Below are 67,394 nucleotides of genomic sequence, written 5' to 3' on the forward strand. Positions count from 1 at the left end.
ACAATATTCCACTCTCTCCCTTTTTTCTAATCTGTGTCACAAACCATGTCTATAACGCGGTGTGATGACAGCTCCTTCTTTCCTCAGGTCACTGACGGCTGTGACATCTACCAGGGAGGGCCCCTTCCTGGTAAGGCTGGGGGGCTGAAGTGGAAGTAAGGCTCAGAATTTCTGTTGGTCAGTTATTGATATCAGTAACCTGGGTTCAAATAGTATGAAATTATTTCATTAGCAAGACAGAAAATATATTTGGAGGCAGATGTTTTAAACTAAAAATTATAAAAATTCTAATGTTCATAGTTCACTCACTGCTGTAAGTTTATCTTCATGAATTAACCCTTACAATAAGTAGTAAACAGAGGGTATTATTTCCATTGTAGAGATGCAGACAAAAGCTCAAAGATGTCAAATGACTTGTTTTAAGGTCCCAAAGCTAGTAAGTGACAGGGGCAAAATTCTAACTTGAATTCGGGGCTCCCATTATTAAATCTGGAGCATTTTCCATTAAGCCGCATGGCTCTTCGACTTACATTTATTTCCCCCCAGCTTTTATTTGTCAGTATTTGTAGACTACGAAAAGGATCCGTATTTCGTATTTCATGCCTGCAAGCACTGAGTTAGTGGTCACTGTGAATGCTTCTCAGTCTGGGGAACCAGCAGAGCCTTCTCTGAAGGGGCTGTTAGGACAGCAGTGCACGAGAAATAAGCAAATATAAACATCTCACAACACAGAGATTGATCTGCAGAATTATGTTAGGGGCCCATGCATTTCTTTTCTTTTCCTTTTTTTTTTTTGGAGTCGATTGCCTATGCATTTCTATGGGGGACCCTAAACACACACCAGCTTATAAAGATGTTCAGACCTCGATGTTCAAACTCTAGGTGAACCTAGAGTTTGCTTCATTACGAAATGATGAGGAGACTTACTAAATGTTTCTAGGTGATCAGTAAAACTGGAGGTATAAGATGCAAAGTACAGTAAATTGGTGCTACAAAAGATTATGGATCTAACGGAAAATTAGGCACCTGATTACAGAATTTAAATTGTAGCAGTGTGAACAAAGGAATCCACAGTATGTGAAAATCTGAACACTTTTAATGTATCTAACCAAAATAAAAAATAATATTGTATAAAACTAGTGTAGGATGATTTTTTAAAATGCCTTTTCTCTCTGTGCATTTATTAGGTGAGCCAACTCATCTTAATTTTTGAAATTGCCATTTTCAAACATTCACACTAATATTGACTTCTCATGTGTGGAATGAGAAGTTGAATTTATTTCGCATGCTTCTGAGCAAGTGGTTTTAAAAATCCATAGTATACATTTATTTCTTTTTGCAGCTTTTATAAAGGCAATCCTGTAGTTTGACCCTTCAGAAACTGTAGTTACAAATACTTGACTTCTTAGCCCTACTTCTTTCTCCTCGGTCATCCTTACGATTCAAAGAAATGTAAAAGATTCAACTCTGGCAAAGGCTGGGGACATGGACCGCAATGGTGTTGTTCATTCCTAAATGTTAGTTTATGAAATACACATTAATCAAACAGGAAACAGAGACATCAAATGTTTTACTCCATATTTTCAATTCAAAAACAAAAACAATATTTACATAACATTAAAGTATTTACATAGCATTAACAGAAAAGGCAGTAAGAAATGATGGCTTGGGGGTTAATGATTATTATACTTGAAATATAAGATGTCTTTCAAGTACATGGTATACAATGAAAATCATATCATGGAAAATTATTAACTACATGGCTCAGAATTTACATTCTGGATCCTAATATTTTTTTTTCTTACTTAAAAAAAAAATACAAGCCTACTGACTTATGAGGCCTAAGTTTGTTTTCAATAAGTCACCTTGTCAATATAACATGATAAATTTATAGTTTATTATTTATAATCTTTAAACATAACTAAAAAGCAAAATTTGGGGAGTGCTCTTAAAATGTTAAGTAATTTAAAATGTATGAAAAACTATATTGGGGAAAATGTCATACACTGTGACTTTTTTTTAAAATGCAAGTGATATTTAAGGTATACACATGCTTGATGGGAAGGACATATTGACCTAACAATACAGGTATACAAAGGAATGAATATAGACCATTTCATGAGATACCTATTAATCCAATAGTGAATTAGTCCATTACCAAACAGGGTAAACAATTAAAATAAAGCAAATTGAATCAGCAATATATAATTTCAAATTTCTAAGTACTTAAAGACATTTTTCAACATTTATTTACCATAACATATGTAAAAACTAGAAAATACTAAACTGAAAACTAGGTTTGAACTTGTAATTAGATAATTTTGTCAATGTGAGAAAATGTAAGCAAATCCCAGTTTATAAAATTATCTACAGAGACCAACAATGGGGACTGTTGTATCATTAAAAAGTGTTCTGCTGACAGCAACACTTAGATTTCTTTTGCCCCATTGTCAGTGTATCTAATTTATGAGTTGGTGAATTAAATACCACCACAAATGGGAAAACAACATTTTTCATTATATCACATTATATCTTCACAAAGAAGTTATGTATCCACAAGTTATAAAAATAAATCTTTCTTTAGATCAGAAAACAAATAAAAATAGAAAAATCTGTATTAAAAGTTTTAAAAGCTACAGCAAACTAACCTGATCATTATGACTGTTTTTGACACAACTATATTGTCTTAAGGTTATCTATTCAAAAAATTAAATCAAAAATCTTTGATCCACCAATGTTTTGGATGCCAAATTCTTCTGTCCTACTGTATTCCGTATAAATCTAAAAATCTGGAAAATTAAAACAATTCAGAATGAAACATATAGAAAGAAAATTAAATATGCATGTCAATTAAAAGATCTAAATTAAACTAGTTAATTCTCTCAACTATTTACTTTCATTTATTAGGCATCTGTATTCCATGGTGATACACAAAATTGTTTCAAGAGTATTTATCATCTTTCATAATATCAAAGGTTACATATCAAAGATCACAATATCACAAAGATCACAATATCAAAGAAGTACATATTCCTCTTTAGAATATATCTTGATGAGTTAATAATACAACCCGCTCATGTTCACAGGGATACACCATCAAATATTTTGCAAGGCAACTTATCTCTAGCCCTAAAAGCTGTGGAAATATCAAAAGAACTGTTAGGGATAGAATTTGTTTATAATTTTAGATCTCTGTCAAAGACTGATAAATTATATATTACTAACTCATATACTTCCTCAACATGGGGGAATACCTGAGTGATATTAATAACAACATTTCCAGAACAGATTTGTCATTTTTAAAAAAATCTCCACTTCAGGCTCCATTCCCAACCAGCAGTTGTTTTTTTATCCACACAGGCAGAAAATCTGTTGACAGTTCCAGTAAAGGGGCTTCTCTGTGGCTGAGTCCTGAGCTCTCTGGAGCCTGCCTTTTTGTTACCTTAACATCTGGCACAGAGGGTGAAGGGAACTCTAATTACTGCTACTTTTAAAAAAAATTTCAACTTAAAGTTTTAGTTAGTTAACATATATGGTAAGATTGGTTTCAGGTTCTAATTACTGCTACTTCTGGCATCTGGGAGATCAACAATTTCATTATCTTCCTACTGGATTCCTTTCACATTTGCTCAAGCAACTTATGCCCTCCACAATACCCCAGTATTTCAATGACAATGAAGGAGAGTGTAATTGGTTGAAATGTTTCTTCTTTTTTTTGGTGGGGATAATTATATTCTAAATCTTAACAAATTCCTAGTGAAAGCAGACACTGTTATTCTCTGCTATAAAATAGCTACTTCCAAAGTATTTGTTTTTAAGGAAATCCAGTAAAAATTTTTATTTATTTTTTAAATTAATTAATTAATTAATTTGTTTGTTTGTTTATTTTAAGATTTTATTTATTTGTTGACTTATTTGTCAGAGAGAGAGAGCACAAGCAGACAGAGTGGCAGGCAGAGGGAGAGAGAAGCAGGCTCCCCACTGAGCAAGGAGCCTGAAGTGGGACTTGATCCTAGGACCCTGGGATCATGACCTGAGCTGAAGGTAGTGGCTTAACCGACTGTGCCACCTAGGCGTCCCTCTAGTAAAAATTTTTAAACTTACCTCTTGTTGTAGGTATGTAAGAAAGGCTGCTAGAACAAAATTTTGGCAAGCCAAATCCACAACACAGAAGAACAGCAGATCAAAAATAAGAAGAGTGGCTTCATTTCCATAATACAGAACACTGCTGAAAGAATACCCTTCATCTGTTTTTTGAAAAAAGCATTTTATAAGATATGAATTAGAAACTTTAAAATAGAACAAACTTCTGATAAACTTCCAGTGATAAAATCTCAATATTTACAAATAGCATAACAGAAATTACTATTTATAATACTTCATGGTTGTCAAAAAAAATAAAGGGGGATTAAAATTTGCTAATCTCAAAAGTTAGTCAAGGAACCCTGCTCATAAAAAGTAATTCTAACATTTGTACCAAGGGTTGGCAACTGCTAGTAATGTAAGTATATAGTCAATATCTTTCAAAGACCAGGTAATGCATACCCCTTATTTGTTTATATAACAAAAGGCTGAGGAATTGTAGAAAGATTCTCTAAGATAAAGTTAAAAAACAAAAACAAAGAACAAAATGTGCAAGGACTGAAAAGTGCATAGTGAGCTGTAATTGTGTCTTAAATAGTCCTCTAAGGTTAGTTTCATATTTTGTGTTTATTTCCCTTGCCTTAAAGAGACATATCTAGAAAAAACTGATGTTCTGTACAAATGTCTTTGCCTCTCTTTCTTTGACCTCCTGCTTGACGACAGCAACTTTCTTTAAGATGCAGTTCAAACTTCTCCATGTTGCCTCTTCTTGCTTGACTCTATGTCTGGTTAGATTTTTCACTCACTATTCTGTACCTAACCTGTGCCTACACACACTTCCTCCCTAGCATCACCCCACTCCTCCATTCAAGATGCCCCCTAGTCTATGCCGTGTATCCCAGGACTGGCACGACACATGATACCCAATGATGCAGGAACAGGTGATATGTAGGCCAGGACATAGGTTACACCATTTCCATTCTTACCAACCCATATAAGAGATTATTAGTCACATTAAAAGTGACATATATACTACCTTTTTATTTTTTATTTTATTTTTTTTTTTTAAAGATTTTATTTATTTATCTGACAGAGAGAGATCACAAGCAGGTAGAGAGGCAGGCAGAGAGAGGAGGAAGCAGGCTCCCTGCTGAGCAGAGAGCCCGATGCGGGGCTCGATCCCAGGACTCTGAGATCATGACCTGAGCCGAAGGCAGCGGCTTAACCCACTGAGCCACCCAGGCGCCCCTATACTACCTTTTTAATGATAAGAAACCAAGTTTAGGCACTATTCCTGTCTTAGATATCTATGATTTTTTAAGAACTTGGATAAAATGAAAAACTAAATGTTAAATATTAATCACAAATGTTATTCTTCCTTAAGTGTTTTATTGGTTTTCCACTGACTGCACATTCCCATAAAATCTGAATTTTATTTTCACTCTTGCCCCTTTTATTTAACATAGTACTGGACGTCCTAGCCTCAGCAACTAGACAAGAGAAAGAAACAAAAGGCATCTAAATTGATAAGGAAGAAGGCAAATTGGTCACTATTTGCAGATGACATGATACCATACTTAGAAACCCTAAGATGCTACCAAAAACTACCAGAAGTAATAAAGAATTCAGTAAAGTTTAGGATACAAACTTAATACCCAAATATTAGTAGCATTTCTATACACTAATAATGAAGTAGCAGAAAGAGAAATTAGGAAAACACTTTCATTTACAATTATACCCCAAATAATAAAATACCTAGGAATAAATAACCAAGGAAGTGAAAGATCTGTACTTTGAAAACTATAAAACACTGATGAAAGAAACTGAAGATGCCACACACAAATGGCAAGATATTTCATGCTCACGGACTGGGAGAATTAATATTAAAATGTTCATACTCCCCAAAGTAGTCTACAGATTTGACGTAATCCCTATCAAAATACTAACAGCATTTTTCACAGAACTGGAAGAAATAATACTAAAATTTGCATGGCACCACAAATAGCCAAACAAACCTTGAGAAAGATTTAACAAAGCTGGAGGTATCACAATTCCAGATTTTAAGATATGTTATAAAATTGTTTTAACCAAAACAACATGGTACTGGCACAAAAACAGATATATAGATCAACAGAACAGAATAGGGAATATAGAAATAAACCTACACTTACATGGTCAATTAATTTATGACAAAGAAGGTAAGAATATACAATAAGGAAAAGACAATCTAACAAATGGTGCTGGGAAAACTGGACAGCTACACGCAAAGAAGGGAACTGGACCCCTTTCTTACACCAAACACAAAAATAAATTCAAAATGTATCAAAGACCTAAATGTGAGACCTGAAATCATAAAACTCCTAGACATAAACATTAATTTCTTTGATATCGATCATAGCAACATTTTTTTCTAGATATGTCTCTTGAGGCAAGGCAAACAAAAATGAAAACAAATTGTTGGGACTACATCAAAATAAAAAGCTTTACACAGTGAAGGAAACCATCGACAAAACCAAAAGGCAACCTACTGAATGGGAGAAGGTATTTGCAAACGACATACCTAAAAAGGGGTTAATATCCAAAATACATAAAGAACTTACACAACTCAACACCAAAATACAAATGATCCCATTTAAAAATGGGCAGAGGAAACTGAGAGACATTTTCCCAAAAAAAAGGCATATAATGATGGCCAATAGACACATGAAAAGATGCTTATCACTAATCATCAGGAAACTGCAAATCAAAACCACAGTGAAAACCTTATACCTGTCTGAATGGCTAATATAAAAAAGACAAGCACTAACAAATGTTTATGAGGATGTGGAGTAAAGGGAACCCTGTGCATTGTTGGTGGGAATATAAATTGGTACAGCTACTGTGGAACCATACGGAGGTTCTTCAAAAAATTAAAAATAGAAATACCATATGTTGCAATTAATTCCACTATTGGGCATTTACCCAAAGAAAACAGAAACACTTAAATTCAAAAAGATACATGTTCCCCTACATTTATTGCAGCATTATTTACAGTAGCGAAGATATCAAAGCAGCCCAAGTATCCATTCATCAATGAATGGATAAAGAAGAGTAATACATATATATTCACACACAGACACAGTGGAATATTACTCAGCCATAAAAAGGGTGAGATCTTGCCATCTGCAATAACATGGGTGGATCTTGAGGGTGAAGTAAGTCCAAAAAAGACAAATACCATATGATTTCACTTACATGTGGAATTATAAAAAAAGATGAATAAGTAGACAAATGAAAAGCAGAATCAGACCTATAAATACAGAAAACTGATGGTGGGGTGGGGAGGTAGGGGGAAGGACACATGGGTAAAGGAAAGTGTGAGATACAGGCTTCCAGTTATGGAATGAATAAGTCACAGGAATAAAAGGTACAGCATAGGGAATGTAGTCAGCGGTATTGTAAAAGTACTTCATGATCAGATGGTGATCACTTATGGTGAGCAGAGGAGATACAGACTTGTTGAATCACTATGTTATATACTTGAAACTAATGTAACATCATCTGTCAATTATATTCAAATTTTTAAAAAATCTGAATTTTATGTGTTTTACTATCTCTTCCATGTCTACGACTAATTTTAAAATTCGGTTTTTTACTCTCTTGTGGAATAATTATCTTTTATATTTTTGTTTCCTGCTACATGACATAATAAAATGAAACACAGAAAACTACTATAATACCAAGAAGTTAACCAAGTTCCTTATGTTTCCTTTGTTTTTATATAAAATTAAAAGAAAATAACCATAAGTACTTTTTTTTTTCAAAGTTTGAAAATAGGAATCAAGTGCAGCAAGGCATTTGAAGGATACCATTGTAAAAGATGCTTTTTTCCATTGGTTCCATGAATTCCATTCCAAGAATTCTTCAAGAAGCAATTATCTTTATAAAGTAGTCCATTTCCTTATGAACCTAATATAAAAAGACAAGAGTCATTTCAAAAATAGCAGTGGAAATGTTTCCCATTTAATGTAAAATCAGAAAGGGAGAAAATGAAAAAGTGAATAACCATGAAGAAAATCTGTTTTTAAAAAAGACTGATGGGGGGGCGGCGTGGGTGGCTCATTTGGTTAAGCATCTGCCTTTGGCTTAGGTCATTATGTCCTGGTATCGAGCCTGCATTGGGCTCCCTGCTCAGTGGGGAGCCTACTTCTTCCCCTCTGCCTGCCCACTTCCCCTGCTCGTGATCGCCTCTGATCTCTCTGACAAATAAATAAATAAAATCTTAAAAAAAAAAAAAAAAGGCTGATTTTACTACAGTGGGCTTTACAACAAAATTTTCTTTAAAATGTTAAAAAAAATTTTTTTATTGGAGAGCAAGTGAGCACACGCACAAGCAAGGGGACTGGCAAGGCAGAGGGAGCAGCAGATTCCCTGCTGAGCAAGGATCATGACCCGAGCCAAAGCAGACACTTAACCGACTGAGCCACCGAGTGTCCCAAGAAATGTTTTAAGTTTAAAGGTCAAGGGCTAGATATACTTAAAATTAATTTATAACAAGCTTTTCAGGAGTATAACCATAGCATAGCATATTTCTATATTTAACAAATATAATAATATTCAGTAATTAGCTAACAAAATTCCAGCAGACATACTTTAGGGGAATCATCATTTTGCTAACAGATACATAAATGTCACTTTATTTTATATAACCTCACTCTATTCTAAGCCACAGTATTAATTTTGATAGGTAAAAAAAGAAGGTCTCTAAGTCCACTGACTTAGTTAGCTAAAGAAATAACTGGAATTACTGGTTAACTTTTTAAAAATTGTATTTTGCTTCTAGCTGAAATATAAACACTGACATACATACATGATCGATGAAAGAGCCAAGAAATTTATTCATTGTATGATATGCTTTATACTCTGCTCAAAAGTACGTTGCTGATGAACTCAATAGTCTGCTGGGCCATTTTTCTAATGTGAAAAAAGAGATAAGAATAAATGCAACATGTCTTACATTCTGGTTTTTAAGTAACATGAAATACTGGCAAAATATACCCGAATTGTACTTTATACAAACCCTTGTGAGTGTCTCATGAATTCTGTCATAGTGTTGTCTCATCTGGCTAGAAATTGCAATCTGAAAAGTCTGACCATCTGTGTTGGGTACCAAACCTCTCTGGCTACACAAATTTTCCTGAAAAGTTAAAAAAATTAAAATAAGGTCATGGAAGTTTTGCCTATTTCAAAAAGAAAATACAACATTTTTCTTTAGTTTGGTATCACAAGATACTGAAACTATATTTGAGACAGAGATTCTGACATTATCCAACGTTCTCACTCTTCTCTGGGTTTTACTCATTTCTGTGTTGTCCTATGCTGTTCTGGTCTCTGTATCATCTCCTTTTACCCTACTTTAAAAAAAGAACCCATACTAAATTCATTGTATATTGATATTCATAGCCTTCTTTATGATTAACTCTATTGCTCTTTAATGCATGCCAAAAAGTCTAGTCTTAGATTAACTATTTTTATAATTATAGTCTTTTTTGTTTTCTAAAAACTTAAAGAACACTTCCTTAATTAAATGCAAAAAAAGGTAATGTGATACATGACCAAACAGTTAATGTCATGGACCAGATCTCCAGTTCAGGTTTCCCTGACACAACTTGAATCCTGACAACCACAATCATGTAAAATTTTGTCTTACCCCACCCCCTACCTACTTCCCATCTATGCTTCAGGGTCAGTGCCAGTCCTGCCTCCCTTCTCTTGCTTTATTTGCCTACTCCAGAGCTTAATAATCTCTTTGTCCAAATTTAATCTGCAAACATAATATAACACTTGGTTTTCTACAGACTGAAAGGAAGTCTACATGTATTGAATTTCTCTATGAAAAAAATAATGAAATCTTTCTTTTTTCCTGATTAAAAAAGCACATGTTATTGCAGAGAATTTATAAAATATGGAGAGGTACAAAAAAGAAAGGAAAAGAAAAACCACCTATGAATCTCAACACCCAGAGATACAAATATTTTAAGGAATTTTATTTCCAGTCCTTCGTCCAGGCATATAGATATAGATGGCATAAAACTGGGTTCACACTAATTTCTTTTTTTTTTTTTGAAGATTTTATTTATTTACTTGAGAGAAGAAAAAGAGTGAGAGAGAAAAGCATGAGAGGGTAGGGGGTCAGAGGGAGAAGCAGACTCCCCGCTGAGCAGGGAGCCCGATGCAGGACTCGATCTCAAGATTCCAGATTCATGACCTGAGCCGAAGGCAGTCGCTTAACGCACTGAGCCACCCCGGCGCCCTCTTTTTCACCTAACGTTTTATCAGAGCAACTCTCTATGTCATTAAGTATTCTATAAAATACGATTTTTATGTCTACTTAAGAATTTCAGTGTAGGGACGCCTGGGTGGCTCAGTTGGTTGAGCAGCTGCCTTCAGCTCAAGTCATGATCCCAGCGTCCTGGGATCGAGTCCCACATCGGGCTCCTTGCTCGGCAGGGAGCCTGCTTCTCCCTCTGCCTGCCATTCTGTCTGCCTGTGCTCGCTCTCTCTCCCTCTCTCTCTCTCTGACAAATAAATAAATAAAATCTTTAAAAAAAAAGAAAAAAAAGAATTTCAGTGTATGGGGGCGCCTGGGTAGCTCAGTGGGTTAAGCGGCTGCCTTCGGCTCAGGTCATGATCTCAGAGTCCTGGGATCGAGCCCCGCATCGGGCTCTCTGCTCAGCAGGGAGCCTGCTTCCTCCTCTCTCTACCTGCCTCTCTGCCTGCTTGTGATCTCTCTGTCAAATAAATAAATAAAATCTTAAAAAAAAAAAAAAAAGAATTTCGGTGTATGAAGACCCACTGCTTTAAATACTCTTTTTGCCCTTATAAATAATCCCTGTGATGAAGATCCTGAGCCTAATTAGCTATTCATATTGCTAATTATTTCCTTGAGTTAGATTCACGGAATTAGTGAGTCAAAGATAATGAATTCTTTAAAAGCTCTTGGTATATATATTTCTAACTGCTTTCCAGAAGATTTGTAAAAATTATCCCAAGACCAGTAGTTTTATGGGTGCCCATTTCACCATGTCCTTGGTACTATTAAGTATTAGCTTTTTTTAAAAAAAAACTTGGCTAATTTGAAAGGGCAAAATATTATTTTTTATATATATTTATTATGAGCTATACATTTTTAAGGGGTTTATATGTCTCTTCCATTTCTTATTTATGTACTTAATAATTGTCTTTTTTCCACTGAGGTTTTAAGTGTCTGCTTAATGATTTATATGACTTTCAATATTGTTATCAATATCTTTATCATATTTATTATTGGAATTTTAGTCAAATTCTCTTTTATTTATATGATTATTGACTATGTAAATGTTCTCCATTAATAAAGTAAAATAAATTAATATTCTCTTTATGATGCTTTCTATTCTTTATGTTTAAAAATTCATCTCCCAATCTCAAATATTCTTTCTTTACATTTAACCTTTCAAACCGGGTATAATTTCTAACAGTTAACCAACCAGTTCATGTATTAAATAAATCGTTTTTCTCTGAGATGCTATTATCATATATTAAATTCTTACAAATCACAGGTATGGTCCTTTAGTCATAAATTCTCTCGATTTTTCCTCTCAAGTGTTTATTTTTCTTTTTAAACTTTATTATGGATGTTTTCTACTGTACACAGTACAGAGAACAGTAAACCATCCATCACCCAACACCAAATCTGTGAATACTTCTGTATCTCTAACAAATAAGGTCCTAAAAAAACAAAACCTACCATGCCATTTACACCCAACAAAATTAATCATTCCTTAATACAATTTAATATTTAGCTCTTAAACCTTCCAGATTATTCCCAAGGATTTTTTTAAGTTTTTGGTTTGAATCAGGATCCAAAGTCTACACACTGTTCTTGATGTTTTGTTTCTAAATCTCTCTCACCATCTGACAGTTCCTCCTCTACCACCACCAACCACCCCTCCTCTTTATGTGCCTTGGATTTGCTGGAGACACTGGGTCATGAGTCCTGCGAGACATTCTGCATTCTGGGTATGACTGATTGCTTCCTGTGGCATTATCTCATTGATCCCTCTATCTCCTCTACTTCCTATAAGTTGGTGATCAGATCTAGAGGCTTGATTATATTCAGGTTCCATTTTCTCAGACAAGAATATTCCACAAGTAATGTTATGTACTTCCTACTGCATCACAACTGGACGTGATTAATGTTGGTTTTCCCAATTTCCCCTTGTAGTAAGACTGAGCCAGTGTGCTGATTATGTCAACCTGATAGCTCATTATAAAGCTCCCTGTCAATCTCTTCTCAGCTAAAAACTAAAAGATGTTAAATATATTCATACCGCTTCTCTTTTAAGGTTCATATTCATTTCCTCCATATTAGTATCTGCATGCCCATGCACTGATCTACCATGAATGTAATATCCAAAGCATCTGTGGGATAACAGAAACACTGAGATCTATAAAAAGAGAAAAAAAGAATAATTAGTAACTCACATAGAAAACAATGAAAATTAAGTTTTTCTTAAAATTGTTTCCTTTCTCTGAAAATAAAGAGGGTTGAATTCCTGGAAAATATATATAAATAGGACAATAAAGGAAAAAGGATAATATTATTTTTAAAAAGTAGACAGAAAAGAGATGGGAGATATTTTCTAAGAAAGGAAGAAATAGGATTGGTATATGAAAATTATTTTTCAGGGACTCTGCTAAGTGAACTTTATTTGTTGGATAAGAATCATAATTAAGAAATTACAAATGAAGAAGAAGAAACTAAAGCAGTAAACAATAACTTGTAGCTCATTATAACTATCTCTGGAATTAACAATCAGTGGGAAATTGACTAAAAATTCAATCATACCAAATCACTTTTAAAGCCTCTCTTAATGTACTCATGACCTTTAAAAAGGGAAAAATAACAGTTGCAAGATAAAGTCAGAAAATACTTACATTGCTCATACAGCATAAATCCACAAACTGTCGAATTTTATCTTCTATGAATCTCTCATAAAAGACACAAAGAACATGATCTGAAACATAAAGCCAAGTTCATGCTTATTAGCTTTTAAAATTTAATTTTCTTTTATAGCCACAGTGTAGTATCTTAAGAAAAAAGAAAGATCACTGAGGAACACAGTGGCCTCAAAACGGTTCCTGTGGGATAAAGTCCTATTTATTATCTCTGATTCCTCTGTCAAAGAAATAAGGTTTTGGAATTGTGTTAAGATTTATTAAGGGAGCCTATTTTGAATTTTAAAAACTTTCCTGTATCATTAAAACACAATAGGACAAACGGCGGGGTGGGGAGAAAGAGAGAGGCTTTTAAAAACTTAGCATAAACCAATGTATTAATGGCCAGATTTACATCTGGTTCTGCAATCCTACCCATCTCCTAAATTCCAAAGCCAATAGAAAACTTGCTGCTTTCAAATTAATCTTCCCTGACAGAGTAGCACATAAAAAGCATACATCAAAAATTCTATTTCAACTGCAGATAATACATTGAAGATTCAAATGGAATGGTTTCAAGTGTTCTTAGCTTTTACAATACCGGAAAAGGAAATTATTTTATAACTCAAAAGAGAAAAGTTTACATCTTAGACCTAATTAGATATATTTCAGAGAAAGATAACATTTCCTAAACACCCAGTTGAAAGGTGTCCCCCATTCCTAACTCCATCTGCCTCATCTCCATTTACTCCGTATCTCATCTCCCTACATGCCCTTTACAGCACTTGCCACAATCTGTAGCTTGTTCTTGTTAACCATATCCTTGAGCCCAGCACGGTGCCCAGAACACAAAACGGGGCGCCTGGGTGGCTCAGTGGGTTAAGCCTCTGCCTTCGGCTCAGGTTGTGATCCCAGGGTCCTGGGAACGTGCCTCACATTGGGCTCTCTGCTCAGCAGGGAACCTGCTCCCCCCCACCCCCCGCCGCCTGCCTCTCTGCCTACTTGTGATCTCTCTGTCAAATAAATAAAGAAAGAAAGAAAAGAAATTTTAAAACACAAAACGGACTGAGATATCTGAATGAGTAAATAAATGAATCTACAGCAGCTGATTACTGAACACACTTCCCCAACATTCTGTACACGTCTCGTTTTAAATCCCTTTAAAGGACCTGAAAAACAGCAACTTAAATTTAAAAACTAAAGGATACCACCTAAAAGTTGAAGAAGCTGGGTTTAGGCAATAACAGGAGTAAACAATAAAGACTAACATTATGAGAATCAAGAAGATTTTTTTTGATTGAAAAATCAAGAATCTTTTATGATTTTATTTTACTTATTTATTTACTTACTTACCTACTTATAAGAGAGAGAAAGAGAGAGCACACATGCACACATCTACGCAAAATACTACCAGGATAATAGCAGGGTGAGAAACAAAGAATGAGGTGAGATGGTGGTGCCCGAGAGGACTAGTTTCTGCCCCAACAATCCTTCCCCTTTCTCCTTGGTGACAGACCCCTCCATGGAGTGGGCACGCTGCTGCCCAGCTAAGAGACCCCATTGTAGGGAGTCATGGCCATGTGCCGAAGTTCTGGCCAACGAGATGCTGAACGGCACTTCTGAAAAGGCCCTCAAAGACAAGAGAGGGTGAACCGTTCTCCCCGACTCCCTCCTTCAACTGCAACAGCCTTCATGGACCACAAGGGGACCTGAGAGATGGACATCCTGAGTGGCAGAGCTTCTGGGTCCTGGCGGCAATACGTAGCCACCCTGCACTGCACATCTCCACTCTCCATTCTCACGTGAGGTAATGGTCATTTTAGCTGCGCCACTGCTATCTTGGGTTTTTTTTGTTGTACTCAACCAAATATGAAAAGCTTCAGATGCATTCCTTTAAATTCTCTACATCCAATATACTCAGAAAAATGTATACTGGTATATCTTTAAAATGAATTATTTTCCATCATATTGATGATAAACATCAAACCCCATACTCTACTGATCCTATCTCAATTCAAATTCTAATGTTTGGCTTTCTTTTCTGATTACTAAGCTATCCCACACTGGATCTATCCCTGTAGTTTCAAGTTTAAACAAGTCTTACCAATTTAAAATAAACATAAATTTTAAAGTCTATTCTCAAGTTACAGAATGCCACCTGGAAGCAATTCTGTAGGAATTTTTGGATTTAAATCCCACCATATTTAAAAATGGGCTGCTTTTTTGGCAGAAATTTGTTTGCAGGTTAGAGGTAGTTTAACCCGATCTTTCCAGAGGTCCCATGTTCACTTGCTGACTTGAAAGTTCAAGGAATTTTTAATCAAACAGAAAGGCTCTTTCCATTCATGAGAGTGTCTGGTAGCAAGAGAAAGAAGTACAGATATTAGAGTTAAGTTCTTTAGCTGATGCTTTTCTTCCATTCTCTCTCTCTTTTTTTAACGTCTAAGAAGATAGGGAAGCAAACATAGAAAAGATCCTTTGTGGGCGCCTCAGTGGCTCAGTCAGTTAGGGTCTGACACTTCATTTGGCTCAGGTCATGTTCTCAGGGTTGTGAGATTGAGCCCCATATAGGGCCCTGCATTGGGATCCGTGCTGGGCGTGGAGCCTGCTTGGGGTTCTCTCTCTCCCTCTGCCCCTCCCCCTGCTTGCCCTGTGCACACAAACACACACACACATACACATATACACACACACATACTCTCTCTCTCTCTAACAAATAAACCTTAAAAAAAAAAAGGAAAAAAATCCCCTGCCCTGTCCTTCACAGGACCTGAATCTGAGAAGATCTATTTTAAGTTTCAATTTCCTCAATAAATATTTCAACAAATATTTCACAAGGAGTACCAGCAATCTGAGTATCTGAGTGAAATTTAATGATATATAAATAAATGTAGACAGTAAGTTGTATTAAAAAAAAAAGAAAGAAAATATTAAGCGTAGCTTAGCCATCTCTATAGTTTATGTAAACTAGGCTATGGAGTCCATCCTCTGACTAGAATGCCGCAGGCTCTCAAAGACCCTTCAGAACTCACTATGGATAAGGAAGTGAATGAACTCTGACATCCGACTGCTGGGGTTCAAACTCTGGTTCTGCCAATCTCTCACTGCATGACTTTAGCAAACTATTTTGCATTTCTGTGCTCGTGTCCTCATCTATAAAATGAGGATACTAACTAAGCCTATCTACAAGGGCTACTGTAAAGATTAAGCTAATATGTGCCATGCAATTAATTAACACAGTGCCTGGATTTTAACACTAGGTAAGAATTCACTATTAGCTATTATTGTTGCTCTTGCCATTATCTTCTTTCTGCTGTAGAAACCAGGGTGTGATCAACAGCTGAAGATAATTAGTATGTAAACAGCTATAAATATAGAAAGGCAATGTTGCTGAAAAGTATAATCTGTTGTTACCTGTATAATTCCAATGACGAGCCAAAGAACAGTAGACACCGCATATCTCAAAATGCGGCTGGAAGGAGCTATGTAGCTAGGTGGGCTTCTAGAAAGACTAGAGGATGAGTCCATAATGCTAAGTTCTTGAATCCACACCTGGAGTACAAAGGCAACAATTTAAACAGACATAATAAAGAAAATAGCTCTACTCTGAAATGAGATATTCCTCCCTATTTCTTACTTAAAACTAAAGATTTATGTAAGTTTATATAAACAGCAAAAAATCTAGTAAATAATTATACAGTATTTTAGTTACAAGAAAAAAATAGTTCATTTGGATTCTCTTCAAATATGACTAAAAGGCCAAATATAACCTTATCATTATATACACTGACAAAAACTCAAAAATTTGTCAAAAGAATAAAACTTTTTTCAGTAAACTACCAATGAACCACCAGCATTTCACACACTTTTTTAACATATGCCAGACACTATGTAAGATACTTTTTTATACTTTAAAAAGTATTTTCCAAATGTGTTTTAAGGAAGGTACCTTCTTGATAAAAGGAAACCATGGTTAAGTTAAGTGTGGTCTGTACATTAGACTCATGTTCATGCCTTCCCTCCCTCAGAATAAAGGCTCTGGGAAGTTTACAGTGAAGAATCGACATGATTTTATTGAATCCAATGTTTCCCAAATGTGCTTAACAAAAAAAATTCTTTTTCATGTAACACCTTTAAAGCTCTATAAACACTCTTTAACAAACAATACTATTAATGAATTTTTGAAAAATTGTTCATATGTCTTAGAGACACAGATATTTTTCTATTGGCTTTAAAAAAGGAAAGAAAAGGAAAGGAGGGAGAAAGGAAGAAAAGAAGGAAAACAGAAGACAGACAGACATAAGAGTTAACAATTCATTCTAATTTTATATAAGCCAGCAAATTCCTAGGAAAGTTATTACCCACGGAAACGGTTTTCATAGTTTAGTCTCATATTCAGTACAGAAGACTTCCTTTAATAATACCAGCCAGATCTGTGAGATAACCATGAAGGTATCATAAGCGTGTACCCATTCTCTGTACATAGGTCAGCTCCAGCTCCAGCTCTTAGCACTGAACATAGTCCATGGTAGGCGTTCAGTGATAATTTGTTGAAAAATTTCACCAATAATACTTGTTCTAATGCAGAATTCTAATTCTAATAAGAATGTAAATTAGAGAGGGAGGAAGTTTTTTCCAAAACATAGATAACTAGGCTAACTTTAGAGCTACTGAATCAAACATAATTTCTAGTGGTAAGGCCAGGCACAGTAGTTTATAAAAGTTTCCCAAGGGACTGTGTTACAAACCAGTCATTTAAAAGCTGTTCCTTACCCAGAACAGTCAAACTGAAAGAGACAGAATAGAATGATGGTAACTGCCAGGGGCCAGGAAGGGGGAATAGGAAGTTGCTGTTTAATGGGTACAGAGTTTCAGTTGCGCAAGATGAAAAGAGATTTAGGAGTTGGTGGACAACAATGTGAATGTACCTAACAGGATTGAACTGCATACTTAAAAATGGTTAAGGTGGTAAATTTCATATTATGTGTATTTTAACGCAATTTTTAAAAGGCACTCTTTGTAATGGCTTGAGAGCTTCAGAAAACTCTTTAGAAAACTCTTCCACTGATGTGAAAATGTAGCTGGAATTACACAAAATTAATATTTATGAGGTACACAGAAGTTTCACACAATTACAAAAGTTTATACCTCCAAAAAAAAGAGGACAGTAAGTATTTGAAAGAGTGGATTAATTTTTCTCACAGTCTGAATTTCATTCCACTCATTTGCTACAAAATATGTTCTCCATATGCTCACAGGAACCGTGGCACTCCGAACACCACCCTCACCTGGTCAGAGAGATAAAATAAGTAAAAGGGTTTCATCTTTGTTCTGAAAAAGTAGCCAAAGAATTTTGGTACAATGGTTACTTCAGTTACCTTCAACAGCTTTAAGAACCTTTCCTTTAGGTCGCTCCCAATCAATAAAGAATATATCTATGGTAATCTGGGATATGAATTTATGCAAAAATTGCAGAGCCTGAAAATGACAAACAAAACATTTCTTATGAAAACAATAATGATTTTTTAATGAAATAAATATCCTGTAATCACAAGAATATACAATTTTCACAAATGACAAATAAAGTTATAATATCATTAGGGGATCACTAGAAGCTCATCAAATAACATGGAATCACCAAATTCACAAAATTTTCATACACATTAATTTGCCTTCCCTTCTTCTGTCTTTCTTTAAAATAGGGATATGAAAAAAGTAAAAATCCTACCTCTTCTTCATACAAGGGCCATGCCTAATTAACGCTTTCCCAAGGTTTCCAAAAGCATACTTTATTTTTCAGCTATAATCTGCTGTCCTAATTAAAGCTTTAAGATGCCTTCTCTATCTTTTTTTTTTCTATTCCTGGTATTGAGATACTTAATTTTTAAAAATGTGTTGTTGAAACACATCTTTTTCATTTAACAGAAGTAGTATGTTTAATCTAGGGTGTTCTTCCTAGTAGATGCATTATTCATCAAAGGATAAAAGGATAAGGATAGGATGATTCCTCTCTTCGAGGAGCTCACAAATCAATGGGAAAAGCACACTGAATAATCACAGGACCATGGGATGCGATATACCAGGGGCACGTTAAGGAGCTTCACATACATTGACAGAACAATGAAATAAGGAGAGGGGATGTCATGGGAAGAGGAGAAAAGGAATATGGAGGAAGAGAAAACAAATTCTAAGCCAATCATCATGTTATTCAGGGGGTACCTTTTACAGTCCACTAAAGAGATAAAATTCATGCCCAAAGGTATTTTATCCCATTATGAATGCATCATCAGACTTTAAAAAAGACAGTCATAAAATGAATTATCACTTTATCAAATTAGCTCTAACTTGTATTAATCCAAAAATACTTACTATGGCTTCTTAGGAAAATCACTTAAGCTTGATTTTGAGAATGAACTATTATAAATAAAAGTAGACATCCTTGGTAAAATAAAATAATTCATGCCTCCTTTTAAAATCAAACTGTATTTTACACCCAAGGCTTTGAAAGCATTTTAATTTTAAAAACTTATAACTTTATTAGCAGGTCTTTTAAATTCAGGAACCTGTCCTTTAAAACTTACCTTCAGAGCAAAAGCACATCCCACATAAGTAACAAGACGTTCTTCCTGAGCGGGCACTGGTAGCAAAACAGAGATTGATTTCTGTGCCTATGATAAAAATTACACTGTCAAATATGACCACACAAGGTTTTTAATAAACACAATTTATAAACCAAAGAAGCATAGAAAAGGAAGGTGGTGATATTCAATAAAAATCACATTCAGGGGCGCCTGGGTGGCTCAGTGGGTTAAGCCGCTGCCTTCGGCTCGGGTCATGATCTCAGGGTCCTGGGATCGAGTCCCGCATCGGGCTCTCTGCTCGGCAGGGAGCCTGCTTCCCTCTCTCTCTCTCTCTGCCTGCCTCTCTGTTTACTTGTGATTTCTCTCTGTCAAATAAATAAAAAAATAAAATCTTTAAAAAAAAAATATTAAAAAAAAAATCACATTCAAGAAATGGTGGTTTAGCATTTGCCTCAATACTCTTCATCAGAAATACCCCCAAATAAAAATAGATCCGTTATATGGACAGCTTACCAGTTATTCAGGTATTAATATTTAGGTTAAATTCAGGAACTCACTTACTTTGAAGAAAATAAGCCAATAAAGACCTGTTCCCACAGTGATGATAAAGAAAACATTGGCCAGATCACCAGCATAGTACACCAAGAATTTCATAACTGTCTGCAATTTAAGAAGAGAATTATAATTGTTAGAGACTCAATCTATTTATACTGTCGCTTTCAGTAACATATTCTCTACCCAGTTTCTTAAGCTTGAAGACTTGTTTGATGTATCCATGGATCACTCAGTTATAACGCCCAACTGTGGCCACCTCCTGGATTCCTTTGGATCTGTACCTTTCAGTCTATTCACAAAAGCACCTGTCTTACCCAACCCTTCTCATCTTTCACCACCTAAGAAAGTTACATTGCTTACTAATTCTTTCCTAGTTTGGAGCCCTCCACCCCAATCAGCCCTTCATACTACCACCAGAGTTAGTTTTCTAAAATGTAAATTGGACTGTGTCACTACCTTTCCTAAAAATGTACACTGACTCTTCACTAATAAATTCCAGATCCACAACGTCCTTTACAACCTAGACCAATGTGGACTTTTTAGCCTCATCTGCCAGTTCCAACCAATTACTCCATGATTAACTTGCATTTCAACTATTTTGTGGAATGAAATGGGCACTGTTTATTATATCATCAAATATTCTTTCCTTCTTCTCTATGGCAAACTCGCATGAGCTCTGAGAATAGAGACCAGATCTGTCTTTGCTATCACATCCCCCAACACCTGGTAACGTTCTTAGCAATAAGAAAGTAGGTCCTCAGTGACTACTTGTGCATGCACAGATAACGCAACCCAGCCTAAAGTTCACTTCTCTGGAAAGCCTTTCTTTCTATTTTGAACAGTAAACCAAGCCCCACTCCTCTGATTCCTTGGCACACTGACTTTGGTGTCAGGAAGATATTCCAGTACAAGGAAGTCACTATGTTGCCTTTCTCAAGTTCTTCATCAGCACAATGGAAATAAATAGCACCTATTACTGAGTTGTAAAAATTAAATGAGTAGAGGGGTACCTAGGTGGCTCAGTAAGTTAATTGTCCAACTCTTGGTTTTAGTTCAAATCATGATCTCATGGTCGTGAGATCATGCCCTACATCAGGCTCCATGCTCAGAGGGAGTCTGCTTGAAGATTCTCGTCTTCTGCCCCTCCCACTGCACTCTCTCTCTCTCTCAAATAAATAAATCTTTAAAAAAATGTATTAAAAATTTTTAAATGAGAGTTTATTTTACTTCTGCCATAATTTCATTCTGTGTAAATCAGAAATGATAATAATAGTATCTAATTTCACAGAGCTATTGTGAGGATTAAACAAATCATAAATAAAACTTAAAAAGGCACCTAGCATATAGCATATATTCAATAAACGTTAGATAAAAATAAAAACAAAGATCAGTTAAAAAAAAGACTATTGGAAGTAAAACTCTATAGTTACTAGAATAAAACCTGGGAGGAGATCTTGAGATTGGGAAGGTTTTTCTTAAAAAAATATTCTAGAAGGATATGAAAAACTAATCAGATGTGACAATATCAAAATTTAGAGTTTCTGTCAAACAAAGTAACACACAGATAAAAATAACAGATGGGTCATATTTGGAAGAGATATTTTAATATTAAAAACCAAAAAGGGATTCATATTTAGAAAACACAAAAACTCCTTTAAATAAACAAGAGAAACTGGAAACCTAATAGAAAAATTTGCAAGGGCTATAAACAGGCAGTTTACAGAAGGGGGAAACCCAAATGATTAATAAAGTATATGAAAAGTAGAGAAGTGAAAATGAAACCAACAATGATATACTATTTATACTGCCAGATTGGCAAAAAATGGAAAGGCTGGAAAAATACCAGGCGTTGGTGAGGATGTGTGGAAACCAGAACAGCATGGCTGGTGGGAGTGTAGCCTGGCACACAGCAATGTGGGAGGGGAACAAGGTTTGCATATACCTCTCCTAGTTATATACCCCAGAGTAACTTAAGGCGATTTTTTACTTGTTCTCCAGCTGTATCTTAAAAGGAGGATACAAAGTAGTCAAAGATGAAAATATACTTTTAAAACTGCTGAGCTCAGGGGCGCCTGGGTGGCTCAGTGGGTTAAGCCGCTGCCTTCGGCTCAGGTCATGATCTCAGGGTCCTGGGATCGAGTCCCGCGTCGGGCACTCTGCTCAGCAGGGAGCCTGCTTCCCTCTCTTTCTCTCTCTCTCTCTCTGCCTGCCTCTCTGTCTACTTGTGATCTCTCTCTGTCAAATAAATAAATAAAATCTTTAAAAAAAAAAAAAAAAAAAACTGCTGAGCTCATACCTGTAAATCAATCATGGGACTCCCAATGCGCCTCTTCCATCCTGCTGTCTTCAGAAGAGATGATAAAACAGCCAGCCCACCCAAAACACCCAAAGCAATCTAAAAAAAAGAACATTTTGGAATTTATGTAATTTCCTCACCCATGTTCAAATATGCTAATAGAGTATAAAGATGTGCTCAAAAATGGTGGAGGGTGTGTTGCAAGGACATAGAGGCCAAGTTGAAGGAACTCCCAATGGCTATCTCTAGGACAATTTGAGGAAGAAGACAGATAGTAACGAACTATAATCACTAGAATAAGATAAATATACACGAATTCATTCTGATTTAAAGAAATAATTGAATAAATAAATCTACATGAGCAAAGGGACAGCTCCTTATAGAATTCCATTTAACAAATATAGAAAAAATGGCAAAAATAGAAAAATCAGTATCAGGAAGATGTTACAGTAATACTATTTATAGACAAGAATCATCATTGGATACTAAAATTAGAGACCAAAAGGATAATGAGAAGCAGATTATTTGCATCCTCCCAAAGTATCTCCTCACAAGATACTTAATTACAAATAGAAAAATACAGTGGAGAACCCCACAGACACCACCTTAGGTATATGATCCAAGTTAATATCATTAGAAATAAGACATCCTGACACCATGTACCTTTTGAAATGATGCACTGAGAAGGGCACAACATCATATCGGTGGTATCTGTGTCAAAACTACATGAACCTAGTGATCCGAAGGGGCACGTGCACCCGAATGTTTATAGCAGCAATGTCTACAATAGCCAAACTATGGAAAGAACCTAGATGTCCATCAACAGACGAATGGATAAAGAAGATGTGGTATATATACACAATGGAATACTATGCAGCCATCAAAAGAAATGAAATCTTGCCATTTGAGACGACGTGGATGGAACTAGAGGGTATCATGCTTAGCGAAATAAGTCAATTGGAGAAAGACAACTATCATATGATCTCCCTGATATGAGGGAGAGGAGATGCAATATGGGGGGTTAAGGGGGTAGGAGAAGAATAAATGTAACAAGATGGGATTGGGAGGGAGACAAACCATAAGTGACTCAATCTCACAAAACAAACTGAGGGTTGATGGGGGGAGGGGGGTTGGGAGGGGGGGGTGGGGTTATGGATATTGGGGAGGGTATGTGCTATGGTGAGTGCTGTGAAGTGTGTAAACCTGGCGATTTGCAGACCTGTACCCCTGGGGATAAAAATATATGTTTATAAAAAATAAAATTAAAAAAATATATATATATGTTTATAAAAAATAAAATTAAAAAAAAAAAGATGAATCCATAAAAAAAAACCTACATGAACCTGATTTAATTGTGGGAAAACATCAGATAAAAACAATCGAAGGCCAAAATGATTGACCAGTACACTTCAAAAGTGTAGGAGGGTTCTAAAAGAAAGAGAAAGCCTGAGGTCCTGTCACAGATTAAAGGAGACTAAGGAGACATGACCACTAAAAGCAATATGCGACCCTGAGTTGGGTCTAAAACAGAAAAAGGATAGTGAAAAAACTTGTGAAATTCAGAGTATGTAGATCAGTTAACACGATTACATCAGTATTATTTTCCTTACAGTGCTCATTGCACTATGGTTATGGAAGATGGTAACATTAGGGGAGGCTGGGTGAAGGATACATGGCAGAACTATTTTGATAATTCCCCTGTATATGTAAACATTTTTAAATTAAGAAATATACTGTAAATATTTTAACAAGTTAAACTAAACTTACATCTGTCTGGACTTGTGCTTCTCCTTGATTCATTTCATATTTGACTGAGAAAGAAACCTGATATTTAAAAGAAAGCAAATTAGCCATACTGAAATTATATAACACAAAGCTACTTTTACTATAAAGATGTATTTGTATATAAATGCCATACTTTTAATCTATCAGTATTACTAGAGTGGACCCTCACTTATATATAAATGGAAATACTTTGAGGAACTATTCATGATGCTCTGAATATCCCTTTTGAACATACATAAAAGGAAGAGGGGTTTATTAAGAACTCATTTAGGTTCTTAACAGCAGTCAAGCTAATGATATTTCATTTTCTGGTAGGTTTTATAACTGAGGAATGTGACTAATCTTATACACCAAGAATTTAGCAACCAGCTCAACAATTACACCCTAAGAAGGCAGATTATTCAAAGAGCCGAACAAGAATCTTAGGGATACCACTGTATTAAGAGATAAGAAGAGAAAGAAGAACCAGTAAAGGACAGAAAAACAGGACTGTGAGAGGTAGGAGAAGTTACATACCAAAGTCTGACCAAGATCACAGAGCAAAAGTTCAAGAACAAGTCTTGAAATATGATGTCAAATGTTGTATGAATGTCAAGTTATAAAGAAATAAAGCCAGTGTATGTGGAATTCATTGCTGACCTTCCAGAAAGAGGTTTTCAAAGAAGCAAAATGACTAGAGCCAGACTGCAAATGATGAGAGTAAACAGTTGGGAAATCAAGGAAAGATAAACAACAGCAAGCTAAAAGGCTGGCAGAATTGAGGAAAGATTTTATTGTTTGGTTGTTTTACTTTGTTTTTAAGATAGGACAACTTGATGGTTATTATAAGCAAAGGAAAGGGACTGGGAGAGGAGCTGGCTGAAAAAGGGATTAGGGATGAAACAGGAGACTGGAGAAATACCTCAAACAAGCACAGGTAGAAGATTAGTTTAAGAAAAAAGGAAGGTCCTTTGTTCTTAAAAATGAGAACAAGAGACAGGAAGGATAATGAGACAGAGATTTTGAAGTATTAAAGAGGAAATCTGAAGGAATTCATCTGAGGGGAAATCCGAGGAATCATGCTGATCTGCTCAGAAAATCTGAGAGAAGTTATTTGCTGTTGGTGAGAGAGCAGAGATGTAGGTGAATGCTTAACTAATAAAGAATTTTTACAACAACTGTCATAAAAAATTAAGAAATGATGAAAGAATTGTACATTCTACACTTAGAATGAATCTGAGGTGGACTTCATCAGTATAGTTTCATGATTCTCTCAATTCCTTTTCTATCTGTTATTTTCTAATTTATCAAGACCACTCTTGGAATATTTTAAAAAGACAACAACAAAAATAGTTAAAGAAAAGAACCAGAAGTGTTTTTAATCTTAAAATAAATATACTCTTGGTTACCCAGGAAATTTTAAACCAGTCAGTCTTTCGTTAAACCTGATTCTGGATTTTTCCCTCCTCCTATTATGGTGCATAAAAGCTCAGGCAATGGAAACTAATTTTAACATCCAATTGGGTCATACAAATGAGGATGTAAAATCCTTTAGAAAAAAGTTATCGTATGTGCCTACCTTTTGCTTCATGAAAGCCTAAATCCAGTAGCAGCTGAGTACAAGTGGAAAAAGAGTAAAAGCACAAAAGAGAAGCCAAAGTATTGGCTATAGGAACTAGAACATTAAAATTTAGAAAAGTAAAATAGTGGAAATTAAAAGCTGTTAGTGAGGTTTGGAGGTAGGGAATGCTTATACAGCTCTCATGTTTCCAGAGAGGGAAGGGAATATCCATTTAATCTCTCTGAGGAAAAAGTATAGAAGGATTACCTCTGGTTTTTATCTCTATCCCTCTGTCATGAACCCCTCCTCAAAGCAGAGAGGCTTTATCTAACTGGTGATGTTGGGAGAAGGAACTCAGCCTTTTACAGGCTCATTCCCTTTGGTGTAGCCCATCTTCAGGGTGTATGCGGTCTCTCCTCCACAAAGGACCTCCCAGGCAAGGAGGCCTTTAGTTCTGCACTTAACTTTAAGTTGGAGAAGTAGGAGGATGCCTACGTGGCTGCAGGTCCAAACTGTATTCTCTACGTCACTTCGGCACTACTAGTTATAAACTACTGATAATTCGAATCTCTTTCTACATGTTGAAGTATATTTCCACCAAATGAGCAAGCCTGGTGAGAAGAGACCACTCGTGCCTCCTGAAAGTTTGAGTTTCTGGTTTAAGAAACAAAATCTTAGTGCAAGCAAGTTGGCCAAAGAGGACAGAAGCAGATGCTGCGTGTCTGATACCCCAGGATCTCGAACGGGGATGCCTGACTACTGCCAATGGTGTCTAGAAAAAAAACTTAATTCTTGGTTTTTTTACCTGAAAGATCCACAGGAACTCACCTTTATCATTATTAGTAAAAAGCAATTTAAGACTTGATTATATTAAGGGCAGTATTTATTTAAAACCTGAAAAAGGACTACTAGCCTTTGACTATAATGTACACTGCATCAGTATCACATTAACACATAGAGAGGCACTGACCAGCATGGGACTCACCTTCACAGACTGGCTACTGGGATCTGTGGTATCAATGTCACTGTACGCAATGGTAATTAAAGGAGGGTAAATGTTTCCATTTTTTGTGTTGGGTACAAGGTGGATGCTGTTTATGAGAAAATACACTTCTAGTTATAAATATATCTAAGTTTTTAAACATACACTTAACTTTCTTTTTTTTAATATGGATAGTCTTGGTGATCTCAGAACCAACCAGTTAATAAGGACTAGGGAAGGTCAAACATAAACTAGTGGTACCAACACAAGCTATCTTAAGTAATATAAAAACTTTAATATTAAAATATACCATCTGAGATAAATTAGAAACTCTTCCTGACCTAGGTCTTATGAAGTTCACAAATGAAATCACTGAAGCCCTGTGAACCCTTTCTGAGCAACAGTTAAGACTGACGTGTTAAAGCCTAGAAAAAGGCAGATAACATCCTGATTTTCAAAAGAGAAATATAGGGGCGCCTGGGTGGCTCAGCGGGTTAAAGCCTCTGCCTTCAGCTCAGGTCATGATTCCAGGGTCCTGGGATGGAGCCCTGCATCGAGCCCCACATCGGGCTCTCTGCTCAGCGGGGAGCCTGCTTCCTCCTCTCTCTCTGCCTACTTGTGATCTCTGTCTGTCAAATAAATAAATAAAATCTTTAAAAAAAACAACAAAAAAAGAGAAATATAAATTCTTAACAAAATAATGTGTGTTATATCCCGTACTGTTTATGGCACACAGTGGAGTGTATTTTGCTGAATGCAAGGGATGGGTATAATTTGTAAATTCAAAAAGGAAAGTGCCAAACACTAGCGGCTAGCATGGTTTCACACGACTGGGTCAGACCTGACTAGGTCTCATTTCATTTTTACTAGTGATACACTAGTAAATTGAGGGAATGCTAAAAACAGTACATTTGGACTTCAGCAAGATATATAATAGAGCTTCTATACTGCTTATACCTCATAAGACTAACATGAAAATCAGAATGAAATAACAATGAAAAAAAGATACTGAAGTGCTTCCAAGTGCCAGACTCATATAAGATGACAGTGTTGATTTTCACCAGTGCTCAAGGTACACATCAAAAAATATTAGAGTGGGAAAGTCGGTGATGATCTAGAGGTAGCAATCTCATACCGAAAATAGAAATAAGAGCTGCATGGCACTACTCTAAGGTAGGGTCATCGTTAAGATTTCCTAAGAAGATGGAGGTGTTGATACTTAATCTGGGCCAACATAGACCAGTAAGGAGGTGAAAACACACAGGAGACCTACCCACTGCAAACACTGGGTGGGCTCTTTCTAACATTCCCATTTCAGCCCACTGTTATTCAATTCCTCTCCACCTCTCAATCCATTCTAATTCAGCAGGGCCAGAGTATGAATTCTGACAAAACTCCTTGGGTTCTTCTGCTGTAACTCTTCCCTTGGCGCTCCTCACTTCAACTGGTGTATAACAATCGACACAGATATCTAAAAAACCTTACCTATTGTTCCAATTCAGTTGTCCTTACTGTTTTCCTCGGATAATTACTAGTAAACACTTTCATTTAAATCCTGTACACTCCAAGCTTAATTTAGTGCAACAGATGTTTGTTTACCTCAGTGATATTTGGGTGGCAATCCGAATTAATCTTGGCTGACTTCCTAAGTCATTTTCTCGTCCACTTATTGTATCCACTAAGAAAATGCGCCGAGTCAGAAGCCATTTGCTAGAGCTACTGTCTTTTTTCATAAAAAGAAAGAAAGAAAGATGGCATTTAAAAAAAATACTTTCAAATTGTTCAAGATGGCTCTTGAGAAGTTTACTGAATAAATTTAAAACACAAAATTAGTGCACTCTGTTTTAGATAAGACAGCTGCACAAATAGCTATTGCTATAAGAAATTCCTGGTAATAGCTTTCCCTACCTCACTTGAATATCTTGATTGTTTGGAAGATACTTTCCCTGCAAATTACCTAATAAGAAGGATTTTCTGATACAAGAACAAAATAAATGAATTTATCCAAAAAGCAGCTTGAGAACAGCTTGAAGAAGTGTAACCCCAATTTATAGTTCTACTAATTTTTCTCAGCTTACACTTAAGCAATAATATTAACTTCTTAACAGTAAGCCTGACATGTTTGGTAAAAATGTCTAAATATACCAGCAGTCTTATTATTTTACTTTTTGGCAAACTATATAAAACCATATAATAAGAGAAAATCCATACTCTTTTTTATAACCCATGGTTTACTAAATTATCATGCTGGTTGACTTATTTATTGGTTTTTAGCTCAAAGAAAGAGTATACAGATGCCTGGGACGCCTGGGTGGCTCAGTTGGTTGGACGACTGCCTTCGGCTCAGGTCATGATCCTGGGAGTCCCAGGATCGAGTCCCGCATCGGGCTCCCAGCTCCATGGGGAGTCTGCTTCTCTCTCTGACCTTCTCCTCGCTCATGCTCTCTCTCTTACTGTCTTTCTCTCAAATAAATAAATAAAATCTTAAAAAAAAAAAAAAAAAAAAAGAGTATACAGATGCCTTACCTTGGTTCACAAGTATTTTATTGTATTGAAGATTTAGGTTTAACACAGGTACAGCCCAAATATATTGGTGTTGATTTTCATCAATATATTCAAGGTACACATCATAAAATATAGGAGAGGGAAAGTTGGTTAGGATCTTAGAAAGAGGAATCTCACACTGGAAAATAAAAGAAAAAAATGAAAGCACTGAAAATTAGAAAGCATATTTAGTATCTTTTAAAGCATTTTTTAATTTTGTAAAATAAAATATCTTTAAGCTATCTTGTTTACATGCATTTCCATGTGATTTCCAAACTTGAATACTATAAACATGATTCTTTTTTTTTTTTAAGATTTTATTTATTTATTTGACAGACAGAGATCACAAGTAGGCAAAGAGGCAGGCAGAGAGAGAAGAGGAAGCAGGCTCCCCGCTGAGCAGAGAGCCCGATGCGGGGCTCAATCTCAGAACCCTGGGATCATGACCCAAGCCGAAGGCAGAGGCTTTAACCCACTGAGCCACTCAGGTGCCCCTAAACATGATTCTTTTTAAGGGCCAAAAGAACTAAGACTAAAGAACTGCCTGGTTCTTGTCCTATAACACAGATGGAGAGGGTATGCCATCATTCTCAACAGTAAGTGTACATTAGTGAAAAAGTTGAAAACCACTGTCCTATGGGATGAGGTCTTAATTCTTTCTCCTGATGTACTATGTTGTCTATGATTCAGCTTCCCTTAATAGAGTCAGGACTATCCTCCACTGTTCCCTACCAGTCTATGGTCCATTCATACTAATCTACTTGCAGTTCCTAAATACACTACGGTATTCTACTTCTCTCTGACATTGCAAACGTTCCTGCCTGACATTCCCTTCCCCACTGAGCTTCCCTGGTAAACTTATATTTGTTCTATAAGCCCAAATATCACTCATCCTGAGAAGTCTTTTAATACTTCCCCAGGGATTGCTGATGACTCCTCCTTTGTAACCATATGGCACCTTAAATACACCACATTCCACATTTTTGCAATTCTTTGTCTAGATAGCTGTCTTCTCTAGTAGGCTGTGAACTACTTCAGAGGCAGCCAGGTTCAACGGAAAAACCAGGGATTTTAAGCCTAACCGAACACTGGTTCTACAATTTACCTGATCCAAGACCTTAAGTCAATTAACTAACCTCACCGAGCACCATTTTTCATCTATGAAGCACAGGTAATGAAATATATCTCACAGTTATTTTGCAGATCAAATGAGATAACAAGGATAAAATGTTGAGCATCCAGCAGCAAGCATTTAATCAGGGTTGGTTCTCCTGGCTCATGGTAAACATATAATAGTATTTCTTTCTTCTTTTTAAAATAACATCTAAATCATTTATGATAAAAAAAGTAAATTCATGTTCATGATAGAGGATTTGGAAAATATAAAAAATAAAAAAATAAATCACTTGTAATCCCACCATCCAGAGATAACTACTATTAAAAAGACTTATTATATTCCAATCTGGTTTCCATGATGACATTTTTCATTGTAGTTTTAACAAAACTGAAATCACAGTTTTGTTCTATGGTGTGTGTATATGCATTTTATCAAGAAGTACTTTTGTAGACAAGCAAATGGCTTGCAAAAGTTTAATGGCTTATAATATTCCTTTGTACCATACTGTAATTTCAAAAATGGGTTCCCAAAGGAAGGAAGGCCAGGGAGGGAAGAGGGGAGAAAAAGTATGGAAGGACAGAAAAAGAAGCACTTTTACTTATTAAATCAATAACATTTTTACTTTATTCTAAAATGCTCAGGAATAGGGTGTCTTGGTGGCTCAGTAGGTTAAGTTCCTGCCTTCAGCTCAGGTCATGATCTAAGGTCCTAGGATCAAGTCCCAAGTCAGGCTCCTTGCTCAGCAGAGAGTCTGTTTCACCCTTTACCCTCCCCGCTGCTTATGATCTCTCTCTCTCTCTCTCTCACACTGACTCTCTCACAAATAAATAAATAAAATCTTAAAAAATTAATAAAATGCTTGAAATAAATATTATTTTTAAGACCTATATGCCTAGAAGTATATAAATAATAATTATGAAAGTCTTACATTATATGTTTAAACTCTATAGATACCAAGATTTTCTGTACCCAAATAATAAAATATTATATCTATGAAATTATTCATTACTATTAAAAAGGTTTCAAAAATTCAAAGATCATTCCAATTATTGCTGATGTGAAAAACGAAGCTAAAATATAGACTAGTATAATTGAAACTTACATTTTGTTGATAGGTTGTTCCAAAAGTATAAGCAGCATTCAGTCTTGTCTCTGTGTCTGGACAAAGCTATAGCAAAAGAACACAACTGATAAATATTTCAGAATAATGTTTCTTCACTTATAGTCAAGAGTTCTTAAACTCCAACTTAACATATGCTTTATATAATACCACTTAAAGTAGTTTTAAGAAATTCCCATTTAAAGCACAAGATAAAAATCAACTGTAGCATGTAAGTGATGCTATAATCTAGTAAATATCAAGTCTTTCCCTCATTTTTGCCTGAGGCAAAAACAAGGCACATTAGTAATTCTTTAGCTAGAAGTATGCTCACCTGTAAAATACCTCCTTCTAAAGTTTGCCACTTGAGAAAATTTCCTCTTACATCATAGGAAGCAGCAACAAACTTCAGTTTTCTATTCTGATTAAGTAAAAAAGCAAGAATAAAATAACATTACAGACTCTAGAAGCAGTGCAGTATTCCATAAAGGAACAGTCAATGTTGACTGATCCTTTCTTTTCCCAAAGATCAAATATTCAACTATCTTTACTTCGAAGCAAAATTAATCTAAGTATCTTTATGATTAAACACACCTAAAATAAATGAACTGTGTTTTGCATTAAAACTATTATTCCAGAATTGAGAGGCAATGCTAGTGATGGATAACCTCCTTTCAAACCTGTTACGAATATGTGTGTCTGTGTGTGTTTGCATGTGTTCGCATGTGTAGAATGGTTGCAGAGTTAGTAGATGGAAGAACAATCTATTCCATCATTCTAGAAGGTCAAAAAGCTGAAGATAAAAATTTGGATCTGTGAAGTGCTAAGGAAATGGCATAGAGTCCCAATCAACCTTTAGAAGCACTTCTTAGAAATGCAGAGATACAGGAAGACTGAGTCTGTCTGGCATTTGGTGATATAAACAATCTTCCCAGTCCCACAAGTGCTACTTGCCACCACAACCACATCATCCAGAGGTATCCATAGACTCAGGTAAGACTGCTAACTGCTATATCGTTTAATTCCTACAAGCAGCTGATATTTAGGTTTAGTTTAGTAATCACATTTTTAGAAACAACCTAAAAAATCAAGAATTATGACTAACAACATTCTTATTATCTTTTAAAACTGTAAATCAAAATATAGTTGTTCTTTAATAATCTAGTGATTTATACCTGGTTTTCCCCTTTAAAACTGAAATTCATAGGAAGAGGTGTGGTACTGAGTACTTGAGGTGCTAATCCTAGCTGGTCTCCATAGAACAGCCATGGAAGATTCTGTCTCCTGTAAACAATTACAGTTATTTTAATAATGGGGTACCAATGTTAATATTTGTGAAAGTAACTACACTGAATTTGGCTAAAATGACAGTTCATCAATCAGGATATCTTTACCAAAATGAAATAGAATGAACGGTGCGCAGTCCAGCAGTATTTTCAAAGATAAACTGAAACAGTCGGCATGCATCAAAAGTGGTAGAGTCATAAGAATTCATGTTCATCACACACATATTTCCGAGAGCTTGGCAAGATGTTAGATTGGCATACACCTATGAGAGAACCATGGCAAAGAAATGCAACATGGAACTTAATAACTTTAATAACTATATTTGAAAGAAAACTAATTTGTTGAGTTTGCCTCTCAAACTTCTCAGTTTTTCTTATCAGGAAGAGGCAACTCCATTTTTATAGTTATTCAAATCAAACACACTGCAGTGATCTTTCTTTCCCTTCCCATACCCAACTCCTCAGTAAACCCTGTTGGCTCAGTCTTCACTGTATATCCAGAAAGCGAACTTCTCTCATTTCCATGCTACCATTCTTGGCTATGGGTCCAAGCTCTCACTCAGATTGCTGTAATACTCTGCTGACTGGTCTCCCTGTTTCTGCCAAATCTCCTCTCCATGCTGGTGAGCCTTTCAAAACCTGAAGTTCAATCATATTTTCCTTTGCACAAAATCCTTCTATACCCCTTACAGTAAACTCCAGGTCCTCGCCATAGCCACCTCCTTCATCCCCAAATCCATCTCTCTACTTTCCCTTACTCTGCTCTGGCTGCTCTAGCCTCCTTCCTTTTCTTAAGCATGAACATACCAGAGAACTCCTGCTTTGGAACCTCTGCACTTGCTGTGGTCTCTGCTTAGAACATTCTTTCCCTGGATATTTACATGGTTCACTCTCACTTCCTTCAGGGCTTTATTCACCCGCAGAGATACATATCCTGACCACCCTAAATAAAATGGTACTCCCTCCATTCTCTATGCTCTTTATACTGGTTTATTTGTCTTTATAGCACTTAGAACCACCTGCATTTACTTAGAATATAATTCTGTGAGGGACTTTTTTTCTCCTGTCTCTTTCTAAAATATATAACCTGATTTGAGAGCAGGGCCTAGCACGTAGTAGGTCATTAATAAACATTTACTAAATGACAGTATGAATCACTTCCCCCCAACATTCAATCCCAGCTAAACAAGCTGGAAGACATTCAATTTTGTGTATTTTCTTTCCACTAGAAATGACTTATTCTTCTTATATTATATGACCAAGGAGACATATCTACTGAGAAGACTTTGATTATCTGGAGGGAAAAAAGGTGCACAAGTCTTCAAAATGAAATAAAGTTACTTTTAAAAAATTCAAACTTACCCAACAAGCAACTGCTGATGACTGCAAATACTTTGCAAACCATTCTGAAGTGAAAGACATGCCCTGTTCACAAAAAGGTAAGTTTTGGTTTTAAATTCAAATGAAGATTCCTTACATACATCGCTAGGAAAACATTACTATGCATATTTTCCAGTGGGAAATGGCTATTATTACTTTCTCAATGTTGTAAGAAAATAGTTTTAATGGAAATATAAGAATTCTAGCCAAACTCAGTTATTACAAGTAGGGACTGTACTGCAAAATCATGTCACTTAGGCAAAAGATATAAGGAAACAAAGTGTGTCTATAATTAAAAAAAAATACTATGCCCATTTCAGTAATACAAAAAAACAAGAACAAAATGGCAAGAAAATAAAAGAAAACCTGGATACTGATTTAGTATTCCATTGTTAACATTTGCTGATTTAGGGGGCGCCTGGGTGGCTCAGTGAGTTAGGCCGCTGCCTTCGGCTCAGGTCATGATCTCAGGGTCCTGGGATCGAGTCCCGCATCGGGCTCTCTGCTCAGCGGGGAGCCTGCTTCCTCCTCTCTCTCTACCTGCCTCTCTGCCTGCTTGTGATCTCTCTCTGTCAAATAAATAAATAAAATCTTTAAAAAAAAAAATTTGCTGATTTAGGATTATTATGCTGCACTAAATTGGCAAGTAATAAAAGAGAAATATTTATGAATGATTTCTAAGCAATAGGAAATTGGGGATAGGTATAGAACTAACATTTAAAATCTCTAAAGTGGTGATTCTCAACAATGAACATTATAATCACCTGTGGGATTTCCTAAGAACAAAAAATGCCTGGCTGTATTCTAAATCAATCTCCAGGAAGAACCAAGGCATGCATGGGCTCTGAAAGCTGCAGATACAAATCTCTGGCTGAGAACCACTGCTTTGGAGCTTATTTGCGTATCTTGCTAAAAAAATGACACACAGAGAAACACCATTCAGGGTAATTTACTGGACATGTGCAGAGGAGATAAAGCCAAATTATATGGAACATTGAACCATAGCTACCCAAAAAATCTAAAATAAAATCATAAGTCACTATTTTCATTTAAGGAGGAAAAATTCTCCCTTTTTAAGAAAAAAACTCCACATCTGTGTTTAAAATTGAAGATAACATAAAAAAAAACTAGTTTTTTTAGTTTTTTAGTAAAAAAATGGAAAGCAATGATTTTCCAAGCAGTGCTTGGAAATTCATGTAAAATAAACCCACAGACAATTTTAGCAGCAGTGTTAAAGCTGCATGATCCTTTCATAAAATAATATCCACACATTTTAAACCAGGAATTTAAAAACACTTAGGAAATTTATCTTAAGGAAATAATCTCTCCAAAAGGAAAAACATACCTATTTGCATAAAATGGTTGACAGCAATATTATTAATAGAAAACCTAAATATTCAAAGGCACTACAATTATATAAATTTCAGTGCATTAATGAGAGTGTTAGGTAGCTATTAAAAATTATATTGGGTGAGCCTGGAGCATGGTACAGAGAAACCAAAGAAGTACAAAAGGACTGAAGGAGACATGTCAAAAATAACACAAGAGTTTATCTCAAAATGTGGGGCAATTTGAGCTTCGAAAAGAAAAATAACAGTAAGCAATTATCACGCACTGAATAAACAAAGATTTCATGAGTTCACAAAAAAGTAAAAAGGAAAAAAGCACAGAGAGAAAGGAAAGCACTCTTTATAGAAGACTGCTAGCTAATAAATGTAGACAGAGTAAGAGAACTGTGAAATTATTCTGAAATGACCAATTTAAAACTTGTTTCAGGCAAGATTGGTTCGTCAATGGCCACTAAATGTATATTTACATAGTCTCAAAGTAAAATCTCAGACTAACTTATTAACCACAGTATCTTTACAATGAAGAGAAGTGGCAAATACCATGGTGACCAGGCAATCAAATTTAGCATCACCAGGAACTGGACCACCTAACATGTGCTCTTTGTTACGATGCAATGGCTGCCCACAACACCATATCATATTCTTGCAAAAAGATGTTTCACTGAGTCTAATCATGAGAAAACAATCAGAAAAGTCCACATTGTGGGACACTCCACAAGAGAGCTGGCCTTGACTCTGCATGTCAATGGCATAAAAACAAAACAACAAAAACCACAGAAGCGGAACAGAGTAGGGTCTAGATTAAAGAAAACTAAAAGACTAATTGCAGTGTGGGATCTTTTTTTTTTATTTAAGATTTTATTTATTTATATGACAGATAGAGATCACAAGGAGGCAGAGAGGCAGGTAGAGAGAGAGGAGGAAGCAGGCTCCCTGCTGAGCAGAGAGCCCAAGATGGTGATGACATCTGTGCTCGATCCCAGGACGCTGGGATTATGACCTGAGCTGAAGGCAGAGGCTTTAACCCACTGAGCCACCCAGGTGCTCGCAGTGTGGGATCCTTAAATTGATCCTTGGATTCTCGACTACCCCTCTCCTGCCCCTGCAGAAAGGGGAGGGAGCATAAAGGGCATTATTGGAACAAGAGGGGAAATTTGGAAATGAACAATATATCAGGTAGTTCTATTACATTAATTTTAAATTTCTTTGGTGTGATACAGGGGAAAACCCCCTTGTTCTTAGGCACTACATAGTAAAATATTTAGGAGTGAAGTGTCATACATCTACAACTTACTTTCAAGTGGCTCAGAAAGAAAAAAAAGTGTGTGTGTGTGCATGCATTTTACATGCACATGGAAAAACATTAATGACTGGTTAACCTAGGTGAAAGATATATGTACGGTCATGGTATTGTACTTTGAGCTTCTCTGTGATTTTGAAATTTTCAAAATAAAAGTTGAGAAAAACATAAAAGATGCTAGATCACTATTATTATCTTTGGGGAAAGATAATGGGAAGACACCGACCCATGTACACAGAAAATTCCTTATTGATTGGCAGATATAAATGCCTCTCATAAAATTATACAAAACTAATTATGTTCCAATTCTGTATTGTTCAAGAAAACATTTGATATGTCATGTTCTAATCACACTTTTCCAATTAGGAAAAGTGTAAATTATCAAGGTCATACAAGTACTTTAGTCTAGCTGCCAATTACAGTGTCAACATAAACTAATAAACATGCATTCTGGTTTATCAATCTATCTAGTCTCTTGTGGGTTGAATTATTTTGAACTGGTCCCTTAGGCCATGACTAACCTCCAGGTGCACTGCTAAAACTGAGTTCTTACACCTGCCAGGCTGAGGACTGGGCCAAGATAGTCACATAATCTTAACTACATTTGTTTACATGTCTCATACAACTACACAGACCCTGTCTCAATGCTCGTTATAAAGTGACTTAAAATCAAGGTATCTAACCTTGTCCTTAGGAAAGCATCAGTGTCCAAGACTGATATGTTTATAAGAAATGCATTAACTGAATCAGATTAAATTTAAGAATGGAATTGCCGGGGCACCTGGGTGGCTCGGTGGGTTAAGCCTCTGCTTTCGGCTCAGGTCATGATCCTAGAGTCCTAGGATCGAGCCCTACGTCAGGCTCTCTGCTCAGTGGAGAGCCTGCTTCCTCCTCTCTCTCTCTCTGCCTGCTTCTCTGCCTACTTGTGATCTCTGTCAAATAAATAAATAAAATCTTTAAAAAAAAAAAAAAGAATGGAATTGCCTTTCTCTGCCCATCTTTTTTTTTTTTTTTAAGACTTTATTTGTTTATTTGAGAGAGAGAGAGTGAGAGAGAGCATGAGAGGGGAGGAGGTCAGAGGGAGAATGAGACTCCCCGTGGAGCTGGGAGCCCGATGTGGGACTCAATCCTGGGACTCCAGGATCATGGCCTGAGCTGATGCAGTTGCTTAACCAACCAAGCCACCCAGGGGCCCATGCCCATCTTTTCTTAACAGAGAAGTCTGCACTGGATCTACTGCACAGTGGCATGAAGAAGGGAGGATATGGAGGTGGTATGGAAGACAGCAGTATGGTTCAAAGACTGTTAGACTGAACAAACAAATTAAGTGAGGATGAGACCCAGATTTCTCACTACTGGAGAAGGTACTGAAAATCTGTCAAAAGGAAATGTTAGAAGGAACACTGAGGAACTGCTTTAGAATTCCAAGTATCAGTATGAACTCATTTACTTCAATATATATATAAAATAAATAGTTATAAATATATATGTGTATATAAGTGTGTGTGTTTGTGTGTGTATTTTAGCTATGTCTCCTAAAAGGGTATACTAAGTGTGGTAATCCTGGTTTCTAAATATTATCCTCCACAAATTCTTAGAGAAATGGTTGATTCCAGGAATGATGTAGGAAAAGTACAAAATGAACCTGGAAATCTTCTTGTGCCAGAAAGGAAAGAAATCCTTAACGAATCATGGAGACATATCAAAAAGGTATAGGAGCCAACTTGAAGGGCTTTCAGTGGCTAAATCTAGGACAATCTGAACATCAAAACAATGCATGTATTGGATTACAACCAACTGAATAAAATAGGAACCCATTAATCTATACTGGCATTAATAAACAAATACATACATAAATGGGAAGAAGGGGAATTACTTCCTTACAGTAGAAGGCTAATTAATAAATGTAGAAAGAATGATGGAAACATTTGGCAACCTCATAGTAGTGGTTGATAAAGGCAAGCATCACCAAAGGAGACTAAAGCTTACTGTTTCTTATTGTTAATGTTTGGTGAAGACAAAGCATAATCTTGAAAATTCTCCTCACAAAATACTAATCAATTACAAAGGGAAAAATGGTACCCTTAGAGCAGACATGGCAGCTTGACAGCAGGTGATCAAAGTTAACATCACCAGTGATAGGACATATGAATGCTGCATGCCCTCTGTTATGGTACAATGCACTGAGAAAAGCAAGACATTTTTTTATGGTTTCCTGCCAACCACGTCCTGATTATGAGGAAAAACTGGATGGACCCAGTCAAGGGTCATCCCATAGACTATAAGGCCTATAACCGTCAAAGCTGTTGAGTTCATGTTTAAGGCAGGAAAAGCCTAAGGACATGTTCCAAATCAAGAGACTGAAAGAGAGGGGAGCTCTGTATGACTGATCTGACACCAAAGAGGAAAAGGAAATTTATTGGTACTTTTGACAGAATTATTTTAAAAAGGGAAAAAAGAGAAAAAAATAAAAATAAAGGTCTATAAGTTTGACAATGGTATACAGGTCACTATAAACTGAGACTGGGGAAGAACACTCCAGAAGATATCTATCTTATTGCTAAGGAGCTAATTTTAGGGTGATCTCAGAGCTCCATCTCTATACCCCTATCTTAGTTTATTTTGTTGTTTCGCAAGTATTTGGTACTTGCCTGTCACACCAATAAGACAATACTGGAGAAGAGGAATTTTTGCTTTATTTTTCAAGAGCCCAGATTCTACCTTCATCATGGTTGTCCTCCAATTCCTCCTAACCATTCCCACTGATCTAAGGATGATTTGAGCAACCAGATCCTAGCCTGTCCACCCCCAGCTCTGCTGGCATACTGGGTATTTTCAGTGCTCATTAACTAACTTCTAGTTAGTCATCTAATTCCTATTCCCTCGGATTCATGATCTCCTCAGTTCCAATTCATCCACTTTCTTCCCATTTTACAAAGCAGACATAGACAAGCAACTGTTGCAAAGGCTCTAACCCTAGGCCTCCATGCTCTCAACTACAAAATAAAGAACCTGGCCAGATACGAATAACCCTCATTTCTCCAGTGATTACCATGTATAGGGACTATGAGGTAAGTTTGATTACTATATCCAATGTACAGACAATAAAACTGAAGTTTAGAAATATTAAGTAAGTCCAAGGATATATAATTAATGACTGGCAAATCCAGGGTTCAAGTCAAGAGTCTCTGGTGCTCTTAATAAATAATGCTGCATCTTTATAGGATCTATAAAAGAACTTTCCAGGGGCGCCTGGGTGGCTCAGTGGGTTAAAGCCTGTGCCTTCGGCTCAGGTCATGATCCCAGGGTCCTGGGATGGAGCCCCGCATCGGGCTCTCTGCTCAGCGGGGAGCCTGCTTCCCTCTCTCTCTGCCTGCTTCTCTGCCTACTTGTGATCTCTCTCTCTGTCAAATAATAAATAAATAAACAAATAAATCTTTAAAAAAAAAAAAAAGAACTTTCCAGCTTAAACATCTGTAGATCACCAAAAAAGGATGAGCCAAGGTAGAGAAGAGAGGAACGGTACTTATAAATAATAACGCTGAGTTGTTAATGTTTCTCAGATTGATAATTTCTGTTTTAACGTGACTTATACAGAACTGTTTCTCATTTTAGTCCCAGACTAATGAGCAAAGGAAGTACGCAACAAGGATGGAACAAAAAAACTGCAACATACTCACAAGATCTCCATAACGGGCAGATGAAATTACACGTGAAGGGAAATTCCCTGTGTTGCTGAAACATAATCCCCCTGTCTTCATAAATAAAAAATAAATAAGTAAATAGTTTATGGAAAGGTATAACCAACTTAATTTTAAAATATATGCCTTATTAATTTGATTAGCCTTACTAAAATGTTTGGTGCTGAACAGGTACAGGACCTGCTGGTATTGATGAATGTTGGTTCGCATCGGATACATCTGTCAACACAACAAAAAAATTTTTAAAAGTCAATGAATTATGCTAGACCTAATTTCATCAAACACTTGTCTTCCTAAATGCTGAATTAGAATAGATTCATTCAGCTAAGTAATAACTTGTAATAAATAAATTAAAAATATTAACACTGATTTGATTAATTTTATTATCATTCCTTCTATTACAAAGCAAGGTATAAATAAATAAGTAAAATTAACCAATAATAGGAGAGAATTCTTTTGAAACTATATCGAGTGTGTAGCATAAATAATATTGAATGGGATGGTTAAGTCACTCAATTAAGAGCCCAAAAAACTCATATAAATGAAACCCAATCTGTTTTCATATGTAGTTATATCAAATCTACTTTCCTTATTTTATCTGTCACAACGCAAAAAAGGAAACATACGCTGAAAAAGATATGTGTATCTATTCCTTCACCCAACCTATAATAAACACTTTCAAAGTCTATTCATTACCCTTATTTTAGGAAAATATATTTTTCATTAATGTATGATATACAGGGAGGAAGAGGATCCACCAGAGTAGTGGGGACACTGAATGGTTTGTTGTACTCATTACTTGTAAGATAGAGCAGGTAGGAGGGGATGGAGGTATGGCACAGATCTAGGCTTGAGTTGGTACTGGAAGGGAAGGCTTGGGCATCAGCCTAGTAGTCAATATTTGGACACCACAGCCCATATCAGCCTAAGATAAGTAGTGATCCAACACTAAGTATCCCCAGCAGAAGCTACTCAAGTATTTTCTATTTTAATTGGAAACTGAAGAGAAAACTATGCTTAGAGGGAAGTCATCATGTAGCTCTCTCAACAAAAATTTGAAGAGGTTAAAATAGGGATATTATGTCTGAATTAGAGAGAGGCAGGGGTGTGTGTGTGTGTGTGTATGTGGTGTGCATGTATGAAGGGGAAACAGGAAGTGATAGAGAATAGGGCTATAAATCAGGGTTCTTGGGTTACTATAATTATCATTTACTTAGTAATATGTTCTTTATATAACTTTATTACAAAGCACAGTTCCAGGCACATAGCTAGTATGCTGTAAACAGAAGTTAATACTTAAATGCTATATATATGTATATGTATATATATATATATTATAGATTATGTACAAATTACATAATAACAAACAAAAACAGCTACCTTTTACTGAGCGTTTAACTCTAAAACACTATGCTAAAAATTCCCATATAGATTTCTGAGCTGTGATAAAAGCCTGTGAAGTGGGTGGTTTATCTCCATTCTAAAGACAAGAGGACTGACTTACTAAGTTTGCCAAGGTCAAACAACTGATAAGAGACTGAGCCAAGCCTTGACCTCTAATCAGTTTCATTCTCTAGGCTTCATCTTCTTTATGTGTCAATGTCTATTTCCATCCTTCTTTGAGTTATTGTGAGGAAAGTGTTATCATAGGAAGTATTTTTAAAAGGTACGGATTCCATATAAATGTAAGATGATATTTAAAAAGTCAGCACCCAGCACATGGCTTACCTGTTTCCTAAAGCATTTGCCACCGTAAAAGAGTTTTCATTTTCATCACAGAGCTTACAAGTTGCTTGAGACAACAACGTTCCATTAACAGCTCTTTCCACTAAACGATTTAGAAACAAAATTGTAACTCAAAGTCAGCAAATAAGTTTCTACATACTTTGTAAAGCCCACTAGTAATTATTGTTCTAATAATTCTCAAAATACCTGATCTGCAGAAGAGGCATGTCAAACACCACCAAAACAAAGTATAGAAAAGTGAAGACTTCCTCATTCCCACATAAAGAAATACAAAAACTAATTTTCCGGGGCACCTGGGTGGCTCAGCGGTTAAGCCTCTGCCTTCGGCTCAGGTCATGATCTCAGGGTCCTGGGATCGAGTCCCACATCGGGCTCTCTGCTCTGTGGGGAGCCTGCTTCCTCCTCTCTCTCTCTCTCTCTCTCTCTCTGCTTGCCTCTCTGCCCACTTGTGATCTCTCTCTGTCAAATAAATAAAATCTTTAAAAAAAAAAAACTAATTTTCCAAATCATAATAATAAATTAGTATTTTTTTCTCTAGTTTTGTTTGTTTGTTTTTTACTTCTTACCTGCATGTTTCTATTACAGTGGGGATGCAGAAACGAGTAGTTTCATAGATAGCTGCAATGTCTCTACAACTTCAGGGTTTTCAGTAGTACCTATTAAAATTTTTTAAATTCATGGGGCGCCTGGATGGCTCAGTGGGTTAGGCCTCTGCCTTCGGCTCAGGTCATGATCCCAGGGTGCTGGGATCGAGCCCTGCGTCGGGCTCTCTGCTCAGCGAGGAGCCTGCTTCCTCCTCTCTCTGCCTGCCTCTCTGCCTACCTGTGATCTCTGTCAAATAAATAAATAAAATCTTTAAAAAAAAATTTAAATTCATATAACCTTCAACACTACAATTTCATTTTTAGACACCCAACTTACAGAAACACTTGTCCATGTGTATAAGGACATTTACTAAAGTGGTACTTGTTGGAAAACCTAAATATTTACAATAGCGAAATGATGGTATAGTCAACCTATGAAATACTATGGAGTAGATTAGAAAGAATGAGGTAATCTATAGATCATACTGGTAACTGAAAAAAGTATGCTGTAGAACAATATTTTTGGTATGAAACATTTATATAAAAATGCCAGTTATATTTCTTGTGGCTATAATGTATATTTTAAAAACAGGAAAAAAAGGTTCTAGAAGGAAACAGACATACAAACATGTATGTGCACACACATCAAAATGATCAACAATTACTTCGGGGCTAAGGGAATCAACAGAGAACCAGCATTGGGAAAATGGGTCAAAGATCATTAGTCCAAATCATAATGCTATCAATAATGTTTTATCCATAACACTTTCAGTTTTCACAAAGTGGTAAAAATGATTTTAACCAAAGTAAAGGTGAATGATTTGTTTCTTCTATAGTCGTCCCCGTCTTAAATGGCAATTCTATTGGACCATTTACTCAGGCCCCAATCCTTAGAGTCTCCTTATTTCTTTTCACACTGCATGTTAAAAACAATAAAATTAAAATTAAAAAAATAGATCTGCAAATTTTATTAGCTCTTTTTTTTTCAAATTATATCCAGAAATGAATTATTCTACTTTCACAACTCTACCCCAGGTCAAGGGATATCATCTATCACCTGGACTTTAATGACAGCTTCCTAACTGGAGCCCTGGTTCTATTCCCCAGGCAGGAGCTAGAATGGGGCTTTTCAATACTAAGTGTGATCATTTCAATCCCCTGAAAACCTTCCAATGCCCTTCCATCTTACTTGGGGTAATTTCTAAGGTCACTATCACAGCCTAAAAGGCCTTACATGATCAGCACACAATCACCCCAACTTTCCAGAGCCGTCTGCTTCTTTCCATACCCTTGTTTGCTTCAGCCACATTAGTGTATTTGCTGCTCCTTGAACATGCCCAACACTTTCCCATCTCAGGATCTTCATACTTGCTAGCCTGAGTCCCCTGGTCATCTACATGGCTTTGTCCCTCATTTCCTTCAAATCTTTGCTCAGATGGCACCTTTCCAAAGAGGTCTTCCATGATCATACATGTAAAATAACACTTGCTCTCTCTCCCTTGCCCTGCCTTATTTGTCTTCATAGCACTAACCACCCCTGGCATACACTATTCATTTGTTTATTGTCTTCCTCTTGCCACTAGAACCTAAGTTTGATTCACTGCTGTATCCCAGCACCTAGCAGTTAGTGCTCAATAAACATTTTTTTAATTTGAAGAACTTAAAATTGGAGAGGAAAGTCTGATTTCATAGAGACCCATTTTCTTACATGATGACAACAGTCTGCTCGTACTGAACTGGGGATAGCTATGGCCTTTTAGCTTAACTGCCCTTCTGTTAAATGAAGTTTCAAAAATTTATTTTAACATTTATTTTAATTTTGTCAACAAATATTTATAAATAAATAAGTATGACAATATATAAATATTTTCAGGACTGTATAGAGACATATAAGTACTAAAAGCATTCTTGGAAGAACACAAAACTTAATAATGACTACATTAGAGGAATAGGAGTGAGAGTGAGGGAAGAAGGGAAAGCACTTAGTTTTACTACTTTTCTATACCATTTAAATTTCTAGCCATATACATACATTACTTTCATTTCAAAGAGTAAAATTTTAAAGTTGAAAAATAAATGCCCTTTTAAGCAATAAATCTACATGTGCTCTTATGGTACTCTCTCCAAAATACACTGCAAATAAACACTCCAAAATATTTGCAATACATTAAGAAACTTGGAAAGGATAGAGAAAAAATAATTGATTATCTAGGGTAATTTTTGGGAAATGGAATAGGTAGGGAGTATGGACTTTCATTTCTCATCTTACAGCCTCATGAATTATTTGATATTTTTAATGATATGTACTTTCTGCATTAATTATTTTTTAAAAATTACTTACCTGGTTAACTGAGCATTTTCTTCTTCTGTCAGAAATGGGAAGAGTTGAAAGAAGTTGTGTAAGAAGTAAGATGCACCCTCTTTCTATTCTTCCTCTCCCTCTCAGCCCCTCTTACAAATCCACAGAACAAATTAACAGCAAAAGTTCAAGATGGCTCTAAGGAGCTCACACCATGGAAAATTTTAAGGATGTAATATAACCTCTAAAATAGTGAAATACTGGTTTCATAGCGGTCACCCAACTATAAGGGGTTACTAGGTGTCAGAGCCACCATCTGGCCCCCCTGGCATCTAGCCTCCATTCTCAGAAACTCATTAAAACTGTAGCTTCTACACCAGTGATCTCTGACTGTCAAAAGTCATTTCAGAACTCATTCCATTCTGACTTCCACACTGTATATGAATCTGTGAACATCATCGCCTTCATCCCCACTTAGAAATTCCAAGGATATTTTTTACTTCCTTTTTCCTCATCCCCATATTCCTTCACTCATCTAAGTCTATTATCATCCTTTTAATATTTCTGGGATCTACTCCTTTGAGTACAACGTGTTCGAACTCTGGTTTAGGTCCTTGTCACCACCTGTCTACAGCACCCCAACAGCCTCTTCACAGCTCTATTTCTGGTCCCCACTCTTTAAATATCAACTTCACGAGGACAGGAACTGCATTCCTGTTCAGTCTTTCTTTCACTGCTTTACCCTTCATCCCCCTGGACAATGGCCAGCACCTAGTAGGAGCTCAACAAAACCCCTATGCCTACAGAACACCCTACCATTCAAGGCCTTCCACAATCTGGACCAATGCACCTTTAAACTCAGCAAACTGTTATTTCCATAATCCCTTCATATTCAATCTGGATGTTTATATTTGTAACAATATGTTCATATATATAACAGTATGTTTATATTTAAAACATTGCTCTTGTTCGTACTCTTCCTCCTGCCCGAAATGTTTTCTTTCTTGCTATCTTTTGAAATACCATTAATTCTTCAAGGTCTCACTATTATACTGCCTCCTCATGCCCACTTTCGCAGACAACCCTAGCTGAAGTGAGTTCTTCCTTACATTTATTGTCTAGAATGCTCATTTCATGATTTAATATATGTGCTCCTATAAAAATATTTTGTTGCTATCTTGCTCTGCAAATAATTTTTCCATATGCATATCCTGCCTTCTAACTAGATTTTAAATAAATTGATGGCCTGGATTTTTATTTCTTTTACAAATTATTTTTGAATAAATAATATACAAATAAAAAATAAAAGGCACAGAAGAATTTAAAAATGAAGTCTCTTTCCCACCCTTTTCCTCCAGATACCCAATTCTCTACCCTGGAGGCAAGACTGTTATGAGTTCCTTGTAAATTCCTCCAGAAATAGGGTATGCATAGCACATATGAATTTGTAATTTTTAGAAAGCATAAATGGTAGCTCACCAAATACAGAAAACAGTACCAATAAACAGCAAGTACTCAAATAAACATTTGTGCGTAAATACATTAAAAACTTTTCTATGCTTTTTTTCATTTTTAATGTATCTTGGATTTGTTTCTTTAGCAATACTTGAAGAACTGCATTATTTTTCTATATAATAATCCATATTTTTCTGCATCCTACATGCCTGCATGGATGTACGACAGTTTATGTGACTCATATCTTCTTAACAGACTTTGACATTGTGTATGCTATTTTGTCTTAGGACGAAAGTTGCAATAAGAAGCCATGCATATACTTCTTCAGACATGTATCTTCCTGCACTAGAAAAGGAAATTCCTAGATAAAGCCTACCTGGGTGATGATCTGCATTGGATAAATACTGTCAAGTTGCTCTCCATAGAGACTGCACCAATTTATAATTCCCCAGTAATATATGAATAACTACTACCTTGTATCCTTGCAAACACTATTAAAGTTCAAAAGGTTGATAATAGAGGCGCCTTGGTGGCTCAGTCAATGACATATCTGCCTTTGGCTCAGGTCATGATCCTGGGTACTGGGATGGAGCCCTGCGTCAGGCTCCCTGCTCAGCAGGAAAGCTGCTGCTTCTTTTCCCTCTGCTGCTTCCCTTACTTGTGCTCTCTCACACTCTCTCTCTCTCTCTCCCTCTGTCATATTAAAAAAATCTTTTAAAAAAATGTTGAGGGGTGCCTGGGTAGCTCAGTCACGAAGCATCTGCCTTGGGCTCAGGGCATGATCCCAGGGTCCTGGGATCGAACCCTGCATCAGGCTCCCTGCTAGGCAGGAAGCCTGCTTCTCCCTCTCTTACCACCTCTGCTTGTGTTCCCTCTCTCGCTGTGTCTCTCTCTGTCAAGTAAGTAAATAAAGTCTTTAAAAAAAAAAGTTGATAATAAAATCTGGTAGGTTAAAAATAAAATTTATTTTAAAAATAAAATTTTAATTAATATTATTCTCTGAGCAATGTTGAACTTGTTTCTCATGTTTAATGTTTTTTTGTTTGTGAATTCAGTCTATTCATGATTTTTGGCCCTTGTTTAACTTCAGCTTTTCCTCTTGTTCTTACATTATTATAGAAGTTTTTTATATATATATATATTGTAGAACTTAGACCTCTATTAATTGTATGCATTATAAATTTTTCTCTAGTTTGTAAGGTTTTTCCTTGTGTTCTTTATTATTTTTCTATATGATATTTTAGAATTTGTATTTAGTGAAATTTGCCAATATTTCCTTCTGTAGGTTCTGGGTTTCTCCTTATACTTAGGCCTATTCCATCCCAAGACTAAAAAAATTTTTCCTGTTTTTTATGATTTTTTTTTTTTTAAGATTTTATTTATTTGACAGAGAGAGAGAGAAGAGAGTGAGAGAGGGAACACAAATTGGGGGAGTGAGAGAAGCAGGCTTCTCACAGAGCTGGGAGCCGGTGAGGGCTCAATCCCAGAACCCTGGGATCATAACCTGAGCCAAAGGCAGATGCTTAACGACTGAGCCACCCAGGCTCCCCTTTCATGATCTTTTATAGAATCATATTTAGTATTTAAATATTTGACTGGCCTGAAATTTATTTTTCTTTAAGAAACAAGTTTGAAACCCAACTTAGTATTTTCCAAGTTCCCCCAACACCATCTACTAATCAGTCTTTTCTCCACTGACAGGAAATGCCACCTTTATCACATATCATATTCCAACTGAGACTCGGTCTATTTTGATTCTCTACTTTAAGTTCCACCCATTAGTATGTGTAATCCATATGCCAGCCATACATATTATTACAGCGGCTATAAAATGTGCATAATACCTGATAGGGTTGTTTCCTCTCTCCTTTTTCATAATATTCTTGGTTTTTCATATTTTTTCCAGATAAATTTTAGAGTTAGTTGTGTAGTCTCTAAAATAGACAAATAATATCCTAGTAGAATTTACCAGGGTTCCATCAAATGAACAGACTGGTATTGGGAGAGCTGACATCTTTATAATATTTACTTTTCCCCTTCAAGAACATCCTATGTATTTCACTTACTAAAGCCTACTTTTGTATCCTGCAGGAGCATTCTAAGGTTTCTTCAATTGATTTATCTTATACATTTCTTCTAAAATTTATGCTTGGCATTTTTTTCTTTTTGTTGCTACTGTAGATGAGATTTTTTTCTTCTTTCATAGATTTTAAAGAATTGTTGTTTAGAAAGAAGAAGGCTACTAACTTTTGGAAAATAATTTTGTATCTAAAACCTTTATTATTTATAGTAATTTTTAGTAATTCCCTTGGGTTTTCTAAACATATAATCAAATCATTAAAAATTAATTTTTAATGATTTTACCTCCTTTTTAATTATCTTACCATCTATTTCTTTCACTTACCTAAGTGCACCGTGTACATCTTTATCTGGGTCCTGATATTAATAGAAATGCTTATCATTTGTCCCTATTTAGCATCATGTTGGCTTCTGAATCGAAACATATATACTTTATCATGTTATTTTAAGGAAGTATCAATCTAATCATATATTATAAAGAATATTTTTTAATTTTTTTAAAAGATTTTATTTATTTACTTGTCAGAGAAAGAGAGAGAGAGAGAGAGAGAGCACGCACAAGCAGGGGAAGCAGGCAGGCAGAGGAAGAAACAGATTCCCCAGTGAGCAAGGAGCCTGATGCAGGACTTGATCTCAGAACCCCAGGGAACATGACCTGAGCTGAAGGCAGACACTTAACCAACTGAGCCAGCCAAGTGTCCTGAGAATTTTTTTTTTTAAATCAGGGAGGGCTTTTTATTCTCTTCTCAATGGCTACTATTGTCTTAAACATCATTAAATTTTGGACAATTAAAAAAAATACTGTTCACCTAGCTATTTCAATTAATGTCCTTTTCAAACCAGCTAAGTGAAGATTCATTACTACTTTTTCATAAAGAATTTACTTCTTACCTAAAATATGGCCAGTGGGACAGTGGCATTTTCCTTCTGCAGTTAAACCGCCAGGGCAAGAAATGCAATTCCAGCCATCTTCAGTAATACCTTTCTAAATTAAAACAAAACAAAAGTAAAATTTCTCCTTGATCAGTGATATAATTCCAAAAAGCCACAATAGTATATAATTTGTAGCCAATATTCTAATAAATCATGTACATATGAGTTACATAAAAATTTCCTGGACAGCCAAACAGTGCTTACATTCCAAAATTAAGTTACATATGATCACTATGTACTGACTACTGTTAACTCTGGGCAACACTGCTTTCTTCTTCATGATTTTCAGTTCAAATGACTCCTTACTTTCAAAGTAATACTGTCATTCAGTTTTTCAATTTACAAAAATAAAACACAACAAAATTCAAAAGGATTTAATCAACAGATAGCCAATTAATTGTTTGTTTCTTTTTTAAAGATTTTATTTATTTATTTGACAGACAGAGATCACAAGTAGACAGAGAGTCAGGCAGAGAGAGAGAGGGAAGCAGACTCCCTGCTGAGCAGAGAGCCCGATGTGGTACTCGATCCCAGGACCCTGAGATCATGACCTGAGCCGAAGGCAGCGGCTTAACCCACTGAGCCACCCAGGCGCCCTAATTGTTTGTTTTTACCTCTTCTAACATATTCTAATTTTTATAATTCAAATACATTAGTTTTTCAAAATCAAACTATGATTCAAAGTGGTTGAATTTAATGGTATACAAATAATACGTAAATAAACTTGTTAAAGTTAAATTATAATTATAAAGTTAAATTATATATTATCTATTGTTTGTATTAATAAAGGTTTTTGATAAAATATGGTTATCATTCAAAATTGGGCTTACATGGTTTTTCCTAACCTGGGGCAAAACCAAATATTGATGTAACCAAAATGAACAGAGAACAAATGGTAATAACAAAACAATAAGAAATTATTTTTAATTTTGGTTGAAAAGACTGGATATATCAAGAAATGCTCCTTAATTTGGCAGTACATTTAGAGAGGAGTATTTAAAAATTATGATTATTTTGTAATTTCACTGAAGAATAAATTTGCTTTGTAGCCATTTCATATTAGCAGCTTTTTATGATTGATAATTCAGCAATGGTCAATATTTCCAAAAACATAAAATAAGTATTAAGTGGTAATCAAACTTATAAGTTAAATCAAATTAGCCATAAAATTAGGACAACAGGTAAATTAAACTATCAACTTAATAGTAATTAATTTAATAGTAATTTAAACTATTAAATTGCCAGATTCCATTTTTTTAATCCAGATAATGAGAAGAAACATTACTACAAAAGAACTGCCTCATAAGACTCCTAATTATTATTTTTTTAAACACTGTATTTATTTGACACAGACAGTGAGTGAGCACAAGCAGGGGGAGCCGCAAGCAGAGGGAAAAGGAGAAGCAGGCTTCCCACTGAGCAGAGAGCCTGATGTGGAGCTCAGTCTAGGACCCTGGGATCATGACCTGAGTTGAAGGCAGATACTTAAATGACTGAGCCACCAGATGACCCAAAGACTCCTAATTTTTGAAAATGATTGCAAAATGTATTTGCATTCATTAAAAATCATTATATATAGTAGCTAATTTACCAATTTTCCAAAAATTATGATATAATGACTAACAAGACAGCAACAGATATTATTTAACCTATTTAATAATGCAACTGGCATTTCATGAACTTATTACACCTTAGGTATCGTTATGAACATGAATTGTTATAAGACTGCTGACACAACAGGTCCAAGACAGAACTCAATCTGTACCAGTCAAAATATACATACATCCCAACTTGCTCTTTATATGTATCATTCATCTATTTAAAAAAAAAAAGTCACTCTGTGAGAAAATATAAAGACAAATTTCACAGCTTTGCATTTTTAATTTCAGATTTTAAAAACCAAGGCAATGCATTTGTTTTTTCCAAGTTTGCATAAAATTTCACTGATTGCCCAAAATTTACTCTAGTAAAAATAAAAATAATTTAAATAATTTTAAAGTTGGGGAATATATTAGAGTATGGCATTAAAACATAGCTTAAAAAATAAAGACAGTTAAGGGGTGCCTGGGTGGCTCAGTTGGTTAAGCAGGTGGCTCTTGATTTCAGCTCAGGTCATGATCTCAGGGTCCTGGGATTGAGCCCTTGCATGGGGCCCTGCACTCAGCAGAGAGTCTGCTCAAGGATTCTCTCTCCCTCTCCCCATCACCCAACTTGTGCTCTAAAATGAACAAAATATTAAAAAAAAAATAAAGACATTCAATTTACTACCTTTTACAGTAAAATTATTTTAAAGTAAATATTTAATACCATGTTTTCTGGGCACTTTTTACAAATAAAATCAGGTCCTCCATTATTAGAGATCATCTGAAATCCTGGTAGACACATACATGAAGTTCCTAAAAAGAAAAGAGCCAATTTTGAATCTTGGTAAATAAAAATAATAAAACTCCAAATAGGGAAACTTTCAATATTCTTAAGATCTTAAAAAGCAGTATAGTTGTTAAGAGCAAATCCAGAAACATACTATGTGGGTTCTAATCTTAATTCTGCTATTTAGCTGTGTGATCTTCAGCAAGTTACTGAACTCTGTGCCTAGATTTCCACTTTGGCAAAATGGGAACGATAACAGTACTTACCTCATAGGTTTGGTATGAGTATTAAATTAGTTATTATATGGAAAGCGCTTAGAATGTGTATGGCACACAGTAGGTATTTTGTTTCCTACCACTTTAATTGCAAGCAGAACTCAATTATTAAAGTACTGAACTTTAATTTTAATAATCAAACTATTCATTAACTGCTATGGGAAATTTTACAGTTCTATTTCATCCAACCATACACATATATTCAATGATCTCAAATTTACTTTACCAAAACAAAACTTAATTAGCAAAATCATCCTGATTCAAATAAATGGCTACTTTTCTCTGAACAAACAGTAGACTTTATAACCGTTATTCAACTTGCTGGATAGGTAAGGACAGCATTCTCTAAGGACACGTCAAGCGGAAACAGATCCCATAGGAATCTATGTGGTAGAATGCATAGGATATTTGGGTTCTTAAGTATGAAGCTACCACCTTACACTTTAAGACTCTGTGAAACGCTTTCTCATTCATATTTCCTCACCTGGGGAGCCTGACCAGTCTTATGTAATGACTTAAATGAGGACATATCAAGTTTGAAGATGGCAAAAAGTTAACACCATGGGTGACCAAATCAAGATTGAAAAACATCCTAGACTTTAGAAGATGGAAAAAGTCTTATTCTGAGCAGTTTCAGTGAGGAGAACTAGGACCAAATGGTGGAAGTTTCAAGAAAAAAGAAATAAGCTTAATCTAAAGAGACTTCAAGGGCAATTAGTAATATTCGATAATAAAAGGGATAAGCCCTAAGGAAATCTATATTAAGGACACACGATATAGTGGGAAAATACACGGGTAGAAACTGAGGGCAAGGAGACAAAAGTTCTTCCGATCCACAATTTAGGTGACAAATAAGATATTACAACATCAATTGGGCTTCAATTTCCTTATCCGTAAAATGAGAAGACTGGACCTGATCGTGATTAAGGTCCCTTATAGCTCTAGGTTTCTAGGATTAGAAAAGCAAAATAAAGAGTTAACAAAGTTTATAAGCGCTCATTTGCGTTCCCTCCCCAACCCGTCCTGTGACCTACTCCTTTATACTTCGCTAATTCTCTATTTCTTTTCTGTCTTTGGTAGGCGACTTTCCAGATGCCCCCCGAAAGACCCCTCTGATAAGAAGCTGGGGACTGACGCGGAGAAATTCATTATTGGCGCTGGCTCACGGCGTAGCTTACTCTGGGTTCCCCAACTTCAACTGTGTGCAAGCTGCAATCCTCCAAGGAAACCCATCTCTTACGCTTTGGCGGTTAAGTTTCCTGAAAATTTCTTCCCGAAGGCGAAAAAAGGTGTTTCAGACACGCCAGGGACTGAGGGCAGCAACAAGGCGTTATATTCGAGCTTTTTGGCTAGGGCCCACCCTGAACGGTCTCACCTCGGGCATCCCGCCTCTGGTTGGCTCCGCAGGGGACACAGGACAGCGCGGAGATATCGAAGTATTGGTTGTGGCCGCACGACTCTGGCTGCAGGAATGGAAAGGAGAAGGTCTGGGCGTGTGAGACTCGCGGGAAGACGAACAGAAGGAATACATTCGCAGCAGCCGCGGAGGAGACAGACCAAGCCGCCATGGCTACCCCAGACCCCCCGCCGCCGGTCACCATGGTGCAGACGCCCGCGGCCGCGCAGTCTGTGGCGTCCCATCAGCCGCTGGGGCGAATCTGTAGAGCCGATTGGACAACTCCGCCTGGGGATCCGGAAGTGTCTGCAGTTGCTGCCTGGTTGCTAGGTGAGCAGAGCCGCGGGAACCTGGCTTGTCTGAAAGGATGGGTTAGAGAGGCACGCTAATCCCGTAGGCTGGCGGGCCGCAACTGGCTTTTTAAAAATGTGTTTCGCCTGGGTGGCTCAGTGGGTTAAAGCCTCTGCTTTCGGCCCAGGTCATGATCCCAGGGTCCTGGGATCAAGCCCCACATTGGGCTGTCTGCTCCGCAGGGAGCCTGCTTCATCTTCTCTCTCTCTCTCTCTGCCTGCCTCTCTGCCTACTTGTGATCTCTGTCTGTCAAATAAATAAATAAAATCTTTTAAAAAGAAATAAATAAAAATAAAAATAAAAATAAAAATGTGTTTCAGACTCTGAGACGCGACCCATTGCCGAGATGTGCTGTCAGTTTAGGAGGTCGGTAAACAGAATACCACAACAAAGACAGTATCTGAGTTTATTACACAAATTAAGAGTAAGATGTTTCATTACGCTGTTGAATGATGTTTACATCAGAATTTATTCAGACCAAGCCATTTTCGCATGAAAGAAGACATTACAACAGTGTATTTGTCAAAACACATTTGTCAGAAAAGTAGGGGAAAACCCACTGATTTGAAATATGCAATGCTAGATTGGCTTAAAAAAACAAGAAAGATCATTTCTGGCAGAATGTTCTTTGGGTTTCTGGTTTCCTTGTTTCGGATAAAGGAAATCATGCATATATAATGAGATTGTCTTTTGTCAATAAAGAAGGAATCTAATTTTTAACCTAATTTACGCATACATGAATATTGCCTTTCAAAGCAAGCACCTTTGGAGGCTGTTATCACTAAACACCAAAATATTTTAGAATTACCTTTAGAGGGGCGCCTGGGTGGCTCAGTGGGTTAAGCCGCCGCCTTCGGCTCAGGTCATGATCTCAGGGTCCTGGGATCGAGTCCCACATCGGGCTCTCTGCTCGGCAGGGAGCCTGCTTCCCTCTCTCTTTCTGCCTGCCTCTCTGTCTATTTGTGATCTCTGTCTGTCAAATAAATAAATAAAATCTTAAAAAAAAAATTACCTTTAGAGCCAGTTTATAGATTATAAAAGAAAATTTTATGTTTTAATGTTTAAATCTCACTTCTGTTTTTTGTTGCATTTTGTTTGTTTCATTTTGTTTGCACACCTTCCACTCTCCCAATACAATCACCCAGCATAATTTTTAGCCCCTTATTCATCAGTAGTAGCTTGAAACAAATTTGACTTTCTCAAAAAAATGTTTTTGCAGTAAAAATGATTTGTCACTATTAAGGAAAATACATACATACACAATTCTTAATGTATGTTGAAAATGCATCTAAGTTAAGTTAGATAACTTTAACCATTAACCCCCATCAGGCCTAGTATTTCTCATGTGGCCTTCCCAATAGACCAGCATTCACTCAGTCACTCATATCAACAGTAGAGGACACAGGAGAAATATGTTCTGAAAACTCTTCCTTAAAGACAAATTCTAAAAAGCGTTTTTGAGTAATTATGCATTGTTGGAGTGTCTAGTTGACAGTGAAAAAATTACTTATCTGAATAAGATTTTAAAAAAACATGTGACTATACAAATGTTAATGCGGACTCAGAAAGGGTATGGTCAGAATAGTTGAGATTAATCTGCAAAAGCTTTGTGTGGATGATTTTTAATTCTAGTCTTCTTTAATTAAGTGTATACTGTTATATGCTCCGTGGAAGGGATTGGGGCAATATTTACTCATTGCCTCCTATGTAATTAAAGCAATAAAAGAGCTTCCATTCATGATGGTTTTTCTTGTGTCCCACAAGTTCTTGGCACCATTCATCTTAATTCTTCATAATAACCCTTTGAGGGAATACTATCCCTTTTTGTATCCTTTAACAAAAAAAGAGAAGAAGAAGAAGAAGAAGAAGGAGGAGGAGGAGGAGGAGGAGGAGGAGGACAAAGAAAGAAATTGAAGATCGAGAAAGTAACATTCTGGGCACCTGGGTGGCTCAGTTGGTTGAGCGACTGCCTTCAGCTCAAGTCATGGTCCTAGAGTCCTGGGATGGAGTCCCGCATCAGGCTCCCTACTAAGCGGGGGGGAGAGGGGGGTCTGCTTCTCCCTCTGACCTTCCGCCTCTCATGCTCACTTGCTCTCATTCTCTCTCTCTCTATCAAATAAACAAATAAATCTTAAAAAAAAAAAGCATTTTAGGAAATGGTGGAACTAGAATTTATCTCCATCTAGCCAGCTCCAAAACTTGTTAACTTTTCAGTTTATTAAGTGGCTTCTTTGTGGAATAGACGGAGAAAAATGTTGGCATTCTACGTGTAGGACAAACCTGTTGCCTTTAGTTAACAAAATGATACTGCCATCGTATACCATGGACAGAGGAACTGTGATTGTCTAAGAGCTTTGGGCATTACACCTAACAAAACTGCTCCAAAGTGGGGCGCCTGGCTGGCTCAGTCGGTTAAGCAGCTGCCTTCAGCTCAGGTCATGATCCCAGAGTCCTGGGATTGAGCTTCACCTCTGGCTCCTTGCTCAGCAGGGAGCATGCTTCTCCCTTGCCTGCTGTTCCCCCTACTTGTGCTTGTTCTCTGTATATCTCTCTCCCTTGCTTTCTGTGTCAAATAAATAAATAAAATCTTAAAAAAACCCAAACAAAAACCCGCTCCAAAGAGCTAAATAAAGACCTTAGTTGTAGTGAAAGGATTCAAAATACAGTTAGGTTTGTCATAACTGTGGATATTGTGGGTTCATCTGTATAAACTACTTATACAAGGATAGCAGAAAGAATGTTAGCTAAAACTGTAAGCATAAATTGGGACTATATCATTAGGGATATTTTTGCTGCAAGTAAATAGATCACATAGTTTAAGCCAGTTTACATGGCTTAAACAAAAACAAACATGAGAAGTATGGAGATAGGTGGTCACTGGTCTTCCTTCAATGATGTCAGATAGTCACCACTGCAGTTTCCTTGGCTTTTCCTCTTAGTTGAGTGTGTTTCCCTCAAACCAGATACCAACATTCAGATTTAAGACAGGAAGAAGACAAGGAGCTGAGCGGAACCAGAGGTATTTCCACTGTTTCTTAAAAAAAAAAAAAATGAAAGCAAATGTTTTCTCTGTGTCATGTATAGTGCTAAACTTCTTATATGCATTATTTGAATCTTTTTAACAACCCTATGAATAGACAGTGCATTTACCAGGTTTAAGGACATACCCAGTATCACCCAGCTAAAATGTGAGAGAATTATCCACAGAAGTGGATGAAACTAAGGAGAACATAGTTTAATGTCAGCTTACAGAGGTGTATCAAAATCCATGAGAGGATGAGTTCAAAGGGGATAGCAAATGCTTATTGAACACCTGGAATGAGATAGGTGCTGCACCATGCCTTACCTACACTAAAAAATTAAAGCAATGGAAGAGGGAGAGGCAGGAGAGGATGAATGGAAGAGCTGTTTAGGAGGAACAATCATGAGAATGTTATGACTTGGACAAAGAAAAGAGAAGAAACAAAAATAAGGATCACTCAGTTTCTGACTAGGATGGCTAGGTGGATTGTGACATTATAGGAAGATAGAAATGTCTGGGAACAGATAAAATCTTCTGACTGAATATGGAAAAAAATATATAGGTAGAAATTTAAGTTATAGGAATTGGGGTGCCTGGGTAGCCCAGTCGGTTGAGTGTCTGATCCCAGACACTGATCCCAGTGATCAGTGATCCTCAGTGATCTGAGTCTGATCCCAGAAACCTGGGATCAAGTCCCACAGTGGGCTCCCAGCCCAGCAGGGAGTCTCTTCTCCCTCTCCCTCTGCCCTCCACACCCCTGCTGATTCTCTCCCTCAATCTCTCTCTCTCTCTCTCTCAAATAAATGGATAAAATCTTAAAAAAAAAAGAAAGTTATAGGAATTATCTGTTTGTGGGAATTGGGACCATATAATAATTTAAATAATTGATATTAATTGCTTGTTTTCATGTGTCAGGCACTGTAATATCTCATTTAACAAAATTGGGACCATTATAATCACTTCTACTTTACAGATGAGAAAACCAAGACTTAGAAAACAATATATGTCTTCCTAAGGTCATGCTCAGATCTTGATTCTAACTCCGGTAATTTGATACCAGAGCCCACACTTTCGACACTGATTCTTTACTGCTGCTCTTGAATCCCTGGCTGTGCTTTCCTTGGCATGAATAAAGAAAAGGGAAAGGCAAGTAAGTCCATGAGGAGGATTAATTAATTAAAATATTACAAATAACTGATGGGAAAAAATGCAAAGTGCAGAAATGGAGGTTGTGGTCAGAAAGGGGAATTAGTGAAGTCATGATCTTACAATCAAAGCACTTTGTGTGCTAAGCCCTGCTCTCTTTCCCAGTCTTCAGACTCTTGGTGTTACTTTAGTCCCTACTAGAACTGCTGCATCACATACAATATATTCTACACTGACCTTGGCTTCCATGATGGAACAGGCAGTTTTTCTCCAGGTTATTCCTAGAATAAACTTTCTGGTTATTCCTGCTCTTTGCCCTTTGTTGGCTCAACTTCCTTCACCTAAATAGTATATGGAGAATCCCCAAGGGCTCAGTCCTAGACTTTTTTTCTCTTCTCATACTTTGGTTTCCCTGTGGGTGATGTCAACCATATCTGTGACATCATTGACCAGTTTTGGGAGATGACTCATGTATCTATATATATCCAGGCCAAGGATCTTTTCTGAGCTCTGAACAGAATTTCCACTCTGGAATGAAGCATTTTTAATTCAAGGTCTCCAAAACAACCTACGAACTTCATCACTCCCCCAACTCCAACCTTGTCTTCTTCCAGTTTTTTATATCTCAGTTAATGGCACCATCATCCCATCTGAAATACAGACCAAAAATCTAAAAGTCACTTTCGATGCTTTTCTTCATCTTCCCATTTCAGTCTAGACTTCTTGTTTTTTTTGTTATCTACTAAATATTCCCTGAATTAATTGCCCAAATATCCCTTGAATTCTTTTACTTTTTAAAAACTCTACATCACTATCACCCTAAAATGCTACCTTCTCCCTTATGAATCACTGCAATTACCTATTTTAAACCTTAATTTTTCAGTGTTAGGCATTATTATTTTATTTTTTTGTTTAGGTATAATTGACATATAACATTATATTAGTTGCAGGTGTACAATATAATTCAGTATTTGTATGTATTGAGAAATGATCATAACAGTAAGTCTAGCTAACATCCATCACCATATAGTCACAAAATTTTTTTCTTGTTAAGGAGAACTTTTAAGATCTACTCTAAGCAACTTTCAAATATGCAATACAGTATTACTAACTATAGTTACCATGCTGTATATTACATCTCTGTGACTTTTCTATAGCTGGAAGTTTATACTTTTTGACTCTCTTGACCCATTTCACCCACTCTTTACCCCCCTCCCACCTCTGCAAACCACCAATTTGTTCTATGTTTGGGGGAGAGGGGTTTGTCATTTTTTAAAATAGATTCCACGAGTGAGATCATATGGTATTTGTCTTTCTCTGTCAGACTTATTTCTAAGTACTTAGTGTAATGCCTCAAGGTCCATCCATGTTGTTGCAAATGGCAAGATTGTATTCTTTTTTATGACTAAATAATATTCCTATATATGTGCATATAATCACATTTTCTTTATCCATTCATCCATCAATGAACACTTAGGTTGTTTCCATATCTTGGTTACTATAAATAATGTTACAATAAGTGTGAAGGTGCATATATCTTTTTGAGTTAGTGTTTTTATCTTCTTCAGATAAATACCCAGAAGTAGAATTGCTGGATCATATAATAGTTCTCTTTTTAGTTTTTAGAGGAACCTCCGTGGAAGGTTCTGTGATGGTTATACCCATTTAAATTCTCACCAACAGCACACAAAGGTTTCCTTTTCTTCACATCCTCACCAAAACTTGTTTTATTTTTTATAATAACCCGTCTAACAGGTGTGAGGTAAGATTTCATTGTGGTTTTTTAAAAGATTTTATCCATTTATTTGACAAAGAGAGAGAGAGCACAAGCAGGGGGAGAGGCAGGCAGAGGGAGAGGAAGACGCAGACTTCCCACTGAACAGGGAGCCTGATTGGGGCTCGATCCAAGGACCCCAAGATCATGACCCCAGCTGAAGGCAGACACTTAATCAACTGAGCCACCCAGGTGGTTTTTGATTTGTATTTCCCTAATGATTGGTGATGTTGAGTACATTTTCATGTACCTATTGACCATTTGTATGTTTTCTTTGGAAAAATGTCTATCCAGACCTTCTGCCCCCTTTTTAATTAGATTGTTTCTTTGCTGTTGAGTTGTAATAGTTGTGTATATATTTTGTATATTAACCCTTTATGAGATACATGATTTGTATGTATTTTCTCCTATTCAGTAATTTGCCTTTTCATTTTGTTGGTGGTTTTCTTTGCTGTGCAGAAGCTTTTTAATCTGATGTAGCCCAACTTGTTTATTTTTGCTTCAGTTGCCTCAGGCATCTATTTTTTTTTTTTTAAGATTTTATTCAATCACTTGAGAGTGTGTACATGCTTGCATGCATACTGTATGGATGGCTGGCGGTTGGGGTAGAGGGAGAGAGAAAAGCTGATAACTCCCCACTGAGCAGGGAACCCAACATGGAACTTGGATCGTAAGACCCTGAAATCATGACCTGAGCCAAAGGGAGACCCTTAACTGAGAAGCCACCCAGGTGCCCCTCAGGCATCTATGCTCTTAAACACATAAACCAAGAATGAAAAGACTATGCAATCTATTAAACTGGAAGGGGAAAGTGGAGTGTTTAAGAGAGATCTCAAGTTAAGTGTATTGCATATTCTCTTCTTTCTTGGTTTACTTCCTTCTTTGGATAGAGTAAATACTTCATCAACTTCCTGAAAAAAGATGGATAAGATGTAAATTTTTGAGACCTGCATATCTACAAGTATCTTTATTCTTCCCTCACAGTTACTTAATAGTTTTCTTGGGTATGAAGTTCTAGTTTGGAAATACCCCTCAGAATTTTGGAGGTGTATTTAAAAAGAAAAACTGGGGGCACCTGGGTGGTTCGGAGGGTTAAAGCCTCTGCCTTCGGCTTGGGTCATGATCCCAGGGTCCTGGGATCAAGCCTCACATCGGGCTCTCTGCTCAGCAGGGAGCTTGCTTCCTCCTCTCTCTGCCTGCCTGCCTCTCTGCCTACTTGTGATCTCTGTCTGTCAAATAAATAAATAAAATCTTTTAAAAAAATAAAAAGAAAAACTGCTTCTTTTGTTTCTACATTGCCATTGAAAAATCTTCCATTTTGGTTCTTTTGTGTTTAAATTTGTTTTTTTTTACCTTCTGGAAGTTTTGAGGTTGTTCCTCTGTATTCATTTTTCTTAATTTTACAGTGATGTGTCTTGGGGTATTTCAATGCCTTTTTCTATTTTATTGTATTTATTTGAGAGAAAGTGAGAGAAAGCCTGTGCATGATTTGGGGGGTCAGGGGACAGAGGGGCAGGATCTCAAGCAGACTCTGAAGTGGGGCTCCGGCTTACAACCCTGAGATCGTGATCTGAGGCAAAACCAAGAGTCAGACGCCACTGAGCCACCCAGGCATCCTTGGGGTGTTTCATTGTCTTCTTTTTGTTGAGCACTTGTTGATTTTAATTGTTCCTTTGAATATCTTTCATTTTTCCTATTCTCTCTTTCTGGATGACCTATTTTCAGATATTGGACCTCCAAGACTATTTTGCTTATTTTCTTATATTATTTTTCCATTTATTTTGTTTTGCTCTACTTTCTGGAAAAATTTCCAAGATTTTTCTGTCAAACATTCCCTTGAATTTTTCATTTCCACTATTATTAATCAATTTCTAAGAGCTTTTTTATTTTCTGACTATATCTCATTTATAACATCCTGGTATTCATGAATGCAATATTTTACCTCTTTGAGGACATTAACTGATAGTGTTTCAAAGTTTTCTTCTATCTGCACAATCTCTGTTTTTTCAGTTATGTTTTTTGTTTTTGTTATTTATGTATATGTATGTTCATATATGTGATGTTTGCATATTAGAGTGGGGCACACTTAAAAAAGAGAATAGGAAGCTCTAGGGGGCGCCTCAGTGGTGATCTCTGGTAATCTCGGGGTCCTGGGATGGAGCCCCGCATCAGGCTCTCTGCTTGGCGGGGAGCCTGCTTCCCCCGCTCTCTCTGCCGCTGCTCTGCCTACTTGTGATCTCTCTCTCTGTCAAATGAATAAATAAAAAAAATCTTTTAAAAAAAAGCTAATAGGAAGCTTAAGGACAAGCGGGAATCGCTTCTCAGCCTTTTGGCTAATATCAAGTGAAGGAAGGACAGGTGGGGCTCCTTGACTGGGCTACAATGTATACCGTGATTTGCCTGGGCTTTCTTCAGGCATTACCCCATGTCGGTATTTTTTCTTTCTTCTCTCTTGTAGTGCTGATCAGATTCCCCAGAAAGAACCTTCTTCCTGGAGAATTTAAGCCTGGCTGCCCAGTTTAGTGGGGAAAGGGTGTGAGTTTCATCATTCAGTTTCATCATTTACATACTGTCTTTCTTTTATATAATAGAACCCCTGATCTCATTTGTACCCATTGTCCCCTAGTCAGACTCTCTCCGGGGAATAAGCTTTCAGTCTTCTGCTCTAGTGGGGTAGACACAGGTTTCTTGGTACTAGAAAGAAGGAGTCTTAAGTGCCTGTCTTTAGTGCTTTACAAATTAATGTTCAGCCAACTGTTTTCACCTCCTTCCCCAGCAAAAGATACTGAGGGCTTCTAAGGCCTTTAGGACTTATTTGGTGCACATCAGATTGCTTCTTATCTTTTCTGTCAATTTAGGATTCAGCCCTCCTGGACCCACAAAAAAACTTAGGACCTATCCACCTGTTTTCTGCTCACAAAGTTTTATCACTGCTGCCTCCTACTCTGTTATCTTCATTCGCATCAGTTTTTGCTTCTTTCAAAAGTTCCTTTTCTATCATTTTATCAGGATTTCTGGAAGGAATGGGAGTAAATACCTGTATTCAAACTGTCACCTTAAACTGGAAATCAAAAAAACCTGTTAACCTGTCCTCATACACATACTCTTGCCACCCTCTAATCCATTCTCCAAACCTCAGCTGGAGTAATCTTTTGAAATGCAAGTCTAATATATCACCTCTCTGCTTAAAATAGTTCATTGTTTTTCCCAGGGGGAAGCTCAAAGTCTTGAGCATGAACCCCAACTCCTAGCACGGTCTGATTCTTCCTGCATCCTTTCATTGTCCTGTGCACTCTCATGCATTCTGCCTGCATTGGTCTTCTTTTGGTTCTCTAAATTCGCTAAGCCAGTGCACCTCTCTGCATGGACCATCCCTCTTTCCTCCCCCTCCCTGGGAATTTCTATTTACTTTGTTAACTCACCCTTTTCTTTTCCACTCATCTGCCACTTCTTTAAGAAACTCCTCCTACCTTTTGTGATCAGGCCAGGCCCTCTTATAAAATACTCTCACAGCATCATGTATTTCCCTTTTATAGCTCTTGTCCCTGCTATAAATTTACATTCAGTTGAATAATTCTCACTAGTTTTCCTGTCCTTTCCTGTATGACCAGATTTATGAGAGCAAGAACCATGTCCAATTTTGTTCCCTATTGTCTCTTAGCATCTGGAGTTCTGCATTATACATTGTCATTTAATACAATTTGCTGCAATGGAAAAGATTAAATCAAAACTTGCTTCATTCCTTCATTCTCTAGTTTATTACCATCTTCTAAACTCTGAGGGGATCTCAATGCTGTCTTCTCTCACTTGATGCCTACAAAGGGGGCAGAGGACCAATGTAGTGTGGGTTAAGGCTGGAGTAGGCACTAGCCAGTCATGAGACAGAATTTTTTTGTGTCCACAAAATTTTTGTGTTACATGCACCAGTAACCAGTCTCGTGGAGGACTCCAAACATTTCTGCCCATTGCATCTTGAGTTTGGAGTCACGAAGTAAAAAGTTTGCCACAACACTTTACTTACAAGGAAAAGAGACAGCAGGATCAGTTTCAACAGAGGTGTCAGTCCCCGATGGCCAGTGGGTCTCTCCTGGCCACTGACACAAGGCAACTGGCCTATGTGCCACACCCCTCTCATGCTGCAGTGGAAGCAACCTGGTCCCTCTCCTCAGGGGACAGATACAACAGTGGGTTGACCAAGTGACATATAATAGACGTTTTTGAAACACAGACAAGAGTACTTAGTGAGCCCAAAACAAGGAAGGATATTCCCACAGAAGGTGGTAGGCCAGGTGCAGTCTGTGTGGGCTCTTTAACTCTTGATAAGGAAGGGTTCCAGACTCAAGGCTCATTCTTGTGCAGCTGAGTGGGGGCTGAAGGACTGCCTGCAGGAGACTTCCAACACAAAGCCTTCAACATTATTTTATTTTACTCTTTGGCTTTCTTCTTACATTGTCTTTGGAATTACAAGTACTGTATCATTTAGTCCTCAAAAATGGCCCTGAATGGTGGGTACTGTTATCTTCACCCTACAAATGGAAAAGTTTAAAGATAAGGAACTCATTCACGGTCATGAAGTGGCAGAGCTGGGATTTGAACTTGGATCTGCCTGAGAAACCCAGTTCTTAAACTCCATGCTCTACATGTCCTCGTGTGTGTGATGGTATGTGCCCTGTCTCTTCTGCTATAGTATAAGCATCCTGAGAAAAGGGGACTGTGAGTTCTTCACCCCAATCTCTCAGGAGCCTTGGCAAAGTGCTTGATACACAGTCTGTGCTCAATAAATGCCAGTGGAATTGAATGGAAATCAAGGTGTGCAAGAGGAGTAAAGGTCCTTGAAGTTGAGAAAAATCAAGGCACTCTTAAGACCAAGTGACAGAGGTTTTTCTTTCTTTTTTTTTTTTTTTAAGATTTTATTTATTTGACAGACAGAGATCACAGGTAGGCAGAGAGGCAGGCAGAGAGAGAGAGGAAGGGAAGCAGGCTCCCTGCTGAGCAGAGAGCCCGATGCAGGGCTCGATGCAGGGCTTGATCCCAGGACCCTGCAATCAGGACCTGAGCTGAAAGTAGAGGCTTTAACCCACTGAGTCATCCAGGCACCCCAGTGACAGAGGCTTTTATTGTGGTTGTTGAAGAGCTTAGAAGGGTAGCTGAAAACCATCTGATACCAAAATCATTCAGGAGGGTAGGAAGTGATGTAGATGTGGCAAAAAGCTTGGAGAGGCTAAATGCCCAGGCAGAGCCATGGAATGCTCATGGCTCAGTGTGGTTACCATATTTTAGGATAGTCTTTGGTTTTGTTGTTCCAGAAACTTACTTTTCTTTCTGTTCTCTAAAATGACTAGGTTTCCATGTTGACATACTAAAGGTTCAAGAACTATTCAGTAACCAGAATACCATGTAATTAAACCCAATTACTTCAGCTGGAATTTTCTGGCTTTGATTGTAATGGTATTGTTATCTGAGTAAGGCAGAAGGCAGACTATAAAAGACAGGCATTCACATTCTGTCTGCCTGTGCTTGCTCTCTCTCCCTCTCTCTCTGACCAAAAAAAAAAAATATAAATAAAAAAAAAAAATAAGAGGAGCGATCTTTAAAAAAAAAAAAAAAAAGACAGGCATTCACTATAGTGTCTTGTTCGTGGAGAAAATCTATGTGAGTAGAAGGGGCTAGTCATCCCAAAACAGTAAAAAAGGCTGACAATACCTGTCTAAGCTTGTCCAAAAGAGGCAGTCTGATCTAACCACACTTGTTCGGACTAGCCTTATAGTAAGTGCTCAATAAATGATAGTTATTATTTTTGTTAATATAGGTGAGAATGCTTCCAGGTACCCTTTAACTGAGAACCACTTTTTGAGATTAGGTATCTCCTCATTCCATTTTCATGTTTAGCAAACAATTCTCTGAGCATTTGACTTCATATAGAGAGCATATACAGGCCAGAAAAAGCCAGAGCTGACCTCAGGTCCACTTTGCCAGTGTTTCTTCTTGTGAATTAATATTGACAATATTGACATTCTGGAGTGTAGGTTCTGTGTGCTTGTTTAAAGGGAGTCTGCCTCCAAGGACAGAATCCTCCCCTGTGGCCTCTGGGAGCAAATGACCAGGGTTCAATTCCTGACTTTACCTTGCACTATCCCTATAGCTTTGAACAAGCTATGTGATCCTTTATGTCCATTTCCCTTATCTGTAAGATAGGAAAAATAATAATAACTGCTTCTGAAAGTAGTTGTAAGAATACAATGAGATAATGCACAGGGCTTGCCACATAGTAAGCCCTCCATAAACTAGCTTTTGAGGTCAGGTTCCCCTAGGACCAAACCCTGGACTGTGGGGAATAATCAAGGCAAATGCTATCTACTCAATGAAACTAGCTCCCCAAAGTGCTATCCTTTGCTTGTATATGGATCACCCTGACATCTGAAACCACTAATACTTACCTAGTCTCAGGTTTTACGCATATTAACTCATTTAATATTTATGGCAAGCCCATGGTGTAGATGCTACTATTATCCCCATTTTACAGATGAGGAAACTGAGGCACGGAGGCTAAAAAACTTACCCAAGTGAGTAAATGGTGGCTCTCATTCCAGGAACCACCTTTTATTCACTTGTTAGATGATCTCTTCTCACAATCCTATCAGAGAGATCGAAAATTCATTTTTTTGGGGCGCCTGGGTGGCTCAGTGGGTTAGGCCGCTGCCTTCGGCTCAGGTCATGATCTTGGGGTCCTGGAATCGAGTCCCGCATCGGGCTCTCTGCTCGGCAGGGGGCCTGCTTCCCTCTCTCTCTCTCTGCCTGCCTCTCTGTCTACTTGTGATCTCTCTCTGTCAAATCAATAAATAAAATCTTAAAAAAAAATAAAATTAAAAAAAAAAGAAAATTCATTTTTTTCATCTCCAAAGTGTTTTAAAGATATAGTTTCTGCTTTCTTAGGGAGCTTTGACTCCACCCATAAATACTTCATGTAGTTATAAAACTGGTGGGCTGCTTTATTTGCAAAAAAATGAAAACTGGTAGGCTGCTTTATTTGCAAAAAAATGAAATCAAACATAAGGTTGTTCACCACCCATTACGTAGCGGGCATCACAGAACATTTCTGTAATTGTGCTTTTCACTTACCATTTTTTCAAGATTGATCTGTCTCATGTTTCAAAAAACTAGAACGTAGGAACAACAAACGTAAAAAATTGCTTCATAAAGTTATTAGTGTGTATAAATTTGGCATAGTTTAATATAATATAAATAGGCATGCATTTATTAAGCCCCTAGGTGTTGGCATCGTATCTGCCAAACATCTGAGGCAATAAAACATTTTTAATCCCCTTTTAGATTTTATAAAGAGCCTTTCAGAATATGCTTACGCCACACGATAACTGCAGAGCTGAAGACAGAAAGAAATCGTCAACTCTTC

The 67,394-nt window shown here is 36.7% G+C and overlaps 1 protein-coding gene across 1 annotated transcript; it reads right to left on the reverse strand.

Annotated features, from left to right (window-relative positions):
* Positions 1-1,552: 1,552 nt before the first annotated feature.
* TMEM67 (transmembrane protein 67) lies at positions 1,553-53,927 on the reverse strand. Its single transcript, XM_047727864.1, is given in 30 exon segments — positions 1,553-2,789; positions 4,105-4,247; positions 7,932-8,031; positions 8,933-9,024; positions 9,027-9,036; positions 9,143-9,259; positions 12,432-12,548; positions 13,039-13,106; positions 13,109-13,118; positions 16,453-16,590; positions 18,175-18,326; positions 18,417-18,516; positions 19,620-19,706; positions 20,181-20,279; positions 22,471-22,569; positions 24,238-24,294; positions 26,781-26,886; positions 28,377-28,500; positions 29,304-29,460; positions 31,541-31,606; positions 31,872-31,958; positions 32,713-32,821; positions 32,932-33,086; positions 34,186-34,248; positions 40,533-40,607; positions 40,703-40,772; positions 42,282-42,381; positions 49,608-49,701; positions 51,957-52,045; positions 53,670-53,927. Coding segments are annotated over 30 exon segments (2,991 nt in total). The 5' UTR covers positions 53,896-53,927; the 3' UTR covers positions 1,553-2,708.
* Between the last annotated feature and the right edge of the window lie 13,467 nt (positions 53,928-67,394).

The sequence above is a fragment of the Lutra lutra genome, chromosome 4 (genome assembly GCF_902655055.1).
Source record: "Lutra lutra chromosome 4, mLutLut1.2, whole genome shotgun sequence".
Taxonomy (NCBI): Eukaryota; Metazoa; Chordata; class Mammalia; order Carnivora; family Mustelidae; genus Lutra; species Lutra lutra.